A 60,948-nucleotide genomic window follows, 5' to 3' on the forward strand; every position below is an offset into this window, starting at 1 on the left:
ATGCCTGGCAGGAGACAAGTGCGCATGTAGACCCTTATTCTGCACAAGCTAATTCTTTAACATAACTTGTGGAAATTGTGTAGGAGAGCCCACAGACCCTTACTCCGTCAAATACTCGTCATCATCATCAATGTCCTACTCCACTCCCCCAGGTGTGGTTAATAACCCTCCTCCAGTCCTTTTTGTTCCTCCACATTTCCTGTTCCATTACTTCCGCCACATCCAATCAAGCTTCTGTAATGTCCTTCCAAATCTGATCCATCCACCTTGTTCTTGGTCTTCCAAGAGGTCTCTTTCCAATTCCCTTCTTGATACCTGTTTCTTTCCCATTCTTTTTACATCTCCAAACCATCTCAGTCTTGCTTTCTGCATCTTCTGTACTAATGGTTCTATATTTAGCTCTCCTCTGATTTTAATATTTTGAATTCTATCCCTTCTTGTCTTTTTAATCAATGCTCTTAAAAATTCATTTCTGCTGCTTGGATCTTACTATCTTGTCTCTTATTATTTAACCAGCGTTTCTACTCCATATGTTACAATTGGTATGAAATATAGTTTATAAAATGTTAATTCCATTCTCTTGGGTACTTTGTCATCACATAAAAGCTCTCCGACTTGATGATAAAATGTTGTACCTTTACGTAGTCCGTTATTAATTTCAGGGTAAAAATATAACATAGACCCTTATTTAGCTGCACAGTTCAATTATGATAAAAAAGTAAGTTCAGTATATTGGAACAATGACTTGAAAGCCCCTAACAACAGGATAGATTGAATTAGATTAATTATATGAGATTAGATTTATTTATGTTAGGTAATATTAAGTAATAAATTATTTTGTAACTTAACTTTGTATAACAAATAATTCTGCTGTAATAGGGATGAAAATCCTGTAGCATTAAATAAAATAAATTAAATACAGTTCCATGAGAACATTTCTGCATCCATAATATTAGTTCTCCACCAGGATTCGACTCTTATTAGAATATCTGATAAAAATATATGAAATAAGTTAATTCTATACTTTTCGTTTGAATAATTCTACAATTTAACTCTAAAAACTTTGTCATTCTTATTTTACTTCCAACTCCTTGTACTTTCATCGTTGCTACCTAGTCCACCCCTTACCTCCTAACTTATACATAACAAGTGAAAGCCATCTGAATGCAGATCCCTATTACTTACCCACAGGATGTTTGCCTACATACTGTAGAGTAACGGTTAACAAAATTAGCCGCTGCCCCGGGGGTCCATGTTCGATTCCCGGTACTACCAGAAATGTAAAAATGGTAGGAGGGCTGGTACATGGTTGAAATGGCACATGCAGCTCACCTCCATTGAGGGTGTGCTGAAAAGAGCTGCACCACCTCGGAAAGAGCACACAAGTTTACTGTATTTTACCCACAAAATCTACAAATCATACTCCTCAATTTCCCACAAACCCATTCCAGAGTCTCCTTTAAATCCCTGATCACCTTGCAGTCAGTAAGTTTATCCCTTCTACACAGAATTCCACTGATAATCTCTGTTCCCTCAAACTCCGCCCATGCTACATTAACCAGATCCCACACATTCTCAACTATGTTGGTACCCATAGTTGAATCCTTGACAGTTCAATCTGATTTCACCTCTGACAGCTGCCAAGTGCCTCCAGAACTTGGCAAATCTGGTAGAGTTTGAAGGCAAAGAGCAGCACATGGAAGTTGCCAACCCTTTCATCCTTTCTGGACCAGCTTTCAAACTTGACAGAAAAACCTGAACCTGAGGAGGCTTGAATAAAATGTGATCCAGCAAGTGATTTTGGCACCCTGCACCATATCTGTGTTTCACATCTTAAAGAACTTCAGATATTACCCATGACCAGAGCCTCAACCCCACCCACCTCACTGTCATAGGAGGCAACTAAAAGGGGCCCCAGGGGCTCTGAACGTTGCAGCATGGGTTGACAACCACATGGCCCTGGCTGAGTCCTGGTATTGCTTCCACTTACTTGTGTCAGGCTCCTCACTTTCATCTATTATATCCAACACTCCTTGGTCAACACTTGTTCTTTTGTGACCCTGTTGGTATGAGAGCATTCAAGACCTAGGGAGTATTTCCTTTTTATGCCCTTTGTTGCCATCGTCTTTCTTTGGCTGATACTTTCATTTTTTGAAGTGTCAGATCCCTTCCAATTTTTCCTCTCTGATTAAGAGTTATATAGAAGATGGTTGCCTAGGTATACTTTCTTTTATAACAGTAATCACCATCACCAACCTCCCACCTTCACCTACCTTTCATCCCTCATATGACCCGGTTACACCTCGCTTTTCCTATTCTATACTCAACATTTCCTTTCCTTCTACCTCTCCGCACCTCCCAGTTTCCCATGTCCCTCTGCTGTTCTACTTGCAGCAATTCTTAACAATACCTATCCTGAATTTTGCTACCGAATAGAGCCGTTGGCACTGAACCTTTATAAAACATTAGCCCACCTATCATCTACAATTTCTCTCTTTCTGGAATCCCTCTTGTTTACCTACCGTATCCTGTACACTCTTTGAGGAGAACCTACTTTCATTCCTGTCCTTGAGAATCCCAAGTAAATTCCTCCTACATTTTAATACCTGCTCACACCCATAGTTAGTACACCTACATTGCTTAGGCATTCCTAACTCTCTTGTTTACAGAAAAATGGTAGGCATGCAGGCATAAAGCATGTTGTGATGTCTTTATTTACTATCCAATTAAGATTCACAGCCATCAGTCTTGTCCAACCCAAAAGGTTGTAAGTTACAAAACCAAAACATTGGCAAAAACTTTAATACTTGAATCTTAAATTAAGACCCATTTACATTATATTTTTCTTCTCAGAAATAAAATCAAATCTTATTCAAACCAAAAAGGTCATAATTCTGGTTCAACTGACTTACATCAGATGATAAGTACAGATATAAATGTATGTCAGCCTCATGGCGTAGTTGAAGCGCATTTGCCTCATTCCTGCCAAGTCCAGGGATCTTAATTCTGGAGTGGAGGCTGGAATAGGTTCAATTTGCCTCATGAGACCAAGTGAGGAATTGCTTCATATGAGATACTGGAGCCAGTCCAGAAAGCCAATCAACAAGTATGCAGATATCATCAGGGTAACCAGTACCAGCAGCCGCCATAGCTGTTGTACCACAGATGTTTTATTTTGCCTCCTTGTTGTTTAAGGTTCATTCTACAGAGAATTGTATGTATGTTGGGTATTCAGCCTGAAGGCTGGTTTGATCCTCCACAGCTCTGCCAACAGCTCTTGGAGTCAGCCCAGGCAACACTGAAGAGGCATACTAAGGAAATGAAGAGTGAGGTGGTTTTCTGTTAGTTTCTCCACCGAGCCAGAAGTTGCTATTACATATCAGTCTGCCAAGGCCATTGAAATGCATGCACCAACTTACCCTATCAATAATATTTTCACTCGATTCATAGCAGGGATTGGCTGCATAAGAAATGGTATTACTAGCATCGCTCATACCTCAGTTACTTTCATATTATCAGAGCCATGGATGAGACTGAGACAGGTCAAGTAACAAATTTATTTTAGCCCATACAAGAAGAGTGCACTGTATACACTACATCTTGCCAGCAAAGGCAGAATCACTGCGGTCATAGTATCCTCAATCGCCAGCCTTTGAGTTGTAGCGGAACATTTGCTTCTAATAATTTACTCTATGGGAATCAACATCTTTATCACATTTGCTTCCGTCCTTTCACAGCCCTGAGAGCCATCAACGCCATATTCCTGGGCTTTTAGATAAAAATGGTTGCAAAGCTGACCTTTGGCTGCTCACTTTCACACAAATGCATCTAAGATGCTTTTTCTTAAACAGGCTTCAACAATACACTTAGACACAATGACGAAAAATTATAAAAGCACTGAAGAGAACTAAAACAGGTGCATACTTCTTTAGATACTAGCAACACTGAAATCACTGTGCCAGAGAAAATATACCCAGCAGGATTGTATGTTTGTGGAACCCTGTCTGCATCACTTAAACAGTGGGCCGATGACTTAGATGCAAGTCCCCTTTAAACAACAAGCAGTAGCATCATCACCACCACTTAAACAGCAAGCCTGCAAAACTTGAATGACCTGCTCATGCTAATGTTGGTTGTGGATCCAATGATCCTGGCAATAAAATACACACTCAGATTTAGGAAATCTAACATCGAAGAGAGAATATTCCATCCACTCTTAAGTGCTAAATGCCAATCGTGGCAGTTAAACCCACAACCCACACAGAATGCACATCACAGATCCAGTCACTTTGACTCGACTGTCTCTGCTGGGGTTTGTGGTCCAGGAAGATCAAGAGAGTCATCAAGTCTGTCACATGGAACAGGCTTAGTTTTCTTTATATTGAGAATAGAATGAATCATATGCGACTCAAAATAAGTTTGGTTGGGATTTACATGACGCAACTCGTGCCTACGATAACGCGAGTAAAGACTGAACTTTTCGCCGCAAAGTCGACAGGCGTATGGTTTCTCATCTGAGTGTACTGCAACGTGCCGTATGAGATTCCGCCGTGAGGCATAAGTTTTCTTACAATGAGAACAAGAATATGTGCGGGAGTCGGTGTGTCTTTGGAGATGCTTTTGAAGATCCGACTTCCATCGGAAAGAACTACTACACAAGTTACAATCAAACGGTTTGCTTCCAGTATGAATTTGTTGGTGCTGCATTAAGTTCGCTTTGCGTGAGAATGCGCCATTACATATGGGACATATAAATGGTTTTACCCCATCATGGCTCATTAAGTGTCTTTTCAAAGCTTCGTTTCTAGTGAAAGACGCTTTGCAGAGGGTACAGTCATAGATATGCTGCTTCACTGTATGTGTCTTCAAATGGCGCTTCCAGTTCGAGAATTTCGAGAAGGACATATCGCAGTTGGTGCACTGGAATCTGCCGGACTCCGTATGAGCCAGCCGGACATGCCTCGAAAGATGTAATCTATTCTTAAATCTCTTCTGACACTGTGGGCAAGGGGCGCCCTTCACACTTTCTAAAGGAGGAAAGTCGTGCAGAGTGACGTACAGTTGTTTAGGCAGGTTCCTGAAAGACAGCAATACACGCCCTTATATTCTCAAATAAAGACAAAGCACTAGTCGAACCAAAAGAAAAAATAACTACTTGCAGGCTGATTCTGTAATATTCCTTGATCCTCTGCTCTGTGCAAACCTCGTATGAGGGTCCCTAATACATCGCAATCTCCATAATCCAAATGTTCAGTACTATGGCCTGCGTTTATTTCTGGCATGCCATGTTGAAACATCTGTATTTGAAGAGCGACTCCTTGTAGCGCACTTTTAAAACCTTCCAGTATCTTCTTTGTTTTATTCATCAAGATTAACATTACAAGACATACTGCAAACTACGGTTTTATGCAGCTGCATATTTTCACATGTGTGCTTTAAATATACTCTGCAGTATAAATAGAAATACAAGCACCAAGTGAGTTAGCTGTGCAGTTAAGGCACACAGCTGTGAGTTTGCATTAGGGAGATAGAAGTTTTAAACCCCACTATGCCAGCAAACCTGAAACGATTTCCAGGGTTTCCTAGTTTCACACTAGGAAAATGTGGGGGTTGTACCTTAATTAAGGCCACGGCCACTTCCTTCCCACCCCTTGTCCTTTCCTATCGCACCATCGCTATAAGACCTATCTGTATTGATGCGACATAGAGCAAAAAAATCAACCCCAAAATATTTTCAAGTGAAAAGTGGGATATTCTTAAGAAACTGGATTATGGAGAGCAGCAGTATGATTTAGTGAATGAATACAATGTTGAAGGTGACATAGTCCACATTAAAAAGAACCAGTAAAAAATGAAAACCTTTGTAAAATAACTGCTGCATGCAGAACAGATGAGATACAGATTGTGAATATGGGGACGAGGGGATCCAAAAGTTGACCAGGCACTGTATGGATGGTTTCTTTATGAATACATGCAGTGCATTTTTCTTTATAACCAGAAGTTATACTCTACAAATCCCATTAACGACTCTTGCTCTGTCAGGGCTAGATTGCATAGAAAATAGTGTATCTGTGTAAATGCAATGGGCTGTTTGGTAATTTTCTTTAAGAATGCATGCAAAATAATGATTCCACACTTCACTTCAGACCTCAAGTGATGAGTTTAACTAGTTCCACCTAAACTGAAGGGGGAAACACATTTATAGCCTCTTCAAGTGTTTCTGTTTTACAAATGTTACAGATGCTAAGTTACAGAAGTAAATACGTCCACATAAAGTAACTGTAATTGGAGAGTAAAAAAAGTATTTTACAGTAGAAATATGTGTTCTCTTGACTGATACTAAAACTTTTATCGTGCAGAGATAATGTTAATAATAATGTTATTGGCTTAATGCCAGAATTTTGTCCTTACTTTCGTTGTTTGTCATTCAGGTCGAGTATCTATTATCCTTTGTTTCTTGGGTGATCCTTCCTTTCATCCTAACTTCTCTTCAGCAGCCTTACTGATTTCATTCTTCCTGACTGTCCATACTTTCCCTACTGTGTTTCCTTCAGCCTTTTCATTTAGTTCCTGTGTTACATGTTCCTTGTAACAATACCTCACACTATTTTCTTTGAATTTGTCTAGATCCCATCTCCTTGCATTCCTTCCTTTCTTCAATTTCTTCAACTTCAGATGGCATTTCATGACCAACAGGTTGTGGTCAGAGTCCACGTCTGTTCCTGGGAAAGTCTTGCAATCCAACACCCGGTTTCTGAATCTCTGCATAATCATAATGAAGCCTATTTGATAACTTACAGTGTCTCCAGGTCTCAGCTATGTATACAGCGATTGTTTGTGGTGTTTGAACCAAGTGTTAGGCAGGACTAAATTGTGAACAGTGCAGAATTCAACCAGCCAGCTTCCTCTTTCATTCCTTTGTCCCAATCCGAATTCTGCTAATGTATTACCTTCTCTTCGCTGGCCTACCACTGCATTCCAATCTTCCATCACAATTAGATTCTCATCACCCTTTATGTACTGTATTAAATCTTCTATCTCTTCATATATTCTTTTTATTTCTTCACCATCTGCTGAACTAGTAGGCATATAGACCTGCACTATTGTGGTGGGCATTGGCTTGGTGTCTGTCTTGACCACAAGAATCCTTTCACTATGCTGGTCATAGTAGATTACCTGCTGCCCTATTTTCTTATTTATTATTACACCTTATCCTGCTCTTCCTGCCAACAAACTTCACTTTTACAAACTACATCTATCTTTAGTCTATCCAACTCCTTTTTCATATTCTCTAACCTACCACAGCAATTCAAACTTCTAACATTCTATGCTCCAACTCGCAGAATATCAGTATCCTTCTTCCTGATGATTGCCCCTTCTCGTGTAGTCCCCACCCGAATGGGGACTATTTTACTTCCAGAATATTTTACCCAGGAGGAAGCCATCATCAGTACATCATTCATACAGAGAGAGCTGCATGTTCTCATGGGTTAGTTATGGCTGTAGTTTCCCGTTGCTTTCAGCCATGTAGCAGTATCAACGCAGCTAAGCCATATTAAGTATTACTACAAGACCTATCAGTCGATCATCTAGACTGCCACCTTTGCAACTTCTGAAAGGTTGCTACCTCCCTTTCGATGAACCATTTGTTGGTCTGGTCTCTCGACAGATACCCATCCGATATGGTTGCACCTATGGCTCGGCTACCTGCTTCATTGGGTCATGCAAGCCTCCGCACTGTGGCAAGCTCAGCTGGTTTACAGGGGAGGGCTTGGAAGATACTGCTTAGTAGAACAGCTCATCTCCTTACTTTCAAGTTTTCCCGGCCCATATATTGTAACATTTTCATAACACTACTCTTTTGTCAGAAATAACACAGAAAAAATTGTGCTGCTATCATCTGGTAGATCTATTCCGGTTCTCAAATCAAATAAACCATACTCCAACTGGGTTCTAACCTGCCCTCTATCTAATATACTTACCACAACCACTAATACCCTCATAATCATAAGAAGGGATTAGACCTGCCAGCAGCTGGGCTTGAAACCACCATAACCTGATTACAAGCTTAGAATTACACATTTTTTTTTTTTTTTTTTTTAGAATTTGCTTTACATCGCATTGACACAGTTAGGTCTTATGGCGACAATGGGATAAGAAAGGGCTAGGAGTGGGAAGGAAGAAGCTGTGGCTTGAATTAAGATATAGCCCCAGCATTTGCCTGGGTTGAAAATGGGAAACCACTGAAAACCATCTTCAGGATTGAAATAATAACATTAAGTTATTTATTAGACCACCTAATCAACTTTGTATTGATTTGTATTGACCAAAAATGATATTTATTACATGTAATCTTCAGGATTGCCGACAGTGGGATTCAAACCCACTATCTCCCGAGTGTATGCTGACAGCTACGTTCCAGAAACCACACGGCCATTTGCTCTAGTACAAAATCTATACCACGTTATGCCTACTTGCACGGTCTGCCTTAATCTCTGCCAATGATGACCCCATCACTACTTCAAGATCCATTTTCCCTCATTGTTATGTTAATGTCCCTTGATGTATTATTTATTTATAGTCTGTAGCAGAGCACAGCTCCAATTTAAACAGACTTCAAAGAATAATATATTTTATACACACAACTGCAGAGTAAACTCAAAATAGAAAAATATATCGACTGAAAATTAAAAAATCAACAACATACAAATTCAATGCATATTAGTTATTGAAATGTTCATTATAATAAAAAAGTACTAAAGAAAACCTATAACAATATAATGATATACATTAATAAAATTATTAAATAGTACCTATGCAATTCAGTAGATTTTTCAATGGTAAAGCGAAGTTCATTGCGTTCTCAGATAATGCTAATCTATTACAAGCCTCACACATTCTTAATAAAGGCGAGTTCTGATGTGCTAATGTGTGTGAATATGAACTCTGGAAAGTGTTCATGCATATGAAGACTGGAAACTTTGGTGTTGAAATTTATGCTATTCAGTTCAGCTTGTTTCAACAAATTATATAACTTATAGAAATTGGACTTTAGAAAATTATAAACTGTTGATTCTTGATGCGAGTCATGTTGATATCAAACTTAGATTCAAAGAACACAGCAGGATGATGTGAATCTTCTGGTATTAAGGGAGGAAAGCATTTGGATATATTTTTAATGTCTCATTAACATTAAACAGAATTAGACCCAATATTTTCCCATATGTGTTTTCAATGTCATTCAAAGATTCAAGATTGAAAAGGCAATGAGATTGGCAAAAGCAACACTGGCTGTTCCACCATTAGTTGGATTAAAATATCTATTATTAATCAGTGGAGTACTGAAATCTCTTACTATTAAAACATTTGCAGAATATGAATTAGGATATTTTTCAAATTCTTTGAAAAAGTCATTGCAAACCCTCCATTTTAGAGTTGGGAGGAATATAAATTGCAAATATATCAAGTAGTAAATGGGGCAGTTTAGGACAGTATGGTACATTTGCCTTTTTGTTGCACAGCAAGGAGTCGCTGCTGCTTTGTATTTCTCCATGTTTTAGTTCAATCTTGAGGTTATTTCCTGCGTTTTTTATTACGAGTCGACTTCATACTTTGGAAAATTTCCAGTATGAACTGGTATTGTTGAAAATTCATGCATTATCATTAAGTGATTACTTTTGTTTCTTGCTACTGGAAGGAATGTATTTTTTTGCTAGGGGCTTTACGTCGCACCGACACAGATAGGTCTTATGGCGGCGATGGGATAGGAAAGGCTTAGGAGTTGGAAGGAATCAGCCATGGCCTTAGTTAAGGTACAGCCCCAGCATTTGCCTGGTGTGAAAATGGGAAACCACAGAAAACCATTTTCAGGGCTGCCGATAGTGGGATTCGAACCTACTATCTCCCGGATGCAAGCTCACAGCCGCACGCCTCTACGCACACGGCCAACTCACCCGGTATTATAACTATGGTTCTTAGCAAAATCAACTGTTGTTGTTAGTCATTTTCGACTCTCCGTGACCCCATAGACCAAAGTGCACCATTTCTTCCTGTCATGAACTATTTTCCGAATTCTTTCTAAATTGAGAGCCGTGGCTTCCTTGATGCCATCAATCCACCTCATCCGTTGTCGTCCTCTCCTCCTCTTACCATCAGTCTTCCCCAGCATTAAGGTCTTTTCCAGTGAATCATGTTTTCTCATAATATGACCGAAGTACTTTAGTTTTTGTCTGAGTATTTGACCTTCCAGTGAACAGCCTGGGTTGATTTCCTGTAATATGGACTTATTAGACCTCTTCGCAGTCCACGGAACTCTAAGGAGTTTTCTCCAACACCATAGTTCAAATGCGTCTATTCTTTGACGCTCAGCCTTTCTTACTGTCCAGGTTTCACTTCCGCACATTGCTACTGGAAAGACCATAGCCTTCACTATTCGAATCTTCGTTCTTAAAGTTACGTCTCTACTCTTGAAAATGTTATCATGGTTGGCCATTGCCTTCCTCCCAAGGAGCAAGCGTCTCTTAATTTCAACTGACTGAAGTATTTATAAATGATTGCTGTGGAATTTTGGTGTGTTTAAGTGAAAAGTAGTGTTTTACGCATATTTTATTGAAAATTGAAGGCAGTCTGGTTGATATTGGACAGCGCCTAGAAATAATCGGAGGCAGAAGGGAACTACTTCAAGGTGTAATTAGGAATCAAAACTATTAGAAAAAGCCATATGTAATATAAAAAGTGGCAAGTTGCCTTAAAGGAAGGCATTTGATTTGTATGGTTCACCCTACAAAATAAAGTATAGAAACTACATCAGAAAAAAATGGGAGGACAACCGGTGCTAAATGAGGAAGAAAGAAATGCTTGTTACCCTCCAACACAACCTGCTACTTCCCGCCACAGTAAATGAAATGTTCTTCCTGGGAAGTCTATTTTTGAATGTGACTTCCTTCAAATACTTTCATACTACATTTATATACTAAAGTATTTGCTTCCTCCAAGATGAAAGCAGTGCAGAAACAAGTGATACAGCTGGCAGCAGCAGTGAAAAAGAATACGATGAAACACACAATGAAGGTAATGACCAAGCACACAAGTATGAAGCTGAAAGATTACAGGTAATGACGTTCTGTTGTTGCAAGAAGAGGCTTTCCTTGTTGCAGATTATAAATACAACTTGTGGAACAAAGAGCATACGAGGCAGTATTTTGGCGTGGCCTCAAATATTTGTTCAGGAGATGTGGATGTCAAATACTTGGCCATATCAGCTACATGTTCATTGTATCGACGTTTATTATTTAAAAATAAATGTTTGCATTACGATTTGTATCGTTGTAAGAAAAATCATTAAGATCCTTCAGTAGGATTTCTGTGCAGTTTATAACTATTAATATATCAATTTAGACCATAACATTTTACATTTACCTTGTCAGAAAATAAAGATTGATCAGTAACACAGTAAATTTATCATTACAATGATTTTAACCAGCTAGTCATATTTTGGACACCCTCAGAACACTTTACATATCACAACACTGAAGCAGAAAGAATGTAGAATTAAAGGAGTATTTGTGTCCGAAATCACCTAATACGCTTTGAAACTATGGACAGCTGCTTAAAAAACATGTACGTCGGACACTCTGTTTTGTTTTCTCAGGAACACATATGTTGGCGTATATTTTTTGTTTGTAGGGTATTGTATTAATTGGATATATTCCTCATTATTAAGATGATAAACAATACAATTTAAGATTCCCATTGTGAGTTAAGCTGAAAATTGCCTCAAAACATTATATTCTAATATAATTTTTATTCATATTTTATTTACTAGTGGTGAAAATAATAGCAGTATGACAAAAAGGTCATGTGAGAGTTAGGACTTGTTAGTATATGATAGTGATGATGAAGACAAGAACAGCATGCTTACACAAACATGAAGAAGGCAAAGGAAGATGGAATAGGATAAAATAAGTCATAAATCATCCAAATACAGTAACAGGAATTCGGGAATAAATCCCATCATAAATAGGAACCTCCCTCCAGATCCCTCCCCTCTTGACATTTTTCAACCTATGGTTCACGATTCTTTAAGGAATGCGATAGTTATCAACACAAACCGTTTTTCCATTATCCATAAGTTAGAAGTAACAGACATGAAAATAGTGAGAACGATTGTTGGTACAAACAGGTTGGAACAATGGCAGGGGGGTACTCAGAATAAGGAAATAAAGGCTAAGTTAGGAATGAACTCAATGGATGAAACTGTACAGTCATTGATTCGGTAGTGGGGTCATGTGAGGTGAATGGAGGAGGATAGGTTACCTGGGAGAATAATGGACTCTGTTACGGAGGGTAAGAGGAGTAAATGAATACCAAGACAACAATGGTTAGACTCAGTTTCTAATGATTTAAAGATAAAGAGATATAGAACTAAACAGGGCCACAGAACTAGTAAGAAATGCAGGATTGTGGTGGCGATATGTAAATTCACAAAGGTTTGCAAACTGAATGCTGAAAAGTATAACAGTGTATGTATGTATGTATTATAATAATGAGATGGAAGAACCTTTGGCTACAATGTAAAGGAAATGGTATATTCCTAAACAAAAAAGGCAGATAACTTATGTAGCTGTAGCCCATAGTTGACTGTATTGATGTAATAATAAATGATTAATATTACCATCATCTATTGAATTTCCTTCAATGCTTACCTGTTCATTAAAGAATATGGTAAACATCATTTAGGAATACTGCAGACAGAGCAAATCAATAAACTATACTTACACATTAATTGCAGTAGAAGTGCTCTCATCAGGTTCACTGTCTGTCTTTGCATCCTAAAACAAGTAAAAAGAATGATCCTGTGTTAAAATATTGAATAATTCAACATCATACTGTATATCTGATCATATAAAGAAAAAAGGCTACTTGAGTTCTTCCATTAGATTTAAGTCATTTCTGTTTAACCAATAAAAGAAAAAGTCATTGATTCTTTAAAAGTGATCCAAATAAGTGATAGTAGGCTGCTTCTCTTGTGTTAGAAGTACAAGATATTCTTTATAATGTTAAAGAGTGTGTTATAAAAATATTCCTGTGCCAATCCAGTTATTTTGGCAGTTCATAGATAGGTGGAATGGAATTTCGTCGATGTAACTGAAGAAATGTAAGAAACTCACAAGATGTGATGACAGTGTACAGCTACACAAACTTGGACTGAAACAAAATGAATGTGTCCATTAGTGCAGAACTAAATGTTATGAAATGTCTTTTTTCCCGTGTCAGGGAAAGAACACTCCTTCCACAAGCACATTTTACGGAACCATAGTAAGAGCATGGAAAGAGAATTACCCTGTTTTAAAATGTCACAGGTTTATAATAAATATTGACACGGTGAACCTAACAACTACCCGTGACATTTTTCCATGAGCATAGTTATTATAGATCAATCGAGGACCAAATTGGCCAAATCTCTTGATGCCGAAGGCTGTCATACACATTCAGACTCCTCAGATGTGCTATAGAGGGAAAGTAACTGCAACCATCCAACCATCCGACTATTGTTCCAGTCCGTGTCTGTCACCAGTCTCTACAACAGCCCCCCTACACAAAAATCATCATCCCTTAAAAGCTATCAGGTACTCCACAGGGTTCTACAACTACGATCTTAAGTTCATCAGCCCGTGGCCTCCCTTGTTTTTTCTTTTTTGCTATTGGCTTTACGTGGCACCGACACAGATATGTCTTATGGCGACGATGGGACAGAAAAGGGCTAGGAGTGGGAAGGAAGCGGCCGTGGCCTTAATTAAGGTGCAGCCCCAGCATTTGCCTGGTGTGAAAACGGGAAACCACGGAAAACCATATTCAGAGCTGCCAACAGTGGGGTTCGAACCCACTATCTCCCGAATACTGGCCCCACTTAAGCGACTGGAGCTATCGAGCTCGGTAGGCCTCCCTTGTAGTACAGCAAAATACTGGTCCCCTGTTTGAGTACACAGTTGCTACTCAAAACTAAATCAAACTAAATGCAGTATACCAGGCACAATGAAATCCACACTAACTTTCTGGCTGCCAGCCTTCAATACAAAAAGTATTGTATTGAAAAGGTGGACCGTTTTAAGTTTTTCCTATCATCCTTCTCAGTTCAATACGGACAAAAAATGAAATTCTTAGGTTTAAATGCCAGCCTTCAGTCATATTCCTCCGACTGTCTATGCTAATCAGCTAATAAATGAGAATATTGCATGCTCCATTCTAGACAACTCTCAATTAGGAAGATATGGACCTGTCAATCACCAACTTCCACATCAATCTGGCCTGGAAGCAAGAATGGATTAGTAGCTTTTCAACCCCACCTGCAAAGTTTTCTCACAGACGGTATTAAACCTGATACCCTGAATTTACCTCACAGAATACTGTTGATGCTGAACAGGTGCAGTAAAAAATCATGGCCAATTTGCATACCTGGTGTACAAGTGGGGGATAAAAGGCTAACTCCAACATGGAAAGCCAGATTTCAATGACATACTTAATTTGATATATTCTTCATTATTAGGGTGATAAACAATACAATTTAAGATTCCCATTGTGAGTTAAGCTGAAAATTATCTCAAAACTTTATATTCTAATATAATTTTTATTCATATTTTATTTACTAGTGGTGAAAATAATAACAGTATGACAAAACATATTAAACGTATTGTTGAGGAATGTCTTGTTTCCTATACAGGAAAATTTCTGAATTTCCTGAAAGATGTTCCAGACTCCTCATTCAACATCATAATCCATTTCCCTCATCAAGCTGCCACAGGGTTGGGATGTTATGGCACCTTTCCATCTTCCGCTATTCAACAAGCATTGTTCACAGAACTCGATAGCTGCAGTTGCTTAAGTGCGGCCCGTATCCAGTATTCGGGAGATAGCGAGTTCGAACCCCACTGTCGGCAGCCCTGAAGATGGTTTTCTGTAGTTTCCCAATTTTGCACCAGGCAAATGCTGGGGCCGTACCTTAATTAAGACCACGGCTGCTTCCTTCCCAGTCCTAGCCCTTTCCTGTTTCATCATCACCATAAGACATATCTGTGTCGGTGCAACGTAAAGCCAATAGAAAAAACAAGCATTGTTCTTCATTAACTGTATTCGAATCCAGGTTTCTTCCATGATACTATTCTTCATCGTTTTCAGTCACTTAGTCTGTATTAACTGTATTCGAATCCAGATTTTGTTCCATTATACTATTCTTCATCGTTTTCAGTCACTTAGTCTGCAACTCTGCCTCGCCCTCTCTCCTTCTCTTCCATAGTCTCAACGTGCCCACACCATTTAAGTTTATCCCTCTCATTCTGTCACAAAGCTTTTACACTCTGATTTTCCTCTTGACGTCCTCATTTCTTACAGTGTCCTTTCTTGTCTTTCCCACCATACTAATTAAACTGTCCTTTCTTGTCTTTCCCATCATACTAATTAAAAATTTAATTTCAGTAGCCTGGACTTTATTCTCCTGTCCTTTTCCAAGTGTACAGCTCTCTGCTCCATATGTCAGTACTGACCAGCAGTACATCTTATACAATGCCATGCCAAAAGTCATGGGATAGCAGTACTTAAAGGTAATAGTTGGTAGGGCCACTGTACTATGACATACTGGAAAAGTCTAAAACTGTATCAGCTGTCATCTGACATCTTGAAAGTAGGTGTAAATATAGTCTGTTCTGGTTATGGGCAGCCAATGTTAATTATTGTCTTCTGAACAGGCTATGATAGTGAGAGCCGTATGGATGGAAAATTCCATTGTCAAAGTTATGCAAACGATTAATATTCCTCGATCAACGGTGTCACATGTGTATTGAGAATACCCACATTGAACAGCACGGTGGCTGATCACGGATGATTAATTATCACCATTAGCGGTGTCTAACCAGAACTGTCCACAGTAAATGACAGGTCACACTGGTTCAAATCACATCCACAATCAATGCAGGATATACCAGACCCATATCAAGCAGGTCAGTGCAGTATTCTATAACATCAGTGGGATATGGGAGCAGAAAAGCATCCAGAAATCCTGTGTTAACACCTTAACGCTGGGCGCAGTGTCTGACCTGGGCGTGTGACATTGCTAATAGGACCTTGGAGTAGGGTTGGGCAGACTGGACAGTCAGGTGCTCCGAAACATTATGAGCTTCAGGTACATTGTGCAGGCACACGACACATGGAACTGTAACTGCACGGAAGAGAGTACTTCGTGAAGCAACCTGCATGGAACGTGAAGGCACAGTCGGAACACTGTAATTCCCACCCCAAAAAATTATGTTTAAATATTGCTTTTAGGATAAGAAGTTTTCATTCATTCCAAAATACACCCATCACAATTAGACCGATAGTACATGTGTTTAAAAATATCACAAAAAGAACTCCCATGTGACATTCTGCAAAGTTCATCATCTTTTGTACGGTATACAATATGTTACTAGGCTTCAATGTAAAACACTCCAGTCAGCTGGTAGGTGAAGGGCAGTGCATAGTGGCGCTTTTGAAGGACAGCAAGTCACTGTCTCGGTTTTGCTTGAGAATGTTCTGACACTTGGTGTTCCAGAACAATGGAACATAACTATGCACCGGTGCAGTGTTCCAAAACAGGGACATAGTGCCCAACCTTATCTTGGAAGACTGGCACCATATAACTTGGTCCAATGAGTCACTGTTCCAACTGTTTCGAGCTGACGGTAGGGTTCAGATATGACTCAGATCCCACGAAACCATAGATTCCAGATGTCAACAAGGCACCATACAGGCTGCGGAAGCTCTATATTGGGTGTGTGTGTGTTCACGTGGCATGTGCTGGATCCACGTTAAGAGGTCATTGACCAGTGACTGCTACAGTGAACTGCTTAGTGAAGACTTGCAGCCTTATGGACTTTACATTAGATTTTTTTTTTTTTTTTTTTTTTGCAAGTTGCTTTACGCCACACAGACACAGATAAGTCTTATGGCAATGATGGCACAGGAAAGGGCGAGGAATGGGAAGGGAGTGGCCACCCACTATCTCCCGAATACTGGCCGCATTTAAGCAACTGCAGCTATCCAGCTCGGTATTAGATATTCCAGCACAATAATGCACCATGTGACTTGACCCATAGACTGCTGTAGCCACCTTGATTATCTGATATGAACCCTGTCGAGCATTTATCGGTCCTGGTGGTGAGCTCAATCCACACCCAAGAAGTCTTTTCTGGTTTTACTAAGAGATGGCACCAGCGAACAGTACACAATGTATGAATTTGACATATACGTCTGTTTGTTCGTCTGACATTAACGTACGAACACACACAAGTTGAGTCCGCCAAACACTACCATCTGTGTTGTATTGTTCAGTGATCATGTCGACGTTTGTGCCTGAAAAAGAACATTTGCGGAACGCATAGCTTTTCTTTTTTAACCAAAAGAAAAAGGCTGTGGAAAGTCGTTTGCTGGTGGAAACATGCGGTGAACGCGCTTCATCGATTAGAACATGCGAGACATGGTTTCGACAAATCGCTTCAGCAAGAAGACCATGCTTTGTGAATGGTGGTGGGACCAGAGCGGTATTGTGTATTATGAACACTTGAAGCCCAGCGAAAGTGTTACTGCACAACACTATCACCAACAAATCATTAATTTAAATCACACTCTGATCGAAAGACGACCAGAATGGGCCAGAAGACATGACAAAGTGATTTTGTTACACAACAAGGTGCTGTCTCACACACCAAAACCAGTGAAAGACACCTTGAAATTGCTAGGATGGGACACCCTTTCGCACCCGCCGTACTTATTTGACCTGGCGCCATCTGACTATTACCTCTTCGCATCAATGGTGCACGCGGTCACAGAGCAACACTTCAGCAATTTCAAGGAAGTTGGAAAATGACTCGATGAATGGTTTGCCACAAAAGGCAAGCAGTTTTTCTGGTATGGTATTCATAACTTACCTGAAAGATGGGCTAAGTGTGTAGAAGCTGATGGCCAATATTTTGAATAAACAAAACATGAATTTCCCTTGATAATTATGGGTTTTCTTTACCACAAAAAGGGGCAAAAACTTATGCATACTCCTGGTAAGGATCTCTCCACAGGTGTTTTTTCCATTTGTGGAATTGATGCCAAGATGAGTTGCTGCACTTGGCTGAGCTAGAGAAGGGCTTACATGATAACATATTCCTATTTGACTTTTGGCATGTCAGTGTACAGCTCCTCTTTACACTTTATTGGTTCTTCCTTCCTTCCTTCCTCCACAACAGGTTTCTCTCACTCTGGTGGAATACATTTTCTTGTTGAATCCTTTTACTGATCTCCATGTTCAGTCCTGCATCCTGTACCAGTTTGGTTCCCAACTACTTGCAGAACTTCACAATTTCAAGGCTTTGTCATGTTTACACAAAATCAAGCATAATTCTCATATACACTGACTGACAGAGCAAATGCAACACCAAGAAGGAGTGGTTCGAAAGGGATGAAAGTTGGGGAAAAAACAGAGACGGCACGGACGAATAATTGATGTTTATTTCAAACCAATATGCAGGTTACACAATGCGCACGGCATCGACTCAGTAGGGTGTAGGACCACCGCGAGCGGCGATGCACGCAGAAACACGTCGAGGTACAGAGTCAATAAGAGTGCGGATGGTGTCCTGAGGGATGGTTCTCCATTCTCTGTCAACCATTTGCCACAGTTGGTCGTCCGTACGAGGCTGGGGCAGAGTTTGCAAACGGCGTCCAATGAGATTCCACACGTGTTCGATTGGTGAGAGATCCGGAGAGTACGCTGGCCACGGAAGCATCTGTACACCTCGTAGAGCCTGTTGGGAGATGCGAGCAGTGTGTGGGCGGGCATTATCCTGCTGAAACAGAGCATTGGGCAGCCCCTGAAGGTACGGGAGTGCCACCGGCCGCAGCACATGCTGCACGTAGCGGTGGGCATTTAACGTGCCTTGAATACGCACTAGAGGTGACGTGGAATCATACGCAATAGCGCCCCAAACCATGATGCCGCGTTGTCTAGCGGTAGGGCGCTCCACAGTTACTGCCGGATTTGACCTTTCTCCACGCCGACGCCACACTCGTCTGCGGTGACTATCACTGACAGAACAGAAGTGTGACTCATCGGAGAACACGACGTTCCGCCATTCCCTCATCCAAGTCGCTCTAGCCCGGCACCATGCCAGGCGTGCACGTCTATGCTGTGGAGTCAATGGTAGTCTTCTGAGCGGACGCCGGGAGTGCAGGCCTCCTTCAACCAATCGACGGGAAATTGTTCTGGTCGATATTGGAACAGCCAGGGTGTCTTGCACATGCTGAAGAATGGTGGTTGACGTGGCGTGCGGGGCTGCCACCGCTTGGCGGCGGATGCGCCGATCCTCGCGTGCTGACGTCACTCGGGCTGCGCCTGGACCCCTCGCACGTGCCACATGTCCCTGCGCCAACCATCTTCGCCACAGGCGCTGCACCGTGGACACATCCCTATGGGTATCGGCTGCGATTTGACGAAGCGACCAACCTGCCCTTCTCAGCCCGATCACCATACCCATCGTAAAGTCGTCTGTCTGCTGGAAATGCCTCCGTTGACGGCGGCCTGGCATTCTTAGCTATACACGTGTCCTGTGGCACACGACAACACGTTCTACAATGACTGTCGGCTGAGAAATCACGGTACGAAGTGGGCCATCCGCCAACGCCGTGTCCCATTTATCGTTCGCTACGTGCGCAGCACAGCGGCGCATTTCACATCATGAGCATACCTCAGTGACGTCAGTCTACCCTGCAATTGGCATAAAGTTCTGACCACTCCTTCTTGGTGTTGCATTTGCTGTCAGTCAGTGTATTTTCTCCAAACATGTTTTCTTCTTTTTCTTTTGTTACAGCCTCCGTACGACTATGGTCAACTTTGTCATGGTTTGGGTTTCTTTCTTCTTCTCTCAGAACCTCTTCATCCTCTCTCCCCTTCTCTTTTCTTCAGCTTATATTTTCAGGATCCTCTTCTCTTTGTCTCCCGCACTTGTGCTTCTGTATCCTGTTCCTTTCTCTGTCATATTAGTGGGTGTATATTTATTTCTCCAGTCCTCTGTCTCTTCCACCTTGATCCCCATCTCAGTCCAGTCCTTCCAGAGATCAACAACTGACTAAGTTCCTGTCTTTCCTCTTATCTTACCCATACTCTTCTGGTCATTCTCTCCATGTCCAGCAAATCTTTTGTTTCTTATTACCTCTGTGATCGACCTCATGTTTTGGTACAGTTCTTCACTTGATCTTTGTTCCTATCTTTCATCTTCTCTCTTTGGTCCCAGTACATCTTCCTCAATATTTCTCTCTCTTTTTTCTCACAAGGCTTCCTAGTGTCATAATCTTAGCAGCATACAGTACCACATTCCTCACCGTTGCCCTTTAGTGCCTGAGTTTTGCATCCACTGATGTGTTTCTTTTATTGTACAGTTCACTCGTCACAGCATAGGTACAGTAGAGTCTCGCTCAACCGACCTTCGCTTATCCGACATTCCGTGTTATCCGACACTGGTAGACTTCATTTAGAACTTTTGATGGAGACTAAATTCTGGAACACCCGGAGTGGAGGGTGCGATCGTAGGAACACCAGTGGCCTGACTGCTGGCGGTAGGACCGATTTTTTCTCAAGTACAGGTGGAGCGATTATTCAGTCATTGTTCAGTGTAGTATCGGTTGGGTGCGAATGTTATACTTTTTATATCCTCTGTGAGTATGGCGAGTAAACGGATGAAAGTGATTCTTTCTATGGAAGAAAAGCTGAGTGCGTTAAAAAGACTGGACAAAAGGGAAGCTCTTCAAAAGTGGTTTCAGAATATGGTATTGGGCGTGTTACAGTGGGAGAGTGGAAAAATAAAGAGGGAAGGTTTTTAAAAATGGTGCTCTACCAGAGCAACAAGTAAAGCACTGAAAATTAGAAAAACAATGAAGAAATGTGTGTACGAAAAAGTAAGTGAAGCACTGTTTCTTTGGTTCATTCAAAACCGGGAAAAGGGCCTGCCAATATCTGGCCCCATTCTGCAAGAAAAGGCGGTGTATTACATGTAATAAATATCATTTTTGGTCCGTATTGATGATATTAGATTGAAATAATAACATTAAGTTATTTATTAGACCACCTAATCAATACAAAATCGTCTTGGATGATTTACATAAATTTGTTAGCTAATAGTGGGACATGTTTCGCCTTCTCTGAAGGCATCATCAGCCATAGTCTTAACCTTAAATTAAAAATAAGCGTCTAAATAACATGTAGTGATGAAATGAATTTTAAAATCTTGAAGAGATTTGAAGTAAAATAACATACAAGGGGCTTTTTTTATCAATAGTGTCATTTAGATTTTTATCTTTATTAAAATGTTGGTCGAGGAAAATAAATAAGTTTTCATATTCTGTCATGAGTTTGCTTTTATCAACTCTTTTTAGGATATGGAGGTCTTGTTCTATTGTGGTGAATTTATGCCCGGTGTCCCTCATATGGTTGGCCATTGCGGAGAATTTGTTGTGTCTTTGGGCATTGTAATGCTCGGCGTATCTGGTAGAGAAGCTGCGGCCAGTTTGGCCAACATAAGAAAAATTACATGTAGAGCATTTCAATCTGTATATTCCTGATCCAGAGTAACTATTGTCTGTGATGTTGATAGAGTTGTGATTGAAGAATAAATTGCGATTAGTGTTTTTTGTTGTGTAGGCTATTTTTATTTCGTGCTTCATTAATGAATTGGTTATCGGGTATCATTAAAACCCGTCAAACCAAAATACGCTAAATTCACGTTCACTAACCATAGCATTTACCTTACAAAAATGTAATTCTGAATCAAGTTTAAATGAGAAAAGTACAGAAGATAACCCACTGTTTAGGCTAGCATATAATCATTTAAGGAACAAAAAGAAGAAGAAAAGAAGGAAAACTTGAAGATCATAAATTTGTATAGTGTTTCTCATTCAGTTCAACCAAAATTGTATGTATTGATCATTTTTATAATATTTCATAAGTTCTCTTTACTCTTTGACATGATGTATTGGGACACAATACTCCTTCAAATTGTAAAACAAAAGATTGTGTCATATTATGTTATTCTTTGATCTAACCACTGATGAAGGGAATGGTTGAGATTTCCCGAAACATGTATGGTTTAATAAATAATGTTTCTTTCATTTAATGAGTGTATTGATCAAGGCGGATTTAAATAAACTATTATAAATAGTTATATTGTACATTTAGGTCATAAATTTCGGTCATAGTGTGAGAACTATCAAGTGAAATATTATTATGTAGTGGGAAGTGAGTAACTCGAGTATCAGGTCTACACTCCGAAAGTGACTTGATATTACCAGACCCCATAGGAATTTGGTGGGAGAGGAGACAGGCATCAAACGAAGGACAATATGTAATGTGCAATTTCTTACAGTTTTCCGCTACATCACAACTGGACGAGACACTGCTCATCTGTTATGGTGGAACGGTAACTGGAAGTGAAGTGGACAAGCAGTCTTCACAGCATCAAGAGTCGACCCAGGGCCATAGGGAACGTCTACTCAGCACGACATCGAAGTGGTGATCATCCATCATCAGAACGAGCTGCAGGAAATACTACCATCAGCCAGGATGTCTCCAGCCGTCAGACCACGTGTACCACCAGCATCTAAAGTCATCATGATGCAGTAATCTGAGATGTCCGCAGGAGAGCCGTTCCGATATGATCATAGACACAGGTCAGAGCTTTCCAATGTAATAAGCATGCAGCACCATAACCGATTCAGACAGTAAAGAGGTTTGGCCTTCAGCCAACATGTAAATAAGTTAGGGTAAATAGTCATGTATATATTATCTATGCAGCAGGACTCGAACTCGGTTAGGATAATATAAATTTGCATGTTGGTAGTTTTCTTTGCTGGTGTGGTTTTTCTTGTCTGCGGTATTATCACGGTTGCATAGTTTACTTCACGTATTTCGAGTATCAGACCATTACGGTCAATGGTATAACTAAGACAGATAGTTCTATACATTTTTCCCAGGGCATGTGTCATACGTAAAAGTTTGTAATATCGCGCGTTTAAGATCTTCTATAATCCCTTAAACCCACTCGGGATGCTATATCAAGTAGAGCGAGTCAGATCCTCAGAGGTCTATGAAAATTGCAAAATAAGCTCATTGTGCTCGAAGAAGTAAATGACGCCCTATCGCGTATTATAAATAAAGTATGTTTGTGAGGTGAGCACCTCGAAGATGGCCAGATATGAATGTGATGTTGATAGCACCAAGCATAATTGATATATAAGCCTGTTGTAGGTATCAGCGATATGATGTTGGGTTGGAAATGTATTGAGCATTATGGTCTGTAGCCAGTATATGATAATTATAGCGATATGAGGGCCAGATTGAAGAGTGAGGAGGCTGAGAAGATATTCTCTTCGCCATGTCTGTGTTTACACTCCGTCAGCTGTGAGCTTTTTATTTTTGTAACCTAGGGAAACCTTGTAACTAACACGAGGTTTGAGAGGAGATGGGGAAGTTTGTGATGTCATGACACGGATGTCTGTAAGTAAATTGCTGGCTGGTGTCTGTCAAAGACAGTGGAGAACAACAACCCTTTTATTATGATCCCAGTAGAGATAGTGTGTTTCAGTTTATCATTGTCATTCATTGAGACCTGCACCTAGTTAGATATATGGGCACGACAGTATATTTATTCTTGTTATTTTGATATTATAAGTGTGTTGTTCTTAGAAGGTCTAGGGATCGATACCTCGACGAAGCTGTGTAAATAGCATGTTTGTTTGAGATATGTAGGATGTTTTAGAGCACTGAGGCATAGATCAGTGTAGATAGAAGGTAGTGAGTGGAAAACGTGATTTGCCCAGTGGGCAGATTCGTATTCTAATATTCATTTATTTATACAGTATTGCATGGTTGTTGCAGCCTGGGAAGTTATAGGATGATGAGGATTTCTCTACCTCCAATATATGTCACCACAACGAAGTCCTCCAGACTAGGTCTATGAAGGTGTGTATCATATCCCTCATATTTTTGCATTGGTCAATTTGTTAATTATATGATCATTTTACTTTTGTAATAAACCAGATTGTTAAGACTGAATGCAGCTATATTTTATGTTATTCTGGTCAGTGTTGTTCACACCTTGCAAATTTTCATTGTTATCCTCTTTATTTAAATTTACTTTGGTACCCTGTTTATACCCGAAACCCCTGATTCATGCTGTTTGTTCCGGAGATATGGAGGGGATACTCTTTGCAAGGTAAGCTATGTGCCATGTATATTCACTTTGGGTGGATGTATTGTACACTATGATGCACTTGGTTTGATCTCGGCCATAGCCTGACGGGAACTAAGTCATTATAGGGCACAGTACATAAACTTTTCTACCTTCTTCACAATGCCTTCTGATGGTTTCCAATCCCTGGCGGTGTTCACAGTCTTTGTGTTTTCGCAGGCAATATGTAACTGTACCCTTCTGGCTATCCTGCGCATGTTGTTGAGTTGTTTCTTTGCATCTTCTTCCATCTCGCCATGTCATCCACAAAGGCTAGGCAGTCCACATGTGCCATGATATCCTTCTTGTTTCCGACCTATCTTCTGTATCACCAACAATTACTTTGTTGTCCTCCACTGCTTGATAACTTCATCCAGAGGTATGTTGAATAACATCACTAACAGTGTGTCTCCCTGTTTGACCCAGGTCTTGATCTCAAACTCTTTTGATAGTGCACTACGGAATCTCACCCTTGCCTTCATGTCTGTCAATATTTCAATTATCAGTTCTCATGTGGTGCCATCTAGCCCTCTGTTCTTCAGGATCCTCTCCAGCATCTGTCTGTCTATGGAGTTGTATGCCCAAATTCAGATAAATCGCCCAAAATGATTCAATGATGAATAAGCTTTTAGCTGATGAGGAGAAGTTTGATTTAACTCTCCTAATGAATCATTAAAAGAGAAGAGATAACAATGATTCTAATGAAAGTATTTATTTCGACTACTTACAATAGTATAATATATTGGAAAGAATAATAGAAAGGAGGATGAGAGGAAGGGTGGAAAGAAATTTAGAAGAAGAGCAGTATGGATTTCAAACAGGGCAGGTTAATGATACACCCTATGTTTACCATGATATTACTTATGGAAAAAACAGTGGGTATATGGAAAAGATCTGATGTTGGTATTCCTTGATCTAGAGAAGGCATACAATAGTATCAATAGAGAAAAGGTGTGGAAAATCCTTGAAAGAAAAGGATGTGGAAAGCAATCAAGGGGACTAGTGAAAGCTATGTATACAAATTGTTCTGTGTCCAGACTCCAGTGGGGAGAACAGATTCATTTGGAAACTAAACTGGACTAACACAGGGAAGTGTATTGTCTCCACTTATGCTCATAATGGTTACAGATGAAATTCTATATGCAACAAAGGCAAAATATGGAGGAGATATGGAAATATTGTTGTGGGAGTCAATAATATAGAAGTGCATTTCCAACTGGAGGCTTTAATTGAAAATATTGAGATATATCGTATGAAAATCAGTGTGGAGAAGAGCAAAACACTAGAGATGTTAAGAGCAGAAAGAGAAGGAAAAGGAATCATTAGTATCAGGGAACAAAACCTTGAGGTTGTTGAATGCTTCAAATATTTGGGAAGTGAAATAACACAACATGCCAAGTTGGATAAGGAGATCAGCATAAGGGTACATGCTGGAAGAACATTCTAGCAGAATGTAAGGAACTTGGTGTAGAACAGAGAAGTTCCTATGAAATATAAATAAATAATGTACAAGATGTGTTATACCCCTATATTAATGCATGCATCAGAGACTTGGACTTTGACAGCAAGAAATGAGAGTAAAATTCTGGCCAGTGAGATGAAGTTCCTTAAGAGTATGGTAGGAAAGGCAAGGAGAGACAGAGTAAGAAATGTTGAGGTCAGAAAAGAGATAAGGGCAGAAAAACTGAATGACAGGATGGAGAGGAATAAATTGAGATGGTTTGGTCATGTTATGATGGAGGGAAAGATATCAAAACAAGTGTTGGAGGCTAAGATAGAAGTAAAGAGAGCACGAGGGAGGCCCAGAGCAAGATGGATGGACTCTGTCAAGAACAGTATTAGAAAAAGAAGACTAGACTGAAATACAATTACTGAAGAGAGGTGGTGAAAGGAGAGGCAACAGTGCAGAAGTGCCATCAACACCCTGACCTGGCAGGAGATGGACAAGGGGGAATGAAAATGATGACGATAGTACAGCTAGCTACAATTTAAAAAAAGTTTAGACATGAATTTATAACTTCCTTCTTTTAATTTCCTTTGTCTCATGATGAATGTTAGAAATGAGATACAACAAATAAATTAATATTGTAAAATGGATCAAGTGTTACATAACTATTTATAGCAAAGCATTCTTCACAATTTATTTTACTCACATGAGAGTCATCATCCTCCTCGGCATCTTGTTCATATTTAACTTCTTCAGCACCATCAGCATCATCATCTTTACACTTTAGTTCGCATTTCACAAATGCATAACTAGCATCCTCAGAACTAGGTTCTTCTTCCTATGGAAATTAGAAAAAGAAAAACCCACACAGTTATGGACTAATGCAATAAAATAAACACTGTGAAATGATTGTTCAAAATAAAGGACGAGCAAGAAAAATGTATAAGAGAAGAAGTGATCATTAGAACGAAGTTCCTTTAACTACAGTATTAAATTTAGACCAATGTTTCTCAAACTGTGGTACACGTATTCCTAGAGGTACGCCTGAGGCTTTTAGTGGGGGTACGTGAGCAGCCTTCAGGGAATAAAATGATAATATATGTTTAATGAAGTCAACAATAATAATTATCGGAACAAGTTTTGCACAACTCTGTGGACATCTTCAGACAAATGTATACAAGATAAGTAAAAATAAGACAGGGATATTCAAAACACATTAAAAAAAAAATTCTGCCTGTTCATTACCCTGCATTAAGATGAAACAAAACAAATCATACTGGTCTACTGTGTTTAACACATGAAGAGCTTGTATTCCAACAGAACTTTTGTGTTCTACTGACGCTCATACCAATATTTTCAGCTTAACAGGCTATGCCATTAACATGGATCATACATACATACATACATACGTTATCATTATAGACTGTTATGCCTTTCAGCGTTCAGTCTGCAAGCCTCTGAGAATTCACTAAACGTCGCCACAATCCTCGATTTGCAACTAGTGTTGTGGCCTCATTTAGTTCTATACCTCTTATCTTTAAATCGTTAGAAACCGAGTCTAACCATCGTCGTCTTGGTCTCCCTCTACATCTCTTACCCTAAATAACAGAGTCCATTATTCTCCTAGGTAACCTATCCTCCTCCATTCGCCTCACATGACCCCCCACCGAAGCCGGTTTATGCGTACAGCTTCATCCATCGAGTTCATTCCTAACTTAGCCTTTATCTCCTCATTCCAAGTACCCTCCTGCCATTGTTCCCACCCGTTTGTACCAGCAATCATTCTCGCTACTTTCATGTCTGTTACTTCTAACTTATGAATAAGATATCCTGAGTCCATCCAGCTTTCGCTACCGTAAAGCAAAGTTGGTCTGAAAACAGACCGATGTAAAGATAGTTTCGTCTGGGAGCTGACTTCCTTCTTACAGAATACTGCTGATCGCAACTGCGAGCTCACTGCATTAGCTTTACTACACCTTGATTCAATCTAACTATATTACCCTCCTGGGAGAAGACACAACCTAAATACTTGAAATTATCGACCTGTTCTAGCTTTGTATCACCAATCTGACATTCGATTCTGTTGAATTTCTTACCTACTGACATCAATTTAGTCTTCGAGAGGCTAATTTTCATACCATACTCATTGCACCTATTTTCAAGTTCCAAGATATTACACTGCAGGCTTTCGGCACAGTCTGCCATTAAGACCAAGTCGTCAGGATAGGCCAAACTGCTTACTACATTTCCACCTAACTGAATCCCTCCCTGCCATTTTATACCTTTCAGCAGATGATCCATGTAAACTACGAACAGCAAAGGTGAAAGATTACAGCCTTGTCTAACTCCTGTACGTACCCTGAACCAAGAACTCATTCTACCATCAATTCTCACTGAAGCCCAATTGTCAACATAAATGCCTTTGATTGATTTTAATAATCTACCTTTAATTCCATAGTCCCCCAGTATGGCGAACAACTTTTCTCTCGGTACCCTGTCATATGCTTTCTCTAGATCTACGAAACATAAACACAACTGCCTATTCCTCTCATAGCATTTTTCAATTACCTGGCGCATACTGAAAATCTGATCCTGACAGCCTCTCTGTGGACTGAAACCGCACTGGTTTTCATCCAACTTCCTTTCAACGACTGATCGCACCCTCCCTTCCAGGATGCCAGTGAATACTTTGCCTGGTATACAAATCAATGAGATACCTCGATAGTTGTTGCAATCCTTCCTGTTCCCTTGCTTATAGATAGGTGCAATTACTGCTTTTGTCCAATCTGAAGGTACCTTACCAACACTCCACGCTAATTTTACTACTCTATGAAGCCATTTCATCCCTGCCTTCCCACTGTACTTCACCATTTCAGGTCTAATTTCATCTATTCCTGCTGCCTTATGATAATGGAGTTTATTTACTATCCTTTCCACTTCCTCAACCATAATTTCACCAACATCATTTTCCTCCTCCCCATGAGCTTGGCTGTTTGCAACACCACCATGATGATTTCCTTTTACATTGAGAAGATGTTCAAAATATTCCTTCCACCTCTCCAGTGATTCCCTGGGATCTATTATGAGTTCACCTGAATTACTCAAAACACTGTTCATTTCCTTTTTCCCTCCCTTCCTAAGATTCTTTATTACTGTCCAGAAAGGTTTCCCTGCTGCTTGACCTAGCCTTTCCAGGTTATTACCAAAATCTTCCCATGACTTCATTTTGGATTCAACAACTATTTGTTTCGCTCTGTTTCTTTCATCTACGTACCAATCCCTGTCTGCCTTGGCCCTTGTTTGGAGCCATTTCTGATAAGCCTTCTTTTTACGTTTACAGGCTGCTCTCACTTCATCATTCCACCAAGATGTTCGCCTTTTCCCATCTTTACACACAGTTGTTCCTAGGCATTCCCTTGCTGTTTCTATTACAGCATCCCTGTATGCCACCCATTCACTTTCTATATCCTGAACCTGCTTACTGTCTACTGTTCGAAACTTCTCACTAATCATATCCATGTACTTCTGTCTAATTTCCTCGTCCTGGAGACTTTCTACCCTTATTCGTTTGCAGACAGATTTCACTTTCTCTACCCTAGGCGTAGAGATACTTAGTTCACTACAGATCAGATAGTGGTCTGTATCATCGAAAAATCTGCAAAAAACTCGTACATTCCTAACAGATTTCCTGAATTCAAAGTCTGTTAAGATATAGTCTATTATGGATTTGGTACCCCTAGCCTCCCATGTGTAGCGGTGAATAGCTTTATGCTTGAAGAATGTATTTGTAACAGCTAAACTCATACTAGCACAGAAGTCCAGCAAAAGCTTCCCATTCCCATTAGCTTCCATATCTTCCCCACATTTACCAATCACCCTTTCGTATCCTTCAGTTCTATTCCCAACTCTCGCATTGAAATCGCCCATTAGCACTATTCTATCCTTACTGTTGACCCTGACCACGATGTCACTCAATGCTTCATAAAACTTGTCAACTTCATCCTCATCTGCACCCTCACATGGTGAATACATGGAGACAATTCTAGTCCTAATACCTCCCACTGACAAATCTAACCACATCATTCGCTCATTTACGTGCCTAACAGAAACTATGTTGCGTGCAATGGTATTCCTGATAAAGAGCCCTACCCCAGACTCAGCCCTTCCCTTTCTAACACCCGTCAAGTACACTTTATAATCTATCTCTTCCTCATTATCTCCCCTTACCCGAATATCAATTACTCCTAGCACATCCAGATGCATCCTCTTTGCTGACTCAGCCAGTTCTACCTTCTTTCTTCCATAAGCCCCATTAATATTGATAGCTTCGTCGTCATAAGACCTATCTGTGTCGGTGCGATTTAAAGCCCCTAGCAAAAAAAAAATATTGATAGCTCCGCATCGAATTCCATTTCGTTTGCCAAGTTGTTTCCAAGGAGTCCCTCGCCTGTCAAATGGGAGTGGGACTCCATTACTCCCATAGGTCCGAGGCTTGCTTAAAGTGTTCTGAGCTCGGTAAATTCATGAAGCAGGATGCTGCCCTACTTGCACATAGTCCAAGTGAGGATCTCTCCTCTAATGGATTATGGACCACTGGTGAATTGTATAGTCCTAGCCGCCTGAGCACAAGGAGGGCCACGACTCAGACTATGTCTGAGATGCCCACTCCCATTCCATAGCAACTGGTACCCCGACTCTCAGGACCACTTACTACGCCACTCAGCCATTGCCCATGGTTCACGAACTAGGACGTGACTACAGTAATCCACAAACTAGAACCATTTTAACATGGATATATTATTTTCATATTTGCCTCGACATTTTTTAAACACGTGAAATATGCGATATTTTTTAAACGTCGCATATCTCACATTGACATATTCGACATTTTGAACCGTACTTTCATTTTTTAATGTGTTTTCAATGCCCTTGTCTTATTTTTACTTATCTTGTATACATTCGGCTGAAAATGTCCACAGTTATGGATGAAACATGTTCTGATAATTGTTAACATTGCCCTGATTAAAACATAATATCAGTATTGTAAAGTATTGAAAACCTCACAAGAATAGACTAACAACAATGATGAAAATCATTTCATGGATTGAAAAAGAAATGAGGAAAAATCGAAATATGGAAATAAATAAGAAGAAAGTTAAATATGTATATATGGAGCCAGGTTTCGCTTGAATGTTTCAGCTGGACTGAAACACATCAGAAAACTGTGTCACACTATGTAGGCACACCCATCCCATTAAAATTTTGATGGTTCGCAATGTCTGAATTCCAGAATTAAGATAAAAAATGTTTCATCCTTATTTATCAATTTGATATTGAGGCTAAATCTAGCATTTCGTGAAACTTCCATACAAACAGGGCATCCTGTGATACTTTATTTTCACTGGGTGAGTTAGCCGTGCGGTCAGCGGCGCGTGGCTGTGAGTTTGCATCCGGGAGATAGTGGGTTTGAATCCCACTGTCGGCAGCCCTGAAGATGTTTTTCCATGGTTTCCCATTTTCACACCAGGAAAATGCTGGGGCTGTACCTTAATTAACGCCACGGCCGCTTCCTTCCAACTCCTAGGCCTTCCCTATCCCATCTTCGCCATAAGACCTATCTGTGTTGGTGCGACGTAAAGTTACTAGCAAAAAAAAATTTATCATCATCGTGTTATACTTGATACAAACACAAACTCTTAAAATTCTTGTGATATATTATAAAAATGTATTTAATTTCACAATCTCATCTTATTTATGATGTGTATTTAAAATAATAAGCCTCCATGGCTCAGGTGGCAGCACATTCGCCTCTCACCACTGGGGGTTCTGTGGTTCAAATCCCGTCACTATATGTGAGATTTGTAATGGACAAAGCGGAGGTGGGACGGGTTTTTCTCCAGGTACTCCAGTTTTCCCTCTCATCTTTCATTCCAGCAACACTCTCCAATTTCATTTCATTTGTCAGTCATTAATCATTGCTCCAGAGGAGTGCGACAGACTTTGGCAGCCGGCACAATTCCTATCCTCGTCGCATGGTGGGGGCTTCATTCATTCCATTCCTGACCCGGTTGAATGACTGGAAACAGGTTGTGGATTTTCATTTCATTTAAAATAATGATTTATAATTAAAAATGCTTCAATAAGTAGCCAGATATTCATATTTTAAACCTATCATTTAGGGATTATTTTTGTGGGGATAAATTGAACTTTTAGCCATGAATGAGAGGTACAATCTCAGAATAGTTATTTAGACCATAAAAATATTAGAACTATCCAGAATTTATAAAGCACCAATCAATATCTAAACTGGCAAATTTACTCCATCTAGTACTAAAAATCACACAGATGTTTGACAGGGATGTATACTGCCCCCTCTTAGTATTTGAAACTGGGTGTAAACATAAACGGAGTTGAGATATACGTATGATGCGGTTCTTGTGACACTGCCAGTGATCTTGAAACTCTGTTCAACAAGATCAATCTCGCCAGTACTGACTGAGGACCTAACAACAATACAGAGGAAATGAACTTCTAGGTCTTCACCTTTAAACCACACTTGTAATGCAATTATATTTTGGACTGAAGGTTATCAATAAATGTGGTAAGGCAAAACAACAGAATTCTTACCAATCAGCAGCACACTGGTTGCCAAATGAGCAGACCAGTGGAAAAAAAATTGTTCATCATCATCATCATTTCCCTTTATCCAGCTGTAGCCGGGTAGGGGCAAATATGGTTCCTCTCCACTTTCTTCGGTCTTTCCTCCACTCCTCCTCCAACACTGTGTCCCAGTCCAGGTTTCTTTCTATAATGCTGCGTTGGATGGTATCCTTCCATCTCAATCGTGGTCGTCCACGGCCTCTCCTTCCTTGGATTTGCATTTCCATCATCTTTTTTGGCATTCTTTCGTCGCTCATTCGCTTTATGTGCCCAAACCATCTTAGTCGGCTCTTCTCTATTCTATCATTCATTTTTTCCACTCCAATTTCTTCCCGGATTTTCTCATTCCTCATTTTGTCTCTTCTACTCTTCTATATCATACTCCTCAAGAATTTCATTTCGGCTGCCTGTATTCGACTCTCATCCTTCTTTGTCATTGTCCAAGTTTCTGCTCCGTAAGTTGTTATGGGTACGTAATACATCTTGAACATAGTATCCTTTGCTTCCATTGGCACATCTTTGTCCCATAACATATTTCTTACACTATGATAGAAACAACTTCCAGCTTGAATCCTTTTACTAATCTCAGCATCCAGTCGAGCATTCTCCATTAATTCACTCCCCAGGTATTTAAACGTTTCCACTACTTCCAGGGACTTGTCTGCAAGTCTAATCTGACCTTTCCCTTCTTTCTCCCCTCTAGTCATAACAAGAGTTTTACTCTTTTCTACACTTATTTTCAATCCACATTCTTCAATCTTCCCATTCACCACATTCAACTGTTCTTGAACCTTCCTGTCGTCTTCTGCCCAAATCACAATATCATCTGCAAATAACATCATGTTCATTTCTCTTCCTCCATATGCTGCTTTTGCTGTTCTCATGATGTCATCCATTACTATTGTAAACAAGATTGGTGATAAAACACTTCCCTGTCTCAGCCCACTAGTTATTTTGAACCAACTTGTCCTGCCAACTTGTGTTTGCACGCAACTACAACATTCCTTATACAATGCCATGATCATTTTTATTAATCCCTGTCCAATTCCTTTTTGCACCAGACTGTCCCAAACTTTCGTCCTAGGGACACTGTCATATGCCTTTTCAATATCAATGAATGTCATCACCATATCATTCCCGTACTCCCAATGCTTTTCCATTAGTTGTCTCATAATGAAAATGGGCTCTATTGTTGACCTTCCACTTCTGAAACCAAACTGATTTTCCTGTATCTGCTTCTCAACCCTCAACCTTATTCTACTTTCCAGTATCCTTTCCATTATCTTAGCAACATGGGATATTAGAGTAATTCCCCTGTAGTTCTTCAAAACTTTCTTATCACCTTTCTTGAAAACTGGGATGATTATTCCTTTTTGCCAATCCTCAGGGACCTCCTTATTCTCCCACACATTCCTGAGAACCCGATATGTCCACTGCAGGCCTACTGCTCCAGCTGCCTTTATCATCTCCACTGAAATTTCATCTATCCCAGCAGTTTTCCATTCTTCATCTTTCTTACTGCCATTTCAATTTCATTCATTGTAATTTCTTTATCCATTTCTTCGTCAACTAATTGCCTTTCCTGGTCGTCCATTGAATGACTGTCATCCGTTCTTATGTTCAGCAGCTTCTGAAAATTCTCTCTCCATCTATTTCTTATTTCTTCTGGCTTTGTTAAAATTATGCCACCTTCATCCTTCACAAATCTGGTGTTTACTTGATCTCTCTTTTTGTTTCTTAAGATGCCATACAGTAATTTCTTGCTGTCCTGCGTATCATCTCTCAATTTCTGTGTGAATAAGGCCCAGTCTTTCCTCTTTTCTTCCTCCACTACTTTCTTGGCCAATTTCTTTGCCTCCACATATTTTCTTCTACTTTCTTCAGTCTTAGATGTTTTCCATGCTTTCCATGCCATTTTCTTTTCCTTCACTTTAATCTTTACCCTATCATTCCACCAGTGTGTTTCTTTGTCTTTCACATTTCCTGATGTTCTACCACACACCTTTTCTGCACATCCAACCAGTGCTTCCTTAAATCTTTTCCATTCCTCTTCAACATTCCCCACCTCTGTCCTGGGTACCAAGGGTAATATTTCCCTTTGAAATTCTTCTTGTATGCTTTTCTCCTTTAACTTCCATACTTTAATTCTTTTCTCTCTTCTTAATTGGGGTTTTTCAATCTTTCCAACTTTCAATTTTCCTATCACAACTCTATGATCTCCACCCTTCGATCATATATCCAATAGATGGCTGATGACGTCACATTCTTGAAGCAAGGATCTCAATCAGCTGACTGGTGGGTAGTGCGAGAGTTTTGAACATTGTGTTATAGGCGAGAATAGTGATCAGCGTACTTAAAAGTGACTTTTAGCTACTGTTAATGAAGCGATGGTGCACTATTGCGTAGCGTATGGATGCAAGGAGACCTTCAAAAAAGGATCTGGTATTTCCTTTCACGGGTAAGTAAATATTTACGTAAATATGATGATGATGTAAGGGGTTTCATACAGTTGTTGTCAGGTGTCTGTAGAATACGTACAATTACATGTAATTTATTTTATTGGTTACAGTTCCAGTTTCCCGATTACAGCAATTTTGAATACTGTGCTTTTATTGATTTCAGTTTTCCTGCTGATGAGACAAGAAAAAATCAAATGGGTAGTTGCATTAGTAAGAGAGAATTTCTTGCCTGAGAAGCATTCAAGATTATGCTCTAAGCATTTTTCACCGGAATGTTTTGATAATGAAACATTTGGTGTAGAAGTCAAACTGAAGCCAAATGCAGTACCAACAATTTTTAATTTTCCACCCCACCTTTTACCAGCTGAGAAGAGGAGAAAACCTCCTGTGAAGAGGAAACTTCAAGTGGATCCTGTTCCATCAACAAGTTGTGTGTGAGCAGATTTTCTTATTTTTAAAAATTATTTTCCATAGTTTTATGCAGGAATGTGTCCTGTCATCCTTATGTGAAATATTTGTGTTTAAGACATTTAACATACTGTTCAACTGCAACATCTATTGCAGCATATTAGGTTACTATATTACACATAGGTAAGACATTTTTGTTGTTGACCCTTATAATTTTCATATTTTTTCAGTGTTCCTCAGGAAGAGGAGAATGAGTCTCTTCCCAAAACAAAGGTGTTCAGAAAATCTTATGTTGGTGATTACACTGAGGAAATGGTAGTCACCAAGGAAAGCCCAGACCTTCAAGCAGGTTGCCAGGGAAGTTATTCATAAATCCCATAAGAAGCTAAAATTGGAAAGGCAGAAGTATCGGCGAGCTATTAATCAGTTGCAGAATGGGAAAGCCTTAGTAAACCATCCGAAGGAGAAAATGATGATAACTGAAGATGCCGCTTGCATGCTTGAGGTAAGAAAACAACAGCTTAAGTAATTTTTTTCGGTTTCCCTATATCTGCTAGCCTTTGGTGGTGCTATTTGAGGATCCAACCAGTCTCTGGGTTGATGACCTAACAGACATACATACATACATACATACATACATACACACATACATACATACATACATACATACAAACATACATACATACATACATACATACATAAAATTTGGAGCCTTTAGAAGTCTGTAATTTGTTTTTATTGTATCACAATCTCTGTTAAACAAATATTTCAAAAATAATGTAATACCATAAATTAACTTATGAAAAAGCATAATGCACCTTTCAACTTCCATTGTTCCAGAAATGTCTTTCTCCTGCTGCTGCCCAACTTCTGATGTAACAAAGGATGGTGATACAAGAGCAGAGTATCCTGAACTACGCTGCTTTGCACTTACATTGAATTTCTATTCAAGTCGTGCATACAGCTACTTGAGGGATGTATTTCCTTAAGGTTTGCCCCATCCAAGTACACTGCGGAGGTGGTATCAGTTGGTGGATGGTAAGCCAGGTTTCAGTTCAGAGGCCACAACTGCTCTCATTTCGAAAGGGAAGGAGATGGCTATCAATGGAAAGCCCCTAGTGTGTGCACTGATGATGGATGAAATGTGCATCCGGAAGCACATTGAATTTGATGGAAAACAATTTCTTGTTTATATGAATTGTGGTACTGAAATCGAGGATCAGGATTTACCAGAAGGCTTTAGTGTTTATGGTGGTCTCACTAAATGGACACTGGAAAATTCCAGTGGGTTATTTTTTGATTAACGGTTTATGTGGCTCGGAGAGAGCAAACCTAGTGATTGAGTGCCTTAAATTTTTAAATGACCTAAATGTAATTGTAGTGTCACTTACCTTTGATGGCGCTGCTTCTAATTTATCCATGGCCCGTTGTCTGGGAGCTTCTTTTGATGAAAATAATATGGTGAACTGCTTTGAAAATCCCTCAAATGATTCTAAAGTGTTTATTCTTCTAGATGCTTGCCATGCTATGAAATTAGTGAGGAATACTTCAGGAGCTAAGAGAACTTTTGCCAGGGGTAATAATGTCATAGATTGGAGGTACATAGAAGAGTAAGAGAAACTTCAGAGTATCGAGGGCCTTCATCTAGGAACAAAACTCACCAAGAGGCACATTCACTGGGAGAAGGAACCCATGAAAAGTTAAGCTCGCCACACAAACATTCAGCGAAAGTGTTGCAAGTGAATGACATATTGTGACAGAGACTTAAATCTTCCTCAGTTTCAAGGGTGTGAGAGGACTGTAAAATTTGTTAGGCTCATGAGCAACATATTTGATATCTTGAACAGCCGTAATCTTTGTTCAAAGGGATGGCAGTAACCATTGAAAGCAGAGAATATCCACAGTATGAGGGCTTTATAATATAATTATTGCATTTGCTACATAAACGTGTTAGAGTGTGTAGGCCTATATGAGGATTTCTATGCTTCCTGTGACTGGAATATTTATATAGACTCAAGTTGCTTATGTAAGAGGATGCTGGTGTGGTATGCTAGTTTCACTGATTTATATGAGTTCAACTTTTAGGCATATTCCCTCTAATCATTCTGTCTATGAGTCAGGTTGATTTTTATAGAAAGTCATTTTTAAATTACTTTTTTATTGGCATGTCTTGTTTCTGTACTTTGGGAACAACATTAATGAATGCTGCAGGATGTTTTCTTTTCTTCAGATGTGACCTCTATTTTTAGGCCTAGGACTTCAAATGTGGCATGTACATTAGTTTATGTTGGGCTTTAAACTAAGCTTAATTTAGTAGGTGGCAGTGGAGTGAAATTTTACCTGTGTAGCATTTTATGTATCCCTTTATTATTATTATTATTATTATTTTGTTGAAGCAGCATACTATAACAGATCCCTGCTTCATGGGCATAAATAGGTACTACAACCAGTGCCAATTGATATGCAGTTGACACTACTGTATTGTGAATTTTTATAACTTATGATAAGAGAATATTTCTTGTCATGGTGCCTGTTTATCCTTTACCCTGGAGAGTTCATTTTTGTTGTCATCTGTTGGTGGTGTATGGTTCACTGAAGTATGATACTTGTGTTCTTTTCTTTCCATAATGGTCCTGTAGGCTATGTGTCACTCTTTGCATCTTGTGTTGTTGGGCATTGGTTTGAAGTAGGCCTATTTGAGTCAAAAGTACGCCAAGCACGGTAAATACAGTATTTTAAAGTTGTTTGTGGAAGTTATGAAGTGTTTATTGTAGTAATAATAATGTTATTTGTTTTACGTCCCATTAACTACTTTTTAAGGTCTTCGGAGACGCCGAGGTGCCGGAATTTAGTCCCGCAGGAGTTCTTTTACGTGCCAGTAAATCTGTTTATTGTAGATGTCAGTCGCATTAATATTTAAAATTAAGCTACAATTCCTTACGGACAACTTTCAGAGGTTACCTTTCAGCTATTAATCCCAATATGATGCGGTAATTGGAAAAAATACTTGTCTCTTACATTATAATAAATAATTAACATTAAACAATTAGTGTTACTCACGGAGATGCAATACTTGCAAAAAATACGATCATAATGAGGGTGTATCATATCATAGGTCTCTTTTGGTTTTAAACATTTTCGTCGTAATTACGCATTTATGACCACGGTTTTTATTGTAAATCACGCTTAACCACATCAGCTAAGCAGGGTACATCTCATATTCCGATTTCGCCGCCTTTTCGAATGTCACTGTTTGACAATTTCCTTATATCCTCTCGGACTCTGCTTCGAACTACCCCCCAGTCAGCTGACCGAGATGTTGGCTTCAAGCCGCAACATGGACGAGGTGGCGCTAAGCGCACTCTATAGTATTAATGCTCGAAGTCTCCACCACAGGCTTCTTAAGGCATGGCTGTTACATCTACAAGGTTCTTCCGGTGTTCTTTCTCTATGATTATATAATCAATCATGGTCTTTGTTCGTCTGTCTCCCCAGCCATACCTTGTAATCTTCTGACTGTTCTTCTTCCTAAACCAGGTGTTTCCAACAATCATTTGATTCCTCATGCAAAAATCCACCAACAACTCACCTTCTGGATTTACATTTCCATATCCAAAGGGCCCTACAACATCTTCCTTTCCTTGTCTTTCCATTCCAACTTATGCATTTAGATCTCCCATCAATAGTACTTCCTTATCTTCTATCTGTCTCTCCACTTCCTCTAAGAAGTCCTCTATATGTTCATCTATGCAACCAGTTTGTGGGGCATACAACTGAAATAGATCTTTCACACCATTTTCAAACTGGAGTCTCATCATCATCATCCTATCGCTGACGTACTTTGTACATTCCAGATATTCTTGGATTTCTCTTCTAAGTATGATGGCCACTCCATTTTTTGCTTCAGGTCCTCCGCTGTAATACAGCCTGTATCCTTCTCTCAGAGGGATCTCCCCTGTACCCCTCTTCTTGGTCTCGCACAGTCCAAGTATGGCTATATCTTTTTCTATCATGAAGTCAACCAGTTCTTCTGTTTTTCCTGTCAGTGTCAGTACATTAACTGTTGCAATTTTGATGTAGTTTGGTGCTGGTTGCCCATTTTTCACAGTTCCCCCAGCACCTGAAGAGCTGCGCGTCGCTTTTAGCAGGGGACGCCCTAACCTTTTCCGAGGCACCATATCTGCTTTGTCCATATAGGCTATTGTTACGATGAGCTCGCCACACCCAAAGGCATTTTATACCTACTGCCAGGTTCAAAATTAGGCCGCCCCTAACATGGAGACAGACGCCTTTCGTAGCCGCTCCTCTGGAGTACAGACGCTACGGGTATGCCCCTTCCGCCATCTCCGCCGTACCGAAGTCCACCTTCTCCGCCGTAGATGCCGTTGAGGTCTTCACTCGTAACCATGAGCTGGGACCCATACCAGATGTTACACACCGGGTCAGTGTGCTCTGGGACTCACATAGGCAGGGGCGCCACTCCCTGGGTAGGGCTGCCTCCGAAGAGGGTCCCTACCTGCTACCTGAAAAATTGTTAATTTGCCCAAATCTCAAACAAAATAAAATAGGAATAGAACAGATTTTACTGGATGTTGTAATTAAGAGGAAAAATACTATCTGATCAATTATAGAATAAATTTTCACACCAATAAGGTAAAAGATAAAGTGGATATAAATTAAGGATAACCCAAGTCCAAGCGATGCAGTTCAATTTAAAGAAATTGACAATTTAAATCAAATCCATGAGGAAAAAGATATTCCAATTACAGACTTAAAATTAATTGTTAAAACTTAATCGTTGAAATCGATAGAGAAAATCCACTTAGGATAGCTGCCCTAATACTATGGAAACAATTGAAGGCCCCCCCCGGAATAAGGGTCTATGCCACAAAACTAAAATGTTCAGGAAACAGAAAAAAAAATGTCTGAATAATGAGAAAATGAAAAATATATATTTTGAAATAAATCAGAATGCTTAAAGACCACTTGAAAACTGAATGATCACAACTTAACCTTATTAATGTAGTAAAAAAGCCATTTCTCATCTAGAAATCATGGAATAGGGGTCTAAACCACATTTTCACAGTTTAATACAGTGTTACTTATTTGGAGATGAATCACTCAGGCTCAGTTACTATGTTCAATCCATCTCTCAATACAACATAAACAAACATACCAAGTACAAGCCAATATATAGAACTTTCAATGGACAATTTGACTGTCAACATCAACATGCAGGACAAATTAATGCATCTAGTTTTGTTTGCATTGAACATTTTAATATAAATCTTCTTTCTCAAGTCCAAGTTGAAGCCCCATTCGAATTTGTATATAATTTTATTGTGCATATTTTATGCGGAACGACGCATGACTAAATGTTTGTTCACTTTTTCAATGTGTCAAACATGGCTACATGCCTTCAAAAATGAACCGGCCGGTCATCAGTTAAAATATTATAGACTTAAGCCAATAATTACACACTACTACAATTTTATATTACAAGAACAGAATTTCTTTTAACAAGTTAATTCTTTTAATTAGAAATATTAAGGTGTACACCTATAGAAATACGACTTTTTTATCTTACTGATCTCCAGTCTATATATGTAAATACTATTTTAACCATATCATGTATATAACTACTATTGTAATCTTAACATAAGAGTCATGATCAATGTAACCTGTCTTTGTATAATTGTTCTTGGCTGATGATGACAGAGAATCTGTCGAAACTGGTACCAAATATACAAAAATTGTGATGTTTTAACAGAAATGTAAAACTTTCACACAATATATAGTATTGAAAAGTTGGAACTTATCATCCTTTCTTTGATGTAAATCTTGATACAATACGGAACCTAAGTATGAAATTCTTAATACTAACATTATCTACATTATTTACATTGTTATGAATCCAAATTGGTTACTAACATTATTTACGTAGTCTGCATCACTTGGTTCGTCTGGAACAACTTCACTTTCACTCAGGATCACTTTCACTGTCCTCTTCATCAATATGAATCCACTCATCATCAGATAAAGAAGATACCTCATCAACACTTTCCGCTCTAAAACTGTCGAAATACCCGCACAAACAAGTTGATCTATTTTACATTTGGAAACCATGCTTTGTGACATAAATGCCTGCGCGGGAACTTCATGCAAAGCGCCAAAACAAATATATTTTGCGAAGCTGTGACAGCTCTAAAAAACAATACACAGCATGATTTCGTGGAAAACATATCAACTAATGTGATAGATTCCATAGCAACGCCATATGCCATCACCCTCAAGATAAATACGAGATAAACTTTAGGATCGACTAATGCCATCATACCCACTGCAGAAGCCCAGGGCGAAAACGTCTAAAGACATCATACTCACTTAAGAGGTATCTCCTTTAATATGATAAGCATTTTGCCAATTTTGCTCAGTTATGTTGTTTTCTGTCAAATGTGTAACACCCGTTACAATTCCTGTAACACCCATTATATTCAAAATAGTAAAATAACAAGAAAAACACTGAATGTCCTTTTTTAAATCATACGTTTAGTTTTTCCATAGTTTCTTGGGTCTGCAATAAAATATACTAGTTTCTATTAGCTGTCATCTCACAGAGTTTATTGGTTTTCACCATCCAACTCAACACGTAGGTTGCACTTGTGTAACACCCGTTACAGTATGTTTTTTAAATACCGGTATTTAAAATACTGGGAAAAGTTTTATTTCAGAAAATAATAGCCCATAGTACATACAAAAGTAAGAGCTATCTTTGGCAATTGATGAATTTTTTTTTTGCTAGTGGCTGCATGTCGCACGACACAGGTAGGTCTTATGGGATAGGAAAGGCCTAGGAGTTGGAAGGAAGCAGCCGTGGTCTTAATTAAGGTACAGCCCCAGCACTTGCCTGGTGTGAAAATGGGAAACCACGGAAAACCATCTTCAGGGCTGTGGACAGTGGTATTCGAACCCACTATCTTCTGGATGCAAGCTCACAGCCGTGCACCCCTAATCGCTGATGAAATTTTGATCAATTGTTATTTCATTCTCCAAATTTGTCTTTTTTAGCTGTTCAACTGTAACAACCATTACAATAAAATGCCTGAAAAGAGACTTAGTAAACATGGGTCCGCAAAGGAGCCGTTTGCGAGATAATTTAGAATTTGTGGTTACCAGCCATCACTGACTTGATAGTGTGTAAACATCATCTTAATTAGGAAAAAGTACCAATATGACATTAAGAAAAGTTATTAGATAGATAGATAGATAGATAATGCCTTTATTGGTGGCGAAGTTAGGGCTCAAGGCCCTCTCTTACACCTAACCACTAGATGAGTATACATATACATAACTTATAATTTCGAATACAAATAAAACAAATAATACTAATAGCAATAATAATAATAATAATAATAATAATAATAATAATAATAATAATAATAATCATAATGAAAGAATCCTTAATTTTAAAATACACAAAATAACGTACACTTAAATTATGTAACTGCAGTAATCCATTCATTCATCCCATTCATTCCTTCATTCACTCAACAATTATCCAGCAAGTCAGCGGGATCTACCCAGCAAATGCTCCCGGCAAGCCACTTTGAACTTGCGATGAGAAGGATTTTCTCTAATGTTCGCAGGTAGCGAATTCCATGACCTAGACACAGAGATTATGAAGGAGCGGTTGTACACAGCAGTGCAGTTTATAGGTATGGCAAGAGAGGAACCAGATCTTGTATTGTGTTCATGATAGGACGAGAGGTAAGAAAAAGATGAAGACAAATAGTCGGGAGTATTAGTGGAAAGAACTTTGTGCAGAAGCGATAGCATGTGAACTTCACGGCGCTGGTGCACTCGAAGCCACGACAGCTCCTTATAATAAGGTGATATATGAGCATCATATCGCAGATTAAAGATATATCTTATGCAGCTGTTCAGGCTCCAGTTTCTTGTTACTGTCCCAGGTTATTCCAGTCAACACAGTGTCACAGTAGTCAAATATAGGTAGTATAAGAGAGCGAATTATTTGTACTTTAAGTCGAACAGAGAATATATTAGCGAACCGTTTCAGGGGATATAAGCTTTTACGTACTTTATTGCATGTGCTTATCACCTGTTGAGTCCAGTTTAGAGTCTCAGTCATGATAATTCCTAAGTTGGTCACTGAAGTAGAGTAGGGTATGATTGTATTGTTTAAAATTATTGGGGGGATGTTCTGTTGCTTGAGGGAATAAAGGTTTTTACTGGTACCGATAATAATAACTTGAGTCTTATTTGGATTCATTAATAAACTGTTTTTATTTGCATAGTCACTAAGATGTTGAAGGTCAGAATTTATTTTAGTAATTGCAGTATCAATATCACTCGGTTTTGAATGATAGTAAATCTGTATATCATCCGCGTACACTTGCAATTTGCAGAATTTAAGAGCTTTTGATATATCATTAATTTGGATGATAAATAGCAGTGGTCCGAGAACCGACCCCTGAGGGACGCCGAGGGTCTTCCTTTGCCATCCTGAACTCAAATTTCCAACTGTTACACGTTGCCGGCGATTTTCAAGATAAGATAAAAAGAAACGAAGTGATACACTGTTAAAATTTAGCTCTCAAAGTTTCTGCAGTAGTAACTGAGGATTAACAGTGTCGAAGGCACTACTGAGATCTAATAATGTCAATACAGTCACGTCCCATTGGTCCATTGCACGCCTGATATCATCTGTCACTCGCAGTAAAACTGTCACAGTGCTATGTCCTTTCCTGAAGCCGGATTGAAAGGGATTAAAGAGGGAATGCTTGGTAAGGTATTCAGTAACTTGTGTATGAACTAGACATTCAAGCACCTTGGATAAGGGTGGTAGAATGGATACTGGATGATAATCTGAAGGAGAATCCAACTTGGAGCTCTTCGGGATGGGTCTAATTAGTGCATCTTTCCAAACATCTGGGAAAACTCCGTTTGTCAGGCAGTAGTTAAATATATGAGTTAGTATTGGCAGAACAGCTCCCAAGATATCCTTAATAAGCGATATAGGAATGTCATCATTACCTGTGGCATTAGATGTTATAGCGTATATCACACGTTTAACTTCATTCGAGCTGACATTTCTAAAAGAAAATTGCTCATACACAGGCTGCTCTTGTAACAAGGGTAGTGAATTTTCTGGGAAGGAGGTAGAGGCTATTCTTGGTCTTGCGAAATGATCATTTAAAACATCTAGCGATATGCTTGGCACATGTTGCTCTACGGCTTTACCTTTATTCCATTTTTGTCTCGGGCTGTTATTGTTCATCAGTTCCTGAAAGTATTTATATTTAGCATTCCTAATTAACTGCTTGGTTCTGTTTCTCAGAATCTTGTATCGCTGGAAATCATCTGTGTCATGCGTCTGTCTGTATTGTCTGTACAGTTTGTCACGACTGGCCATAGCAGATCTTATCTCGGCCGTTAGCCAAGCGGAAGAATGGCGGGTGATTCTTACCTGTTTCTTTGGTGCGTGCTTGTCAAATATTTCCAGTACCAGTGAATTGAATTTGTTTACTTTAGAGTTAATGTTCTGAAAATTACGTATACTATCCCAAGGCAAGTTATATGCATCGTAGCGTAATTTATTCCGGTCCATATGTCGTAAGTCCCGTATTGTAATGTAGCGTGGTTTGTACTTAGGTGTTCGAGTAGAATAACACACGTACAGTAGGTCATGTGAAGAGATACCAGGACCAGGGATCTGTCCGTGCTTAATTACTTTTTGAGGTTGATTTGTCACAAGAAGATCAATTAAGGTATGACTTGTGCGGTCAGAGTAATGAACATGATTAGTAGCGTTGAGGGGTAAAATTGTCATGTTTGTAGCGATAAATAAATTCAGTAGATTGTTCGCGTCACTAGTCTGCTTCAAAAGGTCAGTGTTAAAGTCGCCCATGATTATAATGTCATCGTATGCCGAGATAAGATTTGCTAATGCCTCTTCAAAATCATCAGTCTGTCTTATTTTAGGCGGCTTGTATACAATCCCTATCAATATCTTTTTATGGCAGTCTAATTCTACAAACATAAATTCCGGTCGCAGTGTAAGTCGTGGGTCAGAAGTGGAAATTATCTTACATTTCAGGTCATTTCTGTAATAAAGTAGAAGTCCACCGCCTATTTTGTCAATGCGGTCATGGCGTAATATTGAGTATCTGTCAAGGTTAGCTGTCGAAGACGGCATGTCTGTACGCATCCAGCTTTCACTGATTCCAATAATATGTACATTGTTCACTTCAAAAATAGCCTGAACCTCTTCTATATGAGCTAATAATGACTGGCCATTTAGGTGACAACAATGTAACGATCGCGGGTGGCTACTGAGCTGCTCTTGCAACACAAGTCCTGTTGAAGGTGGTAGGGACGAAAGAGAAGGGGAGGGTGAGGGCTGTGGAGAGGAATGCAGGTCAATAGTATTACCGTTATACTGGTCAACAATCATATGAAAATAAGCAGTATGAAAAACAAAAGTTAAGTAAGATGTAAAATAAGCTTACCCCAGCAACCTGGTGAGTAGATTCACTGACTTTCACAAGCACACACATACACACACACACACACACACAAATATAAATTAATTATCGGTACTACACACATAATTTCTTTCTCTTAATTTCACGAGTTCATCCTACTCCCTGCAATGTTTTTTAACTGTGCCATCGTGGATATTTGAAATTTGGTTCCATCTTCTCTTAATACACAAATGCGTCCATCTTGAGTCCAGCATTTCTGCAGTCCCCATAAATCCCTTGCCTGATTAAGTATATGTTTTCTCGCACTTGTGAGGGACTCAGTTAGCATGAGCCCACTGCCCTTCAAAGCTCGCTTTGCACGCCACACTCGATCACGATCATGGTATCGTAGGAACTTTATAATGATAGGTCGATTTCCGTGTGAGACCACTTCAGCAGACGTTCTATTTCGGCGGCCTAGCCTGTGGCAGCGATCCACATCAAGAATTGAAAGTTCAACCGAAAGTTTATTTTTCAGTGTGTCCAGCATTTTAATGTAGACGTCCTCGGACGGCTGTTCCGGGACCCCATGCAATAAAAGGCAGTTCCGGCGACTGTACTGTTCGGCCTCGTCCAACACGTTGTCTTGTTTTTGGAGCCGATCTTCAAGAGCTTTCAACTCCCCTTTAAGCATGGAGATGTCTTCGCTGGCCTGTTTCTTGAATTCCTTGAACTCGGCACCAAGCGCTTGGAACATGTTCAGTTGTTTTTACTGGACAAGGCAACAGTCTTACTTAGTATGTTACAATTACATGTTACAATGACTGTACTTACTCATAGTTAAAGGAAATGTTCAAGGTGTTGTCCTTGTACCCGGATGCAAGCAATCCTCGAAAATGATGCCGCAGAAACCGAATATAATTCCGTCCATTGAGTAAAATGTATGAACCAAATGTACTCCTAACCAGACATTTAATGAGAAACAACACTACGGTTAACATGGTGTAAGAATTGGAGCAGGGACTTGCAAATTCTTATCAAGAATTTCAAAATGATCCAGGCATGTTTGGAAGAATTTGAAACTCAATACAACGATGAGTACAGGCCTGCATCCCTTTAACTACCAGTAAGTACATGTACAATCATTCTAACATATGAAGTAGGACTGTTTTCTTGTTCATTAAAAACAACTGCACCTCTACCAAAGTATCTAATATCTTTAATTAATGTCATATTGGTACCTTTTCGTAACTAGGATGATGTTTACATACAGTCAAGTCAGTGGTGGCTAGTGACCACAAATTCTAAATTATCTCGCAAAGAGCTCATTTGCGGACCCATGTTTACTAAGACGTTTTTGCTTCTAGTATTGTGTACTTACCGCTGTTTCAATTTGCGCTATTAATTATGACACACCCTGTATTTTTTAAAGCAATGGGAACTATACACTCACCACAGATGGAGAATCAGGCACTTGTTTAATAGCGTGTATTTTTATTTCTTGTTTATTCTTTGTTTAATAGTGTGTTTTTAATTCAAATTTTAATAGTGTGTTTTTCACAAGTGTGTTACAGTGTGATATTTATTCTGAACTTGTGCATTCAACGGACTGAAAAGCTTTTATGTTACATGTAACTCATTTGACACTGGAAGGTTTTGCTTCTTTCTTAACAAATTACAGGAAAGTAAGTCAAATCCAGACCAGTGAGATGAAACTTTTAAGTAGCACAACAGGAATGACAAAAAAGGATACAGGAGACACCATGGCTGAGATAGTTTGGATATTCTAGAAGGATAAGAAGGAAGAATACGAGAGTAGATGAGAGAGGCTGCGATGGACGGTAGAACAACAAGAGGCAGACCCAGATTAAGACGATTGGACTCGATCAAGAACAGGATAATAAGAAGGAACCCAGCCTGGATTACACTAGAGGAACAGTGGGGGTAATTGGATAGACGAAGAAGAAAAAAAGGTGCCATTAACATCCCGACCTGGCTGGAGCTGGAAAAATGAAACTTATGAAAATGATTTACTGCATTTTTGCAAGCAATATATTTTTAAATCAATGGGAACTATACACTCACCACAGATGGAGAGTCAGGCACCTGAACCCAATCGGGCTCCACTTTCACTGTCAATGTCTCCTCCATATTGCTAGATGATGGAGACAGCTGAAAAAATAAAAAAAATCATTAGTGATGCAGAACATCAAATTATTAAACTGAACCAGTCAGCAGAAGAAGGAACTCTGTCAATTTTGTTTACTTTTCAAGACAGACAAAAGGCTGTTTTATGATTACAATATGGCACCAATTATATTTTGTATGTTAATTCCACACTGGATCATGAATATTGTTAACAGAGTAAAGTCAACTGCAATGACGTTCAGAAATAAACACAACTTAAGTCACTTTAACCTGGCAGGTAGAGTGAATTCAGATATATACAGTTACGACACAATCAATTCCAATAAAATCCATTGTACTATTACTTACTCCCACAACTATGGCATCAATTTATTCTGACACTTTTTGACAGCTCTGTACAATTATTGTACACAAATGAGGTAATTCACCTAATCAATGCAATACACCTAAGAAAATGGAAATTGCAACACCATGAAGGCATTGGTCATTTGTGTCGATTTTCAAGATATGGAACGATACCATGTAGGTATGTAAACAATCATAGTTTCAGACCCATTGGATTGTTGCTACAGGTCTTCCCACATGATTGGTTGTGGAGGAATCAACTCCAGTATACGGACTCTGGTGTAGCATAGTTGACTTGCAGCCTGTGCAGTGAAGTGTTCCTCGTCAAACATGCCTCGACGACAGAGAAGAGAATGCTATCAAAAACTGTCACCATTTGAGAGGGCTCGGATAATTGGGCTGGGTGAGGCTGGATTATCGCTAAAGACTGTCACTCCACACGTTGGCCGACAGGCATCTACAGTACAACGTGTATGGCAGGATTGGTCAAATGAAGGTACCCACACTCGTAGACCTGGCACAGGCCCAGCACGACAGACAACTGTGAGAGAGGATCGCCGCATCATCTGGATGGCCCGGATGGAACCCCATACAACAGCAGCGCAAATTCGAGGAGCTGTGGCACTCCACGTTACACAACAAACAGTTGGTAATCGCCTGCGTGCAGCTGGCTTACAAGCCCGTGTCGCTGCAGAAGGTGCTCCATTGACCCCACAACAGCGACGTGTAAGGCTGGCCTGGTGTCGAGAAAGACCGACGTGGGTCGACGAATGGCATAGGGTCATCTTTAGTGATGAATCGCGCTTCTGTCTTGCCCGCAGTGATCACCAGAATCGTGTGCGCCGACGTACCAGGGAGAGGGGCCACCCAGATATTATTGTCAAGAGGCACACAGGGCCAACACCAAGCATTACGGTCTGGGGAGCTATTGGCTTTAATATGAAATCACAATTAGTGCTTGTTTAGGGCACTATGACTGCTCGACAGTACGCTGATAGGGTACTCAATTCAGTGGTTGTCCCTATGATGGCGAACATTGCTAAAGAGATGTTACAGTAGGACAATGCCCGGGTTCACACTGCACGCATCTCCAGAGAAGGTCTCCACGACATCACAACCTTAGAATGGCCCGCCAGATCCCTGGACCTCAGTCCTATTGAGCATGTGTGGGGATGGGTCGACAACTGGCCAACCGTCCTCAGCCACCCACAACTCTGGAACTGACCCGTGCAGTGCAGCAAGCATAGGCCACAATTCCTCAGGAAGCGATCCAGGGCCTTATTGACTCCATGCCTCGACGAATTCATCAATGCATTGCAGCTCGTGGTGGACACATCCTGTATTGATTATAGTCCAAAATTGTGGTCAGAGGGACCTGAAAATGTAATCATCGAAGCACAACCAAACACTCGTCCTGCATGTTCAATTGCAGCAATGTAGCACCACTCCTTCTGGGTGTTGCAATTTCCATTTTCTTCAATGTATAAAATTAGTACTTCAATTTATTTAAATCGTGGTACAAGTTTCGGCCTATTGATATCAGGCCTTCATAAGCCATAGCATCTTAAAACACTTAAAAATCTAATTGGCCAAACATATCTAATGAAAATACATAGCGTAATAGTTGAAAATTGTTCTGATTCAATATTCAATATCCACCAAAATAAGTCACTGTCTTGAGGATAAAACAACACTTGAAAATTCTTATGATCTGTTGGTATACTTCAATAAATATAAATCACTGTCTTGAAGATATATCATTTGTTGAATGCATTTATAAAATGAATTGATTAATCAAACTAAAATCTAATTTAACATTGATCTATTCTAATTTAATTTTTCACCAATTGCTTTTAATTTTATACAAGTATTCAAGAAATTATTTATATGCTTTCAAGACAGTGATTTATATTTATTGACGTATACCAACAATTTTAGCATTGTGTTATATCCACAAGAGAGTGATTTATTTTAGTGGATGGATGATAACAATTTTCAACTATTACACTATTTATTTTTGTTATATGTATGGCCAATTAGTGTTTCAAGTGTTTCAAGACCTTATGGCTGATAATGGCCTAATATCAATAGGCCAAATCTAGTACCAAGATTTAAATAAACTGAAGTACTAATTTTATATCATATTGATTAGGTGGATTAACTCATTTGCCTAAAATAATTATACTGTCAACAATATGGAACATGAAAATTATAAACTTTGATGAAGTTCTGTACAATGCACTCTCTGAAGATGTACCCACTTGAGAGCTTTAAAATCTTAAATGAAGAAATACCTACTATTCTATAATTGTGATTCTTTCGTTAATCGGAATTTTCATAGATCTTGCAAAGGCATTTGAGACAGTTAACCATATCCTACTACTTAATAAACTAGCAAATGCAGGAATTAGAGGAATAGCCTTTGAGTGGTTTAAAAATTACTTAACTGATAGGAAGCAATATGTTAATATCAATGAAACTAAAGGGCCCATCTACAATGTTAAACATGGTATCCCACAAGGGTCAGTGCTGGGACCATTACTGTTTTTAATATTTATTAATGATATAGGTTATCTTGAGTTTACTGGTAAGATATTCCTGTTTGCAGATGATATATTTATATTTTATGACAGCAGTTGTGAACAAATGATTATGGAGTATATGCAAAAAGATCTGGACATACTAACATCATGGCTGAACAGCAATAACCTAGTTATAAGCACCTCAAAAACAAAATACATGATATTTCATAAACCTGTAATGTAGTAAAAATTGGCAATGAGCCCATTGAAAGAGTAAAGCAGTTTTCATATTTAGGCCTGGCTTTAGACAATAACTTAAGTTGGAATGAGCATATCTTAAATGTAAGGAAAAAAATTATTAGTGTAATTGGAGTACTAAAAAGATTGAAAGACTATGGAATAAACAACCAACACTTAAGAAACATTACTGGGCGAGTTGGCTGTGCGGTAAGGGGCGCGCAGCTGTGAGCTTGCATCCAGGAGATAGCGGGTTTGAATCCCACTGTTGGCAGCCCTGAAGATGGTTTTCCGTGGTTTCCCATTTTCACACGAGGCAAATGCAGGGGCTGTAGCTTAATTAAGGTCATGGCCGCTTCCTTCCAATTCCTAGGCCTTTCCTATCCCACCGTCGCCATAAGACCTATCTGTGTCGGTGTGACGTAAAGTCACTAGCAAAAAAAAAAAAAAAGAATTCATTAGGTCATTTTCTAAAATTATACATCATTATTCGGTCATTTTATGGAATTTATTGGACTATTTTATAATTTTTGAAGAATTTTCTTACATGTTTGAGGATTTTAAAACATTTAAGCGTGTAGTATTGGTTATTATCATAACTTTACATGAGGATGAATACAGAGACTGGAGAATTTTCACAACGCTTTGTCAATCTGGGGACTAAAGAAACTTTGTTCACCACTTGGTTCTTGGAAATGTCCACAGTCCAGGAGAGACACCTCCAATTGGAGAAGTCTTCCTCATGAACAGTCGAGATTTTCTTCTTAAGACGCGGAGCAAAGTTCTCTGCAAAATGTAGAGAATTTCACCTTGTTTTTTTGACATGGCAAAAGCTCAAAAGCTTGTTTCAACGTCTATAACATAAATATAGGCTATACCAAGTTGATTAGTAAATTGATCGTAAGTATTTATTTAAAATTTATGTCATTTTTAAAAAGTTTTTGGATCATTTTACTGGCTTTATGCAGACAGTTTATAGATAATTTTTTAAACATTTTTAGGTCATCCAAAATTCTGGCCCTCATTATCAGTTAATAGCACTAACTGCATCCACAATGCTAGCAAGGTCTGTTGTACCACAGTGTTTGAAAATACCTAGAACTGTGTTGATATATGATGTCTGTCCTGTCAAAATGGAGTCTATTACAATCTGTTCTCTTCTTCTTCTTCAACGGATTATAGAACATGTTCTTGATAAACGTTTACAAATATTAATAGGTCTCTGTGAGTACAAGCGCAGGTTCACGTGTTTTCCTAGAGGGTTCCATGTTAGAGAGAATACTATCTTCTCATCCTATAAGAAACAATTTAAATACAGAAGTATGATCTCTCATGCTATGCATTTAAGTTTATAACAACTGTGAAATTCAAATGGACTTCCTCTTCAAACGTATGGCAATAATTCTGTTACACTTCACACAGTAACTACACAAGCACCAAGAGCTCACACTTACAACTGTGCCAGTCTATGCACTTCAAAAAAGCTTATTTTATTCACACTTCACTTATAATTACCTATTCCGCCACATGGCCACAATTCACATTATAATGACAGACATTCATTTTAACTATAAAAGAATACTTCATACACTGCACATTCAAATTTATAACAAGCATTCTATTACAGTTGTTGGAACAGTAGCCACAACTCTTGTGATGAAAACATACTAGTGAATGTGCCTTTGATTCATTGTATTTTAGCGTAAAATTGAGATACTACCGAGCTCGATAGCTGCAGTCGCTTAATTGCGGCCAGTATCCAGTATTCGGGAGATTGTGGGTTCGAACCCCACTGTCGGCAGCCCTGAAGATGGTTTTCCGTGGTTTCCCATTTTCACACCAGGCAAATGCTGGGGCTGTGCCTTAATTAAGGCCACGGCCGCTTCCTTCCCACTCCTAGCCATTCCCTGCCCCATCGTCGCCATAAGACCTATCTGTGTCGGTGCGATGTAAAGCACATAAAAAATTTTTAAAAAAAAATTGAGATACTAACATTGGCAGCAATGATAAATAGGCTGAAATGCAGTCAACCATGGCAGAAAACCCTGCTTACATATTCAGATATTGTTGCAGCTCGTGCCAGACAGCTGAATATTCCACAGCTTCTATGGATTGCACTAAGTGAAATACAGTTATATACATACTGATGGCAGTCTGGGACGTTGTCATGGCAATCTTTCTGTTATACATCCCAAAGTCAATCTGCAATGCTGTGGGTATTGAGACGGGTCCACTCGGGTTGCTAGGTGGATTCGTAAAGGACCTGTGGTTAATGTGAGTGCTACGGCAGTAAGTAGACACAATATACTATATACAAGGCACATTCTTTAGTCTGTTTTTAAAGTGAGTATATTATATAGAAAAACTACAGGAATGCAGAAAATGACAAAAATAATTGACATATGTCAGTGGAGTTGCGTTGTTCCTAATGCACTTGAAAATTATTACTAGCCCAAGTCAAGGCTAGGAAGTGGAGGCCTTGCCCACACATGCTAGAGAGGTATCCATGGTTCTTCCACATGGGTGATACGGTGGTTCGGGTGAAGTGAGGCAGGTGATTGAGGTGAAGGCTCACTGCAGGGTGCTGGAACCAACACATTACTTTGCTCTATGTAGCCTGGACAAGCCGCGGGTTGGAAAAGGGGCGATTCCAACCTAGAGACTATCTTGTCTCTTATTAGTTATCAGTGTTTCTAGTCCTATGTTACAATTAGTATGAAATACTGCTTATATAATGTTAATTTCGTTCTCTTGGGTACTTTGTCATCCCAGGCAAATGCTGGGAGTTCCTATTCATAGGCCACACCCCAATCCATCCACTTCCTTACCCAATGTAATTCAATATCATTCATTTCATCTTCATTAGTGCCTCAACAGAAGTTGGGGTCAGAGGGGGCATCAGGCCATAAAAACATGCATGAAATTTGTGAAATGATAGGGCCATTTACCTTCTCTCTGCTTGAAGTAAAAAAAGTGCACAGCAATATAACGTATTTGAAGATTTATGAACACTATTTAAAAATAAAAAAACAAATCAATTAGACCTAGTGCATAACTATCAACTCTCAATAACAAACAACCAAATATCTTATTATGAACCCATTAGCAACACATGCGACAACAAAACAATACATATCAAACAGGAAATACGATCATTACATTACACAGATTCACAGTGTCATAGGTGACCAGCACCCCACTGGCATTTTGGAGAAACATTCCAATTACAGCATTATTCAACGCTTGACAAGTGATTGTCAAAACCGGTATAAAGAGCACAGTGAGAGATCTATATAGTCGGCTGTGACCTATGATCTAGCAACCCTGGCAACAAGATCAGCTGATCAACCTAAGCAAAGTAGAAACCCGTCAAATCGATGGGATTATGGGATAAAGCGTGAAGCAGTGGCTCTTTTCTGCAACAATTTGTTGTGACTTACCAGGTCCAGGTCTTAATATGTTGTGGTTGAATATGTTTGTTACAAAGACACCTGCACAGTACTTACTATCAATTGCTTCAAGCACATTTCACGATGTCCGAAGATTTCTTTCAGCATGCTTCGCTTTTAGAAACTTTCAAATGGCATTATATTATGCAGAAAACAATTTCAAAATTTCGTGAACAATATTTTGGAACTATCAGTAGCCTTGGCTTGGAAGTGGGTCCTCGACCTACTTACAATTCTGTCAGGATGTGTTTTGACATTACATATTAACTCCTGTGAGGTTCGATGTTCACAACTGTGAGAAACAAAGCTATTTTTGTTACTTTAACCCTTTAACGAATAAAATGACCCAAAACTTTGGGTTATGCATTGCTGTTTCAAGAAAAAAAAATAAGTAATACGTCATACACATACTCGAAATAAATCGATTTTCTTCCATGTACATCGCATATGCTGTAGTATCAGATGTAGAAAATACAAAATCTACCTCTCCTTTTACAATTCTTCACTGTTTTAAATGTGAATCATGTAGGAAATAGACAATATATACTTACAACTTGCTCATTAGAAAGGTCGGCTTCCATGACTGTCCCCATTTTCTGACAGCATCCTTGTTGTACTGAACACAAACCTCGTTGCTTAGCGTCCACTTCGAACTAAATACAGATTATTTCATGAATGAGGATTAGGTTGAATTCCACTTACTTAATATTACATTTCTAAACGATAGCTAGGCCTATAAAGCTTTGTAATTAACACAGTTAAAGAACGCTTCCCCGATCTTTAACGAACAAAATTGCCTTTTATTAATGTTATTGCTATTAACCGACAACAAACAAAAGAACCCTCGGCTACTTCGGTTCGCGCAGCTTGTTTTCGGTTCACCCCGATGTTACCCGACGAATCAAGGACAAGCACACGCGCAGCTGGCTGACAGGCATGCCGGCTGTCAAACTGGCGTTAACACATACTGCAAGTAGCTGCAGTCAGGCTCTTCGATTGAGATTAGTCTTTCATTTAAGCCGGAAACGCAATGCAATTAAAAGAACGAAAGTAACTTAAATGCAAAGTGGCCAAACGTATTAAGCATTGAGTTAAATGGAACTATTTACAATACCCAAGCTGTAAACCATATTTTTAAAACTACAAAAAATAAAAATATACTGTTCCAATAAGCGTACACACAGAGGACATAATATGAACAAGAAAAAATAATTCATGCATGCTTATGAAGGAAAAGGATTAAGTCATACGAGGCAGTGTGACATACCTGTCATTCTCATATCTCATCTGCCATCTCACCATCGTCTTCCTGATTACTGCTTTCATCTTTGGACTCTGATTCATATTCAGAGGGGCTGCCAACATTCACAGAAATAATGAAGCTATCAATGGCGTCATCAATGAGGGCATCTTTGGACCAATATTTATCTTCTATGTCGCGTACGTGCTTGCAACAGTTTTTCCATTTGGACACTGAATATTCAGAAATTGCTTGCTCGCAAAGTCTACGCTTCACTTCTAGAGAGTCTGACACAGATTCACCCACTCTTCCCTTGATGTCTGACCACACCAACTCAATAGGATTGAGATCTGCGTGATAGGGTGGCAGACGTGAAACACTGTGACCAGCATTGGCTAACATTTTATCAATTTTGTAGGTCTTCTCACTGGGAACATTTTTTACTAACATCATCAATTCCGCTTTGGTCAAACTTCCTTCAAATTGGATGTTGTTGCGCGTAAGCCAATCAACGATGTCTTGTTTGAGCGATGACAGTGTTGGCTTCCTATTCTCTTGTACGCTGTGATAACTAGCATTGTCTAATACTATCACACTGTTTGGACTTAAGTTCGGTAGCAGTTGCCTTTCCACCCAGGTTGAAAAATTGGTAAAGTTCATGTCGTCATGGTAGTCCCCTGTTTTTTGTTTTGATTTGAATATCAATAAGGCGTTGTTTACAAAGCCTTCTTCTCCCCCAGCGTGCACAACAATAATGCAAGGACCTTTCCCTATAGCTTGTAATTTTCCCACCTCTGTATCAGATTGCCAGCATGATGGGACAGAGTGAGTAGAATGAACGAATGTCTCATCTAAATACATTATTTTCCGACCATTCTCTCTGTAATGATGAATTTGTCTGAGGTACCTTCCCCTCCATGCCACGATGTCAGGTTTCTCTATAACAACGTTCGAGAACTATGGCACCTAGTCCACCGGAACCCCATCTCCTTCAATAAACGTCGAAGATACTCTCTGCTACAGTCAAGTATCTTTTCCGATTTTAACACACGCTTCAATTTGTCCAGTGTAGGTACAATTTTTTTCACGACGTAAAATTCGCTTACTTTCCGACGTATCACACCTTTTGTGAAGTCGTCTGTTTCGATCCTTTTCTTGTGGACTGTTTTCTTGCCATCAGGTGTAGAAAAATGCAAACGACCCTTGGCCATAGATGTCTTCCCTTCCGCTAAAATACGTTTCACCAGTGACTTAGAAACCCCTGTTGCTTCACTTGTTGAAGCCACTACATTATAATTCAGTTTATGAGCTGTTTTCTGTTCTTGTAGGTGAGCAGCTACGTTATATACTATTTCTCTGGCGTGTCCCCTTACAGGCCGTCCAAATTTGCTACCAGACTTCGAAGTAGCAGCCATAACTACTGTACACTCAAATGACACTCTCACTAGAATACTTTATATATTATTCCGCTGCTGGGCGGCTTTAGATATGTGTATGTGTTGGCATACCAGTTGCGCAACTGCCGATACTTCTAATTCTGTTTTATACACAGTCAAGAATTTAGTTTATTCACCTGGTTAATGTGCTCCGTAATGAGTAATGACCCTTGAAGGTCGCTAGGTAACACTGTTCAACACTATATACATAAAAACATTTACCGATACAGTACATGCTACACGCGAAGGAATTATAGGACTGCAATTACAATTACTACAACTAAAGAAATAAATGTGAATAAAACTGACAAAACAACAAGAGTGCTAAAACGGATACAGAAGTGACAGTGACAGCGAAACTCTTGTGTAACCGCGCCTCACAGTGTGCGCAGTACGGTGGCCAGACAGCATGTGACCCCCTCCACTACTCCCTATGATGTCAGACATCCACTTGGAGAGAATGCGCGGGGAAGTGAGCTTTGCGCAGGTTCTTTTGTTAGTTGCAGGGTAATAGCATGAATTTGTAGCTTTCTTCCAATGCATGAGCCCGTTTGTGGTCAGTCAGCGGCTGGTCCCAAACTTGGTTGTGGTAGAACGCTTCGTCGAGAGTAGTAAAAGAAGGTGGAAGGTATGTGCTTTATTTTAAAGCTATCATAATTAGAGCCTACCCAAGTACTGATGAATTCGATATATAGAACACAGTATATCAAATATTTAAAATTAAAATATTAAATGCACACATAGTTGCTGCTAATTTGAATTGATTGGGGAACATACACATAGTGTTAAAAGTATTCATGCACTAACCATTTTGAAAAAAGAGTATATCTTTTAATTTGTATATATATTTGTAGCAAATACACAATACAAATTTTCATTCATAAGTAAATGTTATACAATTAGAGAAATTAAACTGTACATTACAATGATAATGAAAATTTAAAGTAAACTTCAAATATGAATTCAAAACACTGGTAAAGTAAGTCTTCGAACAGTCTCAATTCACAGGAAATTTCAGTCTCTTAAATCCACACGGGAGGCCGATGACCTTTGATGTTAGGCCCCTTAAAACAACAAGCATCATCATCAAGCAAGCAAATCCACACGGCAATGATAATGTTACACGTTCAGTATCATACTTGGTGGGATAGCCTTTGAATTGTACGATAACTTGGCATTGTCTTGGCATTGAATTCACCAAATTAGACGCAGTAGTAGCGGGAATATTGTTCTATTCTTCTGTGAATGCTCGCTTCAGATCTGCTTGGGAAGAAATGTGTACAGTACGAATTCTTTCCTCAAGGTAACCCCACGCACATGTTTAATGGGATTTACATCTGGAGACTGGAGGAGTGTTTGGAGGTACCTGGATGTGTTCTAGAGGATCCACATCTGTGTATTTCAAGCTGTGTACTTGGAAGCATTGTCCTGCATGAATACGGTACCAAATTGTGTTTAAGCCTGATTTTTTTGCAGCAGGGACGAGATCAAGCTTTAATACAGTAATGTAGTACAGGTGGTTTGTGTTTCCTTCAATGAAATGACAGGCTCCCACACCTGCGGCACTCACATATTCTCACACCATTACGGAGCCCCAACTGTGTTTTACTGTAGGAGAGAGGTTTTCTTTCTTCAGTTCTGTGTTCTTCTTCCTCCACACCTTGCATCTCCTATCAGAAGCAAAAAAACGTTCAATTTAGTCTCGTCAGTAAAAATAACCCTATTCCACAGGTTCATGGAGGAGTATACATGTGATTTTGTGAGCTGCAACCTCTTCTTCCTGTTTATCTCACTGACATAATACTTTCTATGGGCAATTCTTCGATTGTAGTTGCTCTTTCTAAGGAAATTGTGAACCGTGCTGTGATATACATTTATATTGCAAATCTGGTTTCAGCTCCACTGTGATAGGGGTTGCACTGATCTTCGGGTACATTTAATTTTTTTTTTAGAATAGCCCTGCCATTACCGTCACTTATTTTCTTGGACACCCAGTTTGTGGCAAATTTTGTAACGATTTTCGTTTGCCAAATATGTTGGATTGTTGTTGTAGATCATGTACTGTCCTAGAAATGTCTTGTAATATGATGCTACTGACTGGATATTTATTTCACCTGTATAACGGTGCAGATATGAATTTGCATGACTTGTTGCGTGGCCAGGATAATGTTCCTGTGTAGTTGTCTGTAAAAATTCATCTGCACACTTAAAGGAATATTTATATTATATAGTGGCAAAAATGACTTATGTTACAGGAGATATATTGCCCCTCTAGAACAAATCGTTAATGTTCGAATACTTCTTACTCTCACTGTAACTCGCATCGAGGCTAAAGCCTTAACAGTAGATTAATTGCAAGATTGATAGATAAATTAACATAACTATTATTTGATTTGTGTTCTACAACACTAAAACTAATTACATTTACTTTAGCCTATCAATAATTCACTTTAAAAATGTACGTATGTACTAATTTTTACTTACGTTATAGAATTAAGAGAATGTTAACTATCTATTCAAATACACTTTTGGATCCACCTACCAAGAATGATGATGACTTTCGGGTGAAGCACTCCAAAAATCTTTTTTACAGGTTTCTTTCTGTATATTGACATGGGAAAATGATATAGAATATTCACTGGAGGCATTATTGACATTTCAACCTTTCATGCACATTTTCAAGGAGGAGGATTGTGTTTACCAGGTAATAAAGAAACCTACAAAGTACTAAACTTCATTTTTATAGTGGATGAGGCATTTGCATTACACAAACAAATTAAACACTAGAACTTCCATTGGAGTCATTTTGACTCCTCAGTTACCTTCTTAGTTTATTGTAGCCCTTAATTTTCTGAATTAAAAAAATTTGTTTGGTGCCTTTTCATCATTTAAGGGGAGGATAATGACAACACCATGTCTATTTACCTTCATTAAAAGTTATGCTTGTATTCGTCAAATTTAACTTCGATGCCCAATGGAGTAATTTTGACTCCTAGAGAGATATTCATATAAATCATACCTTTTTTTCATGTTACTTGACTTACATTAGTTGGAAATCAGTGTGTAGAACATAACACTGTAATGGATTAGTTTATTATTGTTTTGGATAACGTCACATTGTTGTGTTTTAAAACTATGAATAATAAACTCTGCTCAACAAAAACCTACAAGAATGATGATGACCCTTACTGTGTATCAAGGTAAGCGAAGGAAGAATGTAGTGCTTCTGAGCACACTCCACCCAGACATCTCTGTTATTGAGAAAAAGACACTCTCTACAGTGACATGTTATAACGAGACAAAGGATGGTGTCGATGTAGTGGACCAGATGCCCCGCAAATAATCTACTAGAACAGGGACAACGCAATGGCCAGTTCATTCTTTTCAGAACATGTTAGATCTGGTTGCAATAAATGCCTGGATTCTACATAAGGAAATAACATTAGAGAAAACAGCAAGATCATAATTTCTATAAAAGCTGGCCAAAAAATTGATAAATCCTTACATGAACAGCAGAACAGCTGTAAATATCAAGTGAACAATCTGATGGTGGGTCATTGACAATGTACTTTCAAGTCAAGGAAAGGTGCAAGAAGAATAGGACAGTAGGAAAATTTAGCGCATGCTATAAAGCAGTCTATGGGTCTTGCACTGCCATCTGTACTAACCAAACCCCACGGCACTTAACGCCCTTGAAAGGGCTTCGGCCTGCCCAGTGACCGCTGCTCAGCCCAAAGGCCTGCAGATTACGAGGGGCCATTTGGTCAGCACGACGCATCCTCTCGGCCGTTATTCTAGGCTTTCGAGACCAGGCCAT

At 39.2% G+C, this 60,948-nt stretch overlaps 1 protein-coding gene across 1 annotated transcript; it reads right to left on the minus strand.

Moving 5' to 3' along the window:
• Positions 1-2,854: 2,854 nt before the first annotated feature.
• LOC136885289 (zinc finger protein 501) lies at positions 2,855-55,048 on the minus strand. Its single transcript, XM_067157797.2, has 5 exons — positions 55,007-55,048; positions 47,840-47,926; positions 26,450-26,581; positions 12,778-12,830; positions 2,855-5,077 (listed from the first exon to the last, which is right to left on the minus strand). Exons 1-5 carry the CDS (start codon positions 55,046-55,048, stop codon positions 4,285-4,287), a joined length of 1,107 nt encoding a protein of 368 aa, XP_067013898.2. The 3' UTR covers positions 2,855-4,284.
• Between the last annotated feature and the right edge of the window lie 5,900 nt (positions 55,049-60,948).

The sequence above is a fragment of the Anabrus simplex genome, chromosome 14 (assembly GCF_040414725.1).
Source record: "Anabrus simplex isolate iqAnaSimp1 chromosome 14, ASM4041472v1, whole genome shotgun sequence".
Classification (NCBI taxonomy): domain Eukaryota; kingdom Metazoa; phylum Arthropoda; class Insecta; order Orthoptera; family Tettigoniidae; genus Anabrus; species Anabrus simplex.

Excerpts from the sequence above, each read along its gene's own strand:
- LOC136885289 (XM_067157797.2), bottom strand. The coding sequence starts at position 55,048 with ATGGGGACAGTCATGGAAGCCGACCTTTCTAATGAGCAAGTT. Across the intron at positions 26,582-47,839 it reads TGCCTGACTCTCCATCTGTG|GAAGAAGAACCTAGTTCTGA; the intron begins GTGAGTGTATAG and ends TAATTTCCATAG. Across the intron at positions 12,831-26,449 it reads AGGAGGATGATGACTCTCAT|GATGCAAAGACAGACAGTGA; the intron begins GTGAGTAAAATA and ends TACTTGTTTTAG.